This window comes from Pseudorasbora parva, chromosome 1, assembly GCF_024679245.1.
Source record: "Pseudorasbora parva isolate DD20220531a chromosome 1, ASM2467924v1, whole genome shotgun sequence".
NCBI lineage: Eukaryota > Metazoa > Chordata > Actinopteri > Cypriniformes > Gobionidae > Pseudorasbora > Pseudorasbora parva.
Window position 1 is genome coordinate 34,188,296 of NC_090172.1, and position 72,089 is coordinate 34,260,384.

A 72,089-nucleotide genomic window follows, 5' to 3' on the forward strand; every position below is an offset into this window, starting at 1 on the left:
TTACCAATGTTTTGACGAATTTTAAGAGCCGGTGTTACGAGATTTTTGGTTTCTGAGATTTTCGGTTTCAGTGGGCGGAGCTTACATGAATATTCATGAGTTTCCCGCACATGCGCGTGAAACTGAGAATTTTAGCTTGCTCCTCCTTGTATCTCAGCAGATAAAATCTATTGTTTCAAAAAAAGGTAAATCGTTTCAATGTCGCGCGAATTTATGCCTAAACTTCAATTGTTTATTGCGTTTACGAAATATTTATTAGTTAGCAAGTTTTGTGCAGTGGTAGTAGCTATACCTGAATAAAAGATTGCAGGCTTTAGGCAAACTTCAACTAGTCGTAGCATTTCGTTGTGATTTTCCTTTCTTTGTACCATGATGCTTTAAAACGGTATTTTAATAATTGTCATAATTTTTCATAAACCTGTATTTGTTTATGTGGACTAAAAAGTTAATCTATCCTGGTGTGATTTGTTCTTAAATTCTTGTTCATTTTTATTTATCAAATAACTTAAAACCACACACAAGCATGAATGTGTTGCTTTAATAGGTCTACAGAAGTACAATTTGAATTAAAAGTGTCATGAGAAAAGTCTGCCTGTTTTTCTTTAGGCTAATAATACTGTTCAAAGGTCTTTCTTTTTATGTTCACCAAGGCTGCATTTATCTGATTAATAAAATTAAAACATATTTTTACCAAATGTATTCTTTATATTTATTTTATTTTTTTATCTTGTAATGGCAGAGCTCCAGTCTTCAGTGTCACATGAGTCCTGACCCTTCAGAAATCATTCTAACATAGGGATTTTCTGCTCCAGAAACATGTATCACAGTTGAAAATGGTTGTGCTGCTTTTGCTGCTGTTTTCCGGATTCTTTATGAATAGGTAGTTTAGAAGAACATTTATTTGAAATAAAATAATTTGTAACATTTTGTCTTTACTGTCTTTTTGTTGTTGTTTACCAATAGAATCCATTCTTGCTGAATAAAAGTTAACATTTAAATCATAGTGATTCCAAACTTTTGCCTTGCAAATCTTAAGAGTGATTAAAAAAGTCAAGATGACAGAATGTCATAAATGTTTTAACATAGATTCAATAGTTTAAAGATGTTTCATTTTTCAAGATTTCAAGTCAAAAGTGTTTCTATGAAGCCCAATTAAGAACCTACATGTTTATGACACACCTCCGGTTTCACAGAAAAGTCTAGCTGTTTTAACTGAAAGCATATCTTTAAATATGTCAGTTCCATTGTTTTGTCTCAAGATGCACCCATTAATGTTTTTTTCTAAGGCATGTTTAATGTTAAATATTTTAAATATCCTCCTAATTTAACTAGGCCTAATTCTAGTTAATCTAAACCCTGTCTGTGAAACCAAGCCTTTATGACTTTATGACTGATAAATTAGTGTTTGTTGTGCATCAAAACAGATCAGCTATAAATGATCATCAATGTGTATCATCCAGGCAGTGCAACTGAAAGAAAGGTTCAATGAAATGGTCAAAGAAAGAGTAGATGACAGAGAGTAATATCAGTATAGGTTGCAAAATGTTTATTAGGCCACTGACATGGCTGTGGGTGTTATTTCAATTATTTGCAGAGGGATAACAGTTTTAAAGCTAACAGAAGTGTATAACAATAAATAAAATGATAATCTGTTCATAAGCATATTATTTATCTGTTCTTCTATTGGAAATCGGATATGTGTTCTGGAATATTTGGTTTCACAGTGTAAGTGGAACCTTACACCGTGTCATAATTTTTATTTGTAAATTTATATTTGTTTGTAAAACAATTAATTTCAAACTTTAAAATGATTTTATTCATACATTTTTTAATTGGAAACATGAAAAAACAAAAACAAAAATCAGCAACATTTTTCAGCACTGTGACTAACCACACAGCAGACAGTTCACATTCAGAGAACATGAAGAATGTTCAATTGTTATGCTCATGAAAAGGGAAAGGTAACACATCATCAGTAGGCTATATGTTACAAAAATATAATGTCCACAGATACAATAAAACAGGTTTATTTCAGTTGTTACAGGCAGTTCATAATCTGATAAAAGACACCAGAGCACAAAGGAAAATAACAACGAAATGAAATTGCTAAATGTATTCGACTAGGCTGCTTGAAGTTTGCTTCTACCATTACACGTGAATGACTGCATTCATCAGGGACAATTGTAGCATAGGACAATTGCACAAAACGTGCGAATAATAATAATGAACTGTTCTGAAACGATAAATAGTTTAGCCATAATCTCGCGCCGAAATTATTTACCATTTTTGAGATAATCCATTAAACATGCTGAGTAACAAATGTGCGTGAACTAAAATTCTCAGTTTCACGTCCGGGAAACTCATGAATATTCATGTAGGCCCCGCCCACTGAAACCGAAAAGCTCAGAAACCGAAAATCTCGTAACACCGGTCATTGCCAACAGTTTATAAAGTCCTTAATCGACTGAATATGTAAAGTACAGATACTTCACCTACGCCGTATTGATGCAACACCCCTACGCCACACATTGGTTCAATCCACATGCGGTGTTGAAGGAGCCTTGACTGAAGTATAGAGTGTTTAGATGAAGACGGGTTGAGGCGGGCAAAACAGTTGCGTTTGACAATAAAAAGCGAATCAATCCTGCACTTTTGTGACATCTTCGTATTGCTATTGTGATTAATGGTGAGTATTAAGGGCTTTATTGGACGTTTGCTGCGGGCAAAGTGTAAAGAACGCTATGTTAAGTGTGCTGCATTGGCGACATTTATCGAGATACAAGCGGACTGTAGCCTAATGTTTGTCATATCGCTGCAAAACCTTATTTGTTGTTGTCCTGTCCTAGACGATGTAGAGCATTGAGGAAAAGATTGTGTGCCCTTGAAGTGAAGTATAAACGCTGTGTTTTTTTGTTTTGTTTTTGTTTTTTTAAAGCAGCACATTTAAAGCCTTTGGGATTTAATTTAAATGTCACGATTAAAAGGCAGATAGCAGAAAAAGAAGGCGAGCTTCTGTCCCCAAATGAATGCAGGAACATTAGATTGAGCCCGTGTCGTGAAGTGACCACACATAGCATATTTAACGTTGCTTCATTATCGCTCTCGCTTGAATCTCTGAAATGTGTTGGTTTAAACTTGAATTGTTGAAGTGAGATGCTTTCAGCACTGTACTGAACAGGAGCGTGACTTCACAGAAATCAGCGATTAAGGTTTCATCACCCCGGGAGACCCTCATTTGAGTGACAAGTGCTCAAATCAGTTTTTCACTCGTGCTGGGTCATTGATCTACATAAAGCTCCGCGTTCGTGCGTAATATAAATATAATAATTTCTCTGCTACAAAAATAGCCTACATGAAATAGTGAGAGGTGAGATGCCATGCTTTCTTTCCTTAGAAGAATAAATATAGGCTTTGAATATTATCACTGTGTAATAATTGTGCACTGTTTTCATGGTTCACTTTTAGAAGAAGCAGAAGAAGAAGAAAAAACTGTCCTACACAGTATAGTTCTGTTCAGTGGCGCTCATAATTGCCTCTATTAAGTACTAGCTTTCTAGACAGCACAAGACCAATCATTCATATGACGCATTTGCATAAATGGTGGTTTTTCACTAGGTTTTATTGTATCGTGTCTTTTATTAGGTGTAGGGGATTGCAGCACTTGTACAGTTTACCAAACTCCAATATTTTCATTGATGTCTTCATCTGGTCACCTATGTGATGAAGGTTGACATATAACAGTAGCCTTTTCTTCCGTTTTTTGACATATCCAAGTGAAATGACTTCCTGAACAATAAAAAATGTTGGATGAGATTTGATTTTGTATAATAGGAATTTATTGGATGGTTGTGGTTTGCTATTATTATGAACCATTGGTGGAGGTTGAGGAGATATGTAAAGGAGATATGTCCTCCTTCCATATGTAAAGTGCTTTGAGTGTCTAGAAAAGCGCTATATAAATGTAACAAATTATTATTATTATTATTATTATTATTATTATTATTATTATTATTATTATTATTATTATTATTATTATCTCATGTGACTGGTTGTCCCGCCCTTGCACCAGTAAACACATCATCAGAGAAGAGATGTTGCTTGGAGATATTTTGATTAAATATTATGAGGGAAAATGAGTTAAAAAATAATGTGGATGGAAATCATCTTTAATAAATACTGCAATATTCCAAAATAAACTTGCCATTTATGGAAATTTCTGTCATTTGTAAGAAAACGGTTAATCGCCGCTGACAGAATTTTCCGGCTTTCTGTGGTTTTTTTACTCTTACAGTACGCATCATTATCTGTAAGAGTACTGAATCCCCCAATCAAAATGCATGCGAGGAAGATGCAGAAACAAGTACATGTAAGCAGATGCATATAAAGCAAAACTGCCTAACTGAATGAAATGTTGACCCAGAATGAGCTCTAGGACTGTGCAAGCCTTGGGAGTGTTAATGGTCTTCTCCATCCGTGTTTGATCATTGCTCTGAATCAGATCTGGATGTAATCTTTTATAAAAACTCTATTTTCTCTCTTTTTTTTTCCTCAAAATATTTTTTTTTTTAATGAAACTTACCAACATTCATGTGTTAATTAAAAAATAATGCATGAAGCTATAATACATTTTTATTTATTTATTATTTTAAACAGAGGGCATATTGCATGTTCAGAATCAGATATGAATTATTACATATTCTGGGGGCTGTGAAACTATTTTGGTGGTGGCTGCCAACTTTTTATCTTTTTATTTTTATAAAAATGCTGGCGGGGAAAGAGTTAAGAATTGTTCATTTTGATTTCATTGGGACTTTAAGTAACCTGTGATTTAGCTGTCTTAAAGGCTTACCAGCTCAAAAACATCCTCAAATCCCCTCAAAAACAGCAAACTGACCAGGCCAGAGGAACATCAAAATCCATCAAACCAGCATGTTAAGTTCTCATTTTAGTATATGAATAAGAGTGTCTGTTAATGTTATCATAAATATTAATTTAATGTTAATTTGCAGTTGATAGTCGGGCTATATTGAAGGAAATGGACAATTTTATTGTAAATGCTTCATTTAAAAATTCATGAGTGAGTGATGATTTCCATTGTAGCAGGAAGTTAACATTCATAAGTTAAATTGCATTGTACACGTGGTAACACCTAAATTTAATGGTTTAAGTCAAGTCTGAATAAAAGTCATATTAAATAATCTAAGTATAGCATAGACTACACTGATTGCAGACCCCCCCCCCCCCCCCCCCCCGCAGCAGCCTGTGGTTATGTGCTGCGCTCAAGAGCACATTATTGACAGCTCAGGATTGTGATCTTGGTAACTACAGGTCCTTCTCAAAAAATTAGCATATTGTGATAAAGTTCATTATTTTCCATAATGTAATGATAAAAATTAAACTTTCATATATTTTAGATTCATTGCACTCCAACTGAAATATTTCAGGTCTTTTATTGTTTTAATCCTGATGATTTTGACATAAAGCTCATGAAAACCCAAAATTCCAAAAAATTTGCATATCATGAAAAGGTTCTCTAAACGCGCTATTAACCTAATCATCTGAATCAACTAATTAACTCTAAACACCTGCAAAAGATTCCTGAGGCTTTTAAAAACTCCCAGCCTGGTTCATTACTCAAAACCGCAATCATGGGTAAGACTGCCGACTTGACTGCTGTCCAGAAGGCCATTATTAGCCGCGTTTCCATTACCCTTCAAAATGCGCAACAATTTCGCAAAAACTCCCATATATCGCAAAAAAGTTTTTACGCTCTCATGAGGTGGTTTTTCAGGCAATTCGAAAAAGGACATTTTCGCAAAACTGCAATGGAAATGTTTTTTTCGCATTTACAGGTGCGGTGACGCATTGCTGCAACATATAGGGCCTATATAGCCTATTATATTTTCCACTCTCAATTGTGTCATATAACTTAACAAGATATAATGTAGTTAAAAGGACATATATTTTCTCTTAATAAGGACAGTGGCATAACTTTAACCTAGTACTGACGGACCCCGGTGCAGCCACAAATAATATATAGGCCTACTGTAATTAAGACATATATTCAAGAAATATATTAAAACAAAAAGAGCCATAGTTTCAGCCTTACTGAAAGGCAGAGGAAACAGGCCAGCTACGCATGTCATTCCAGGTGATCTTGGTTTGTTTCTTATTTAATATACAGGCAATTAATTGATAAAATATCGATTAAAATAAAAATACAATTTATACAAAACTAAATCCTTTTTTTAAGAAAGACTTTCTAGAAAAATACCGCCGATAAAAGCACAGACGTTTTCTCATTTTTCCTTCTTCCTTTAAGACAGCAGAAACAACTGGCAATACTATGTCATTTTTAGCTATAGGCCTACAGATAAGTTCAAGACATAATTATAAACTATAAACTGTCTACTTTTATTGTGGACTCAGCAGGGAACTAATTATTTTGCATGCACTCACTCCAAACGCTGTCTTCATTTAAAAAAAAAAAAGTGTTTATTAAATGCTAATTTTTTCTTTTCCAAAGCATTTCTAAATTCAGTTAATATGTCCAACAAACGAAATGTCTAGCCAAAATAACGAAAGTAGTAAAAAACAAAAACACTAAAATAAAAAAACATTTGCTTTACCATGCAAATTCCAAAATTTCGCTCTTCTCTACATGCGTCAACCTGGCGCACGTAAAAGTCGATCATTCTTTACAGATGACAGTTTGTTTGGAGAGAAGACGAGACTTCTTTATTATACTCATAAAAGACAATATAATTACAGGAATACTGGATTCTAAACACAGAAATGCCACATTATCATGAAGACCTTGAAGCAGATCTGACACAAAAACATACACCTCCGTGCCACTTAAGTAACAAGGGGCTTTCCTTGCCATTAATGCTTGGATAACACACATGTCTCCTTCCAATAAAAATAATGGCTAGTGGGGTGGATGGGATATACAAACCTACCAAGTGCCATCATTTTGGAATGACATATCGCGAGAGGAAAATAATACGTTTTAGTCGCATAACTGCAGCTATGGGAACGCTATCATTTCGCAATAGTTTTTTATCGACATTTAAGAAATATCGCAAAAGTTTTTCGCAAATCTGTAACGGAAACGTAGCTATTGACACCCTCAAGCGAGAGGGTAAGACAGAGAAGGACATTTCTGAACGAATAGGCTGCTCCCAGAGTGCTGTATCAAGGCACCTCAGTGGGTAGTCTGTGGGAAGGAAAACACGTGGCAAAAAACGCTGCACAATGAGAAGAGGTGACCGGACCCTGAGGAAGAGTGTGGAGAAGGACCGATTCCAGACCTTGGGGGACCTGCGGAAGCAGTGGACTGAGTCTGGAGTAGAAACATCCAGAGCCACCGTGCACAGGCGTGTGCAGGAAATGGGCTACAGGTGCCGCATTTCCCAGGTCAAGCCACTTTTTGGCTACAGAGAAGCAGCACTGGACTGTTGCTCAGCGGTCCAAAGTACTTTTTTTGGATGAAAGCAAATTTTTCATGTCATTCGGAAATCAAGGTGCCAGAGTCTGGAGGAAGACTGGGGAGAAGGAAATGCCAAAATGCGTGAAGTCCAGTGTCAAGTACCCACAGTCAGTGATGGTCTGGGGTGCCATGTCAGCTGCTGGTGTTGGTCCACTGTGTTTTATCAAGGGCAGGGTCAATGCAGCTAGCTATCAGGAGATTTTGGAGCACTTAATGCTTCCATCTGCTGAAAAGCTTTATGGAGATGATTTTGTTTTTCAGCACGACCTGGCACCTGCTCACAGTGCCAAAATCACTGGTAAATGGTTTACTGACCATGGTATTACTGTGCTCAATTGGCCTGCCAACTCTCCTGACCTGAACAGTGGGGGTTGCTGTAAAAAAGTTCCTGGTACAAATTGTTCCGGGTAATTTTGGTGGAAACGGGGCTATAGAGAATCTGTGGAATATTGTGAAGAGAAAGTTGAGAGACGCAAGACCCAACACTCTGGATGAGCTTAAGGCCGCTATTGAAGCATCCTGGGCCTCCATAACACCTCAGCAGTGCCACAGGCTGATCGCCTCCATGCCACGCCGCATTGAAGCAGTCATTTCTGCAAAAGGATTCCCGACCAAGTATTGAGTGCGTAACTGAACATAATTATTTGAAGGTTGACTTTTTTTTTGTATTAAAAACACTTTTCTTTTATTGGTCGGATGAAATATGCAATTTTTTTTAGATGAGCTGTATGCCAAAATCATCAGTATTAAAACAATAAAAGACCTGAAATATTTCAGTTGGTGTGCAATGAATCTAAAATATATGAAACTTTAATTTTTATCATTACATTATTGAAAATAAGGAACTTTTATCAGGACCTGTATTTGGTTCCTGCGTCACCTTAATTGGAAAGGAACCTGGTGGACTCTTAACCATTTATCTGCAGCCACTCCGGGAATCGGCTCCTTGCCTTATCATCAGGTCAAGAGGCTAAATGTTGACAAAAAAGGTTCTAAATATTTAAGAAGAAAGTTTTTGCAGGTTAATTGCTTGAGTTTATCACCCTGAGAACATATTATTGAGCTAGAGCTAATTGCAGTGAGCAATCTATTAAAGGGTTAGTTCACCCAAAAATGAAAATTATTTCATTAATTACTCACCCTCATGTCGTTGGACACCTGTAAGACCTTCGTTCATCTTCGGAACACAAAAGAAGATATTTTTTGTTGAAAGCTGATGGCTGAGAAAGGCTTCAGAGAGGCCTCCATTGGCATTCAGTACATTTCCATTGAACCACTCACAAGACCCATAAAAGGCACTAAAGACGACATTACAAAGTCCATCTCCCTACAGTGGCTGTACAATAATTTTACAATGCAACGAAAATAGTTATTGTGCACACAAAAACCAAAATAACGAATTTATCCACCAAGTTATTGACGTGAACTCAACGCATGCGCGAGAATATGACCCAGGTCTGCCGTTCGATTCATGACCCGGAAGAGGAGCGCCGCTATCGCGTGAGTTCCGGATGAGTTCATGTCAGAGACCTACATGGAAGACAATAACTTGGCAGATAAAGTCATTATTTAATTTTTTTTGCCCAGAAAAACTATTCTCGTCCTTTCATAAAATTATTGTACAGCCACTGTAGTGAGATGGACTTTGTAATGTCGTCTTTAGTGCCTTTTATGGGTCTTGTGAGTGGTTCAATGGAAATGTACTGAATGCCTATCTGAAGCCTTTCTCAGCGATCAGCTTTCAACAAAAATATCTTCATTTGTGTTCCGAAGATGAACGAAGGTCTTACAGGTGTCCAACGACATGAGGGTGAGTAATTAATGAAATAATTTTCATTTTTGGGTGAACTAACCCTTTAAAGAACCCCTAGAGTACAGCATATGTGTAAAACAGAAATTCAAAGTATATTTGTACACATTCTCTTTTCTTTCTTGCGTCTTTTTCTGTTATTTAAAGGGTAGTTCATTTTGTCATCATCGTGTTCTACAGAAGACAGTCATACAATTTCGAAGCAACATGATGGTGAGTAAATGATGACAGAATTTTCATTTTTTAGTGAACCATCCCTTTAATCTATTATGGTCTATTTCAGAAAAAAACTACTTAAACACAACAGAATGCCGTTTATCCTCAGAATCTTGTATAGTGAAACAAATAGAAACTAGAAAACAAAAATATTTCAATCTTATGGAATGACAATAAATGTCAGGTCTCTTTATCTCTTAGGATGTGTCCAGTGTCCTGCTGAGGGGTAACTGTCAGGGATGATTACTTAAACACTGCCAAGACAATATGCTGAGGGCGTTTCTTGCCACTGATTATGTGTTTAGGTACATGTGTGTCCAATTTCATGGCTCTGGGAGCAGGCTAATAAAAGAGATGGCGTCAAACGATAGCAGGGTAAGATTTAGAGATGATGTGAAGAGATGCAGAGAGAGAAGGAAGATGAAAGTAAAGGAAATGATGGGCAAAAATAAGGGTAGACTATATTTGGCCAGTCACTAAGACAGTTTTTGATGTATATCTTGGATCTTTTCCATAAATGTCATTTTCTCTTTAGAGTGACTTTTTTTGTCATACCAACCGTGTAAACAGAGCACTGCAGCACTGAGAGAAAATGAGCGGGAATCTGTAATCAGTGTTCCTCTCTGCTTGTGTGTGGTAATGAGCCTGTCGAGTGTGGACATTGTGTGTTTCCTCTCTGTTCCTCCTGACAGGACAGACTACAGACTTACTGATGATGAGCATGCTGGGTAATGAGACGCACTATGGGCAATCAGAGGTGCGTTAATCAAGACGAAATGTCTGTCGACACCTCAGTGCCCTTTTGTCACCAATCCCATTTATTTTCTATTTTTATGCTTTGTTTGAAATGAGTTAAACTAACACAAAATCACACTTTAGGTATGAAAAGAGACAAGAATCTGCAAAAAACTCAGGCCTCTTATTGTTTTCAAGAGTGACATGACAGCTTGTAAAATTCTCAGCACTGTTGGGATGCTGACAGGTATTTGATGTTTTTATGATTTTACCACTGAGCTCTCTTGACAAGCGTGCTGGCCTTTGTACCCCTAATTGGGTTTTGATGGCCAACAGAGGTTCAATTTTGACACACATAATGAAAATCAAAACCTTCTAGCTCTATAATAATGTCTGCCTCTTTTACAGCCTCTACAGCTACTTTTCAATGTGATGACTGTGCTTTTGGGATGAAGATACATCTTCCTGGGGGATGGATTGCAGGAAGGTCAATATAAAGACAGGCAGTCAATTCTCAGTCAATTCAAAAGTCTTGTGTAATGTCAATTGCTACAAATACTTGAACCGGATTTATTTCACATGCAAACAAATGACATCTAACCCAATGGAGGATCTGAAACCTCAAGGTTTACAGAAGAAGAATAAATTAGCCAATTTTATATCAAGCAGAGGCAAAATAAGGATGAATGAGCCTTAAAGAATTTAAATTTTAAAATTTTAAAAAAGTTTGAAAAAGTGTTTTACAAACACGTTGAAAGGACTTAAACCACTAAAATAAGAATGTCATTAAAAAGTATTTTAAAAAAAGGCAGGGAATCCACACAGTGGAATGGAATAATTATCCAGGAAAATCATCGGTGACCATTTATTTTGATAGTCCACTTTAGACATTCTACTAACTATAAGTAACTTTGCAACTACATGTCAACTAACTATTTCTATTTCATAGACTGTCTGATTAATATTAACTAAAAAAATTATTTTATTGGTCTAACCAACAGACATTCTACTGACTTACTTGGCAACTACAATTCAACTTATTCTACTAACCCGAACCCTAACACCTAACCATAAACTACCAGTCTACTGACAGCCTAATACTCTAATGAGAGTTAGTTGACATGTAGTTGCAAAGTTACTTAGTTAGTAGAAGTGGACTATCGAAAGAAACTGTAACCTAATCTCAGCCCAACAGTTTTGTATCATAATTTGTTTTTGTTGTTTTATCAAATTATAGCACAATGGAATATCACAACACATGAATGGGCCATGTGATGACATGTCAGGACTACTATTATTGACAATTAGCATACTGTTTGGATTTGTGGTATGTTCTGGGGCCTATTGCACAAAACTAGGATATGGGATTAAGCCGGGATATATTGGTGATCTTGTCATCTGAAGGCAACATTTAGTACACCGCTGTCATGTAAACGTACCCTGAAGGCACACTTACCCCAAGAACAATAACGAAAGATAACTATATTAGCGGATAAATTGAGCCAGGATCACCAAGATATCCCGGCTTAATCCCTTATCCTAGTTTTGTGCAATAGGCCCCTGTTCATGGGCAAACCATAAAAGCAGGGAGAAAAGTGATAACCCCAAATAACAGCAATGTTCAATAATTTAATGTACAACATAATTCGGGAAATTCGTCTGATTCGAAGGGGAATCAGAAAGCCAAATCCTGACTGGATGAGAGGATGAGCTGGGGATATAGAAGGGTAGCTAGCTCCTGAGCAAATGTTTGTGGCCAGAATAAAAACCTCACAGTCTGCACATCCTCAGCTATGATGTGTTTACAATGTCCTGGCACAATATATATATATATTGTATAACAATATATATATATATATATATATATATATATATATATATATATATATATATATATATATATATATATATATATATATATATATATATATATATATATATATAAGAGAGAGAGAGAGAGAAAGAGAGAGAAACTTATTCCATTATTTCCATAGCCAAGAGCTTTTCTATTTCAGGAGGTAACTGAATAAGACTATTTTGTGGGATGAACTATAACATTAATTTATGCCTTTTTTCCTTGTGTCTTAGGATGAAGAATGGAGGATGGGTTCTCCCTTCAGATGTGTGTTCTGTGAACCTTTGCATTGCTGAAGGCTATAAACTCATGATTATCAATATGTGCACTTTAAAACGCCTACCTTTCCAGTGACCAGCATAGAAAACTGTGAGCTAAAGGACAAAAAGCTCACAAATTGTAGTGCCAAGAACACGACTCCCACTCAGAAAACAAACTCTTGCAAATATTTTCAAATGAATTAACTTGAAAACATCAAAAAAGAAAACCATGTCTGATCTAAAATACAGTAAAAAAAAAAAAAAAATCACTCTTCACTCTTTGAGTGACTTCATTTATTTTCACCTTGCCTTCTAATTAGAGCCAGATATCTATTTGCTAAGTCACATGCTGCCATGGCTCAACCCAATGTTACAGTTCTCTTGGCTAATATATCTGGGGGATCCGAATCGGGTAATCTGTACCGTCCGTTTTCTGTGTTCAGTGTTCTCACGCTCACTTTGCTGGCCATGCTAGTGGTGGCCACCTTTTTATGGAACCTTCTTGTTTTGGTGACCATCCTGAGGGTGCGCACCTTCCATCGTGTTCCCCACAATCTGGTTGCATCCATGGCTATCTCGGATGTGATGGTTGCAGGACTGGTTATGCCCCTAAGTCTGGTTAGGGAGCTTTATGGTCGGCGGTGGATTCTGGGTCGGGCCTTATGTCAGGTCTGGATCTCCTGCGATGTACTTTGTTGCACAGCCAGTATCTGGAACGTGACGGCCATTGCCCTAGATCGTTACTGGTCCATAACACGCCACCTGGAGTACACATTAAAAACACGCAAACGAATCTCCAATGTGATGATCGGCCTCACATGGCTACTCTCCTCTGTTATCTCACTTTCTCCACTTTTTGGTTGGGGTGAGACCTACTCAGAAGACAGCCTGGCTTGTCAAGTAAGCCAGGAGCCATCATACACGGTCTTCTCCACTTTTGGAGCCTTTTACCTGCCCCTCTGCGTGGTGCTCTTTGTCTACTGGAAGATCTACAAGGCTGCCAAGTTCCGCATTGGTTCTCACAAGACCAACACCATCACACCCATGGCTGAAGTCATAGAGGTAAAAAAAGAGAGATTATTTGAGATTATTTATACACAGTGGCAAGAACAAGTTTGTGATCTCTTTGAAAATGCCTGGATTTCTGCATTGATTACTCATAAAATATGGTCTGATCTTCAACTCACAAGTAGATAAACACAATCTGACTGAATTAATAACACAAATAACTGTAATTGTTCACATTGTTCACACGTTTTACTGAATACATTGATCAATCATCCACAGTGCAGGGTGAAGAAAATAAGAGAAACCTTGAAATTGGTATCCTAATTTTAGATCCTCCAGCTCCCCAGAAATCTGTTTCAGTTAAGAAATTCAGGTTGTCTTGATAGTACAGGTTTGTCAATTTCAGCCATTCTTTAGTTTGTATTATTTGGATTGTTTTGCTGCCCCCCCCCCCCCATTTTAAGTCATTAGCTTCTGTCCCAACATTCTCCTGTCATATGTTTAATAGCTTTTAGAATTCATTGTTCTATAAATTATTTCAAAGTGTCCCAACACTAGGCAGTAAAGCAGCATTAAACCATGATGCTCCATCCACCATGCTTCACATTTGAGATGAGAGTTTTAGAGTCACATAAGACATGCCTCAACATTTGTTTTATTTTTGCAGCAGCAGCAGCAGTGGTTTCCAACATGCTGTCCTTTCATGAACAACGTTCTTGTTCAGTGTTATTGCGATAGCGAACACATGAACAAAGAATTCTAAGATTTATAGAGATTTATAGTTTTGTTGCTATTCTTGGGTTTAAAACTCTTTCGGGATTGCCCTCTGTGTTCTGGGAGTGATCTGTGCTCCTAGGGAAAGTAGAAGCAATGTAGAATTTTCTATATTTGAAGATGGCAAGGGCATAAAATTTAGTAGGATACCTAGGGACATGTCCTTACCAATATCCAGTGACTACTGAATTTTTGTGCAAGTCTTGGAATAATTTTGATTAAAAAAATTAAACATTTACATGTTGTTGTAATTCTGGCTGTATTTGACATGACCTGAAATGTTCAAGTACACTGTAAAAAAAAATTGCTCCAATTGAAAATTTTCTAGTGACTGATCACATCTAAATTTTTCAGTTGGCCGAACTGAAATTCTGTGAATTAATACATTTTTCAGTTGGCCAAATTGAAATTCTGTGAATCGATGCAATTAAATCACAGGAATTCAATTGGGCTAACTGAAAAATTTAGATGTGATCAGTCACTTGAAAATTTTCAATTGGAGCAATTTTTTTTTTTACAGTGTATGCTAGAAAACATTTAGTGCATTTATTGCATGGACGGTGTAAGAACATAAGATACATAAAACATATGTGCCCAGTTTAGTTGAATGGTTAAGTTTACCCTCTTTAATGTTGTTAAACTGAATGTACATTATGAAGCAGATGCATGTGAAAGTTCACTATTGCAAAGGTGGGTCCTGTGCATGTGTTCTTTTAGAATAATCACTGTTTTAATTCAGCATGGACTACTGCTGTTATGTCCTCATGTCAAAATAAAACCCATGACCCTTGGAAGAGAGGGTCCCTTACCATGTATTCATCGACACCTAGGTCTTTAGCAATGTTTTTGTATAGACATTCATCTTTGTGCATCTCTGTAATGTGTTTTTAAGCAATTGGGATTGAGGCATGGTCCACACTAACCAATCTGTCTTGAAGAACTGATTTGAAAGGTAAACAGTGTGCAACCCACGCTTCTAAACTCATCTCTGTAATTGAATCCAATTAGCTTTGGAAGAAGTCATAAGTTTTACTTACTTTTACCAGCCTGGTGTGTCAATGATCTCTTAATGTCTTCAATAAAAATTTTTAACTGTTTGTGTGTTATTAGTTTAGCCAGATTATGTTTGACTTTAATTGTGATTTTGAAGATCAGACCACATTTTCTAAATAATCACTGCAGAACAAAATGGGACATTATGTAAATGCAATAAAACCATCTGTGATTTGTTTATTCTCTTTTAACTTAATTTAAAATACAAATAAAAGATTTCCAGAGATTTCACTGAATAACTTAAAGGTGCATTAAGTGTCTTCTGGTATACGCTGTTGATATTTGAAATCACAGAAACAAACATGCCCTTTCCCAAAAGGATCACACCCCTTGATGCCTTCACCCCCACATTCACATAAACGCTATGTAGAACAGGCAACGACTATGGCGGAATCTAATGTGCCTGCTTCCTGTGGGTATTATGTAATCAATAAGCAATTTGTGTTACGTTGATAAAACATTTAACTCCAGAGCATTGTAAAGTCCAAAAGTCAAATTGTATTGAGAAAAAAAAGGGATCTAATATTTTCCATAATTCATAGTTTTTATCTAACTTCAATCAATTTTTTCTGCGGTGAAAAACTTTGCTCTCCTGCTTGCCACACACAAAGCGAGGCACAAACCTTTGGGTGTGACCTAGTAGCTCTTACACAATTATATATTGAAAAAAAAAGGAAAAAACGTTTGTAATATGTAGACCAATCGACGTCCGTTTGGTGCTCTGTGCTCAATGTAATCCATTTTGTTCAAATTAAGGATTTTGTTTGAGGATTTTGACACTTTTTACAGTGATGCCGTTATAAAATATGATGACACATAAAGCTTAATCCTAAAACCTCAATAGAAGCTTCAGATGTAAATATGACATGACAAAATGACATTCGGTGCAGTCTAGTACGAACGGTCAGAATAACTGCTATGGCCATTCCAGTAGTAATTTCGGTAGTTCTAGTGTTAAGGGTTTATAGCAGGGTTGCCAACTTTTAAATTCAGGTTGGGGTGAGATTGTTTTTTAATTACAATTTTTTAATAAGGAAAAATGTTTTTGTCTTAGCACTATTTTAAACGTTTCTTGGGTCAAAATGATGTGTTCGCATTCATTTAATTCACTTGTGTGTGCTTATAAGTATCATTGTTCAATAAAAATATTAGGATGCAAGTAACACCATAGATCATATCTAAATATTTATTAAAATGCAAGACTCCAATACTTTTTTGAGCAACTAGATTAGATACCTGTATATTTATTAAAGGGCCATAAGGCACCTATGGGTATAGCATTACAAATGAACACTATTATTTTATTAGCCACAAAATTACTCGTCTTTGAATTTAAATTCTCTATTTTAACCTTAATTACTACACTAATTGTAATATAAATAAGAAACATATTTTAAGTGGGGACTAATTGACAATAATTATTGCACAAATAGAATTTAGTACCAATAGATCTCCTCAAAATGTTCAATAAATATTACTGAGCTAAAATAGTTATGGTGTATGGTCACATTTGACCATCAATGAGTATGAGTGTGACCAATTAGTAAGGAATACCTGAGGGCTAAATACAAGAATTACATTAATGTAACAATTATGCATCTCTATCACTCCATTATAACACAATCCTGTAAATATGGTTGACTTAATAATCAATGCACATTATGCTGTACTGTTTACCAAAATTTGCTGCAAACATCTTTATAGTGAAATGTTGTTTATCCGCTTAAGCCATTCAAATGCATTGACACAGCGCTAGAAGTATTGAGCCATGAACCACATGACTGCACGCGCCACCGGGAGACGAGAGCTTCACGAGTTCACACTAACATATAATTATATATAGTAATATAAATGCGTATTTGGCGTGCTGTCCGGGGGGAGGGATTCGAGTTCGAACTTGGCCCGAACCCAGAGTACCCCCCCCCCCCCCCCCTGAGTATTTTATCTCCGCACTCTGTGGTGGAGGAGGTTTACACGTTCCATACTTATAATAATAATAATAATGCAAATGAACAAACAAGCAAAGATGGCACATGATTATAGTCAAGCAAAAGGCAGTATCTTAATTCTGAGAAACAGTTGCAATACACTCCTAAAAAGTTGGGACTTGAGGCATGTTTACAACTGTGTAACATCATCTTTCCCTTTCCTTTTAATAACACTTTTTAATAGCTTGGGAATTGAGGATACAAATTTTTCCAGTTTTACGAGTGGATTTTGTGCCCAATCTGCCCCTCAGTAGAAATCGCACTCTCGGTGGGGTGGATGTCGCGTAGTGCGGGTGGATGTACTGTAGTGCGATTGAAAAGGGCACTTTCACTCCCCAACCCCCCACCCACCCCCCCGGCATTGTCTTGCTTCCTAGGAAATTCTTGATGCCATTAAATGTCTGTGTATGATCCCAATATACGCCTCACCATCAGTGGTACCTTCACAATTTAAGTCACCCATGCCGTTTGCACTGATGTGCCACCATACCACCAAGACAGATGCTTGCTTTTGCACCTGTCACTGATGAAAGTCTGTATGGTCCCTTTCGTCTTTAGGACTGAGACCTCAATGTCTGTTCCCAAAAACAAGCTGAAACAGACTAATCAAACATTTCCATCACGCATTTCCATTGTCTTTTAGACGATGTGAGATGAGCTCAGGCCCAGAGAACTCTGTGACATCGATGCATATAATTGATATAACTTTCTCCTTATGTAACAGAGATTGAAGTGGCATTTCTTGATGCATCAGCAGACTGTTAAGTGATAGTGGTTTTCCAAAGTATTCCCAAGCCAATGTGGCTATATTTAACACAGTAGCATGATGGTTTCTCATGCAGTGCCATCTGAGGGCTCAAGGTCACACACATGCAAAAGAAGGTGACCTGCCTTGCCCTATACTGAGATTTTTCTGGATCCCCAGGGGGCTTATTACAGAAACTTTCTATCTTAGGTCTTAACTTAAGTTATGATAAGTTAATTCATGATTTTTTGCAATTTCATATTATAGAAGCAAATCTTAACTTGATTTAGGATTCTTATCATATCTTACAAAATATTCAATCTTATTTGTAGTTAGGAAATCTTAAACCGCTCCATCGAGTTAGATAATTTACTGTCAGGTTTGTTACCAAGCAACCAACAACACACAAAGTGCTTCTGAGGTAAACCTAAAATTAAAATGGAGAAACAACGTTGTGCTTTTAATTTCAGTGCCGCAGAGATTGAAATTTTAATAAGCTCTGTTGAAAAGTTAAAGCGTTTAAAAAAAAAAAATAAGTAAGGTGTTAGTCACTTGAAGAACGACTGGTTAATGCTCTGTGATGGCTCGTTGGCAACAACTAACTGCATCATGTGTAGGGAGTCTGTATCATCAAAACAAAGCACATCTTCTGGGTTCTCCAAAACCCAACCTGGCTCTGCCCCCCTTCATACATCCGCTCAATTTTCATTTTCCTTCAGTACCCCGTCTGGGATTGCAGTATACTCTCTGGTTTTCTCCGGTCAAATTTTAATCGGTTCAATCAGCGAATAGCACTAGTTTGAGATGGCTTACGTCCCGGCCAAACGTTAGTGATTAGCTCTGGGCAGATCCAATAGTTTTAAACTTCAACAGAGTACCCGCCTTCAAAAAAGTTAATGCTTGTCAATGGAGAGTAGTCAGACTCTCTACAAATCATAGACTGTATGATATGGACGTAGTGTCCGTGACATCACCCATAGGATTATGAAGAGCAGTTCTGAAGCGTAAAATAGGCTCAAGCTGGCTATTGCCATCTGGCGGTTGCATCATTGCACGTCACGCCCGGATAACAGAAAATGGGCAAAATTCTTTAATAGCTTTAAGGCTTTATATAATGTAAACAAATGAGTTATAAAACACACTTGCTATGAATGGCAGCATTAACTGTATAGACCAAAATCACAATTTTTACTAGGCTGTAAACATGTTTTTTTCTACTGTAAAGTTGGGCATTTTAACATGGGACTCAATGAGATTCTGCTCCCTTCTGGAGCCTGTCCCTAGTGGCCAGTCGATGAATTGCAATTTGAATCACTTCCGTATTAGCTTCAAGAGAAAATGGGGGATATTTCCGCTTGGTACAAATTAAATCTAAGAGAGTCTGGTAGGACCAGGCTAAAATGGCACTGCTCTCCTTGTATAATTATTAAATCTATAATGCTCTCTCAAAATTGTAATCAAAATATTGTAGGCCTACTGTGATTTTTACTGTTGGATTTATGTAATTAAGTTATGATACCAGTGGGGTTGTTCTAAAGTTAAGACAGCTTTTAGGATATTTTTGTCAGTTTAGGATGTTTCTGTAATACCCATTTACTATCCATAGTTAAAATAACATGCATTTAAGAAATGTTATTCTTAAATAGCTTTTGTCCTAAATGCGGTCCTAACTGAAATTGCCATGGTTACCAAACAGATCAGATGGGATTCTAAAGTTAAGATGTGTCTGTAATACGCCCCCTGAATCTTTTCACAATATGTATAGCAGAAGGTGAACAACTTAAATTATTTGCAGTCTTGCATTGAGAAATGTGAATTTTGAATACTTTGACAGTTCTCTCGTGATATTTGGCATGAAGTGGTGAGCCATGACCTATCTTTGCTTGCAAAGACTGAGATGTTCCTTTTACACTCAATCACGATAACCTCAAATATCATCAATTCACCTACTTATTGTGGACTGTTTGTTTCAAAAGGGTTTAACTTAGATATTCTATAAACGTTTCATTTTTATTTTGGCTCTATCCCAACTTTTTTGGAGCGTGTAGCAGCCATCAAAATCTAAATTTGTTTATATTTACAAAATGCAATTAAGTTGTTCCAGTAAAAACAATGGAAACCTTTTATTTATAATTTTGTTAGTTAAATAAAGTTGAACGTGAATCAACAAATCAGATATTCTTGATTTTTTATTACATTTTACAAAATGTCCCAACTTTTATGGACTTGGGGTTGTATTTTTTGCCTTTGTACTGTATACTACCATTTACAGTTCCTCTCCCGTGACCTTGTGGGATTGCAAAGTGTGCATACATCTCACTGGAAGTAGGTCTACTGTATAGTTGAAAGTATGCTTATTCGGAAGCAGCTTGTTTAATTCCTGAATGAACTAAATGATTGTGTAAATAATTCCACATGCTACACATAAATGCAGGCACTTGTATCATTCACAAATGAATCACCAGTTTTTAATGAATGATGCCTCACATTTATAAAATAGCCAACTGCCAAAACATTATAACCTGCCTAGGTAAAAATCCTCAGCACTAATGCAGAGACTGACAGTCTATCTGGTCAGTCACACATTAATAAATATGATTGTCAAACCCAAAAACCCACTGTGTGAACAAGCTTAGTAAGGTGCAAGAGAAAACAAAAATGAAGGACAAAAGACAGAGAAAATAGAAATGTGTGGGTACCATTGATCAAGCAACAAGCAGAGGTATTTTCTCAGAAGGTAAGCTCTACCCACAGGAGCTGACATCTGGCCCCACATTGACACACAGTTCTCACCCAACACACACGCTCTGAGTGAGAGAAAAACGGCATAATTAGAAGCAGCTTCTCACTGCTTTCTCACAAAGAACGATCATTTGTACATGCACTTCTGTATTGTCTTTTTCATTTTTTAGATTGCCAGATAATATTGTTATAATTTTAATGGGATCTCAATTCATTTTCCACATATAATTCAATTTCAATAATTCATTGCACATCAGATAACACCATGTGACGCTATATTAAATAATTTAAAAAGATATTCCTTTATTAAAATAACGTATCATTTATTTGGCATTATCACTATTCTCCATGTATACATTTTATATTAATAACAATTAGCACACATTGATTGATTGGATTACCTCATTAAAAACTTAAATTATGTGTTTCTGTGTCTATGTGAGTTGTTTATATGTTGTGTTCATCCTATATCCTCATGGAGAAAATATAACACGGCATTACATTGTTAATGCAATTAAGGCCTTATTCTCATTTGATCCTGTCTCATTTTAGTGCAGAGAATTTGATGAGCGAATGTTTCACTGCAAAAAATCATTTTCATGATATATCACAATATTTAAAATATATTTATATATATTTACACAATATATTTATAATTTGTTAAATCAGCATAGATTATAAATGTGGTCCAGATAACAATATTTTCAGTTTCTATGTATTTAACCATTATCTTGTTGTATTAAGTCAAATGTTTAATTTCAATGAACAAAATTTTTTAAGGCAACCAGTTAACTTACTTTTTAAGTTAAACCAAATATTATTATTATTATTATTATTATTATTATTATTATTATTATTATTATTATTATTATTATTATTATTATTATTATTATTATTTTACAGTGTGGCACCTTTGTGGAGTGTTAGAGTTCTTTAAAAATAAAGTTTGCAAAGTAATCTTTAAATTTGTCCAACCATTATGCATTTATCATGTATGGTCCCAATTCAGACAGATAATGTAATTAATGTTTTCCAAAACTTCTCCATCATCTCTTGTACAGGTTTGTTCTACCTCTTGTACACACACAGCCTCCTTTTGTATGCGTTTTCACACAAAATACTTCCATTATTCTCACTAACATACACTGATCTAAAAATCAATTAATTGCCCCGTTGCCTCCTTTATCTGTTGAAATGCACAAACAAACACACATATGCAGCAATTTTGTTTTGTTCTGCCACAGTACTCTACTCACTCAGCTACAGACTTTATAACAAAAAGCTACTTAAGCTAATTTAAATTCTCATTTTAAAGATATAAGATGCAATTCACAAGCCAAACAATGTTTTTACTGTAGTGTAGGATTTTATATTTATTTTATACAACAGTTAGTTCCGGTCCTCTAATTTGATTGGATAAGCTACAGTTCAGAAGTGCCTCATATATCAGCACTGGGAAGTTATACAAATGTATTAGCATTCCAGAATGTAGTATGAGTTGAGTGGTGTGATTTTTATGTTGTCTCTCTGTTGCTTGGCAACACATAAAGCATGATGCTATGGCTTCTTTTGAAACTTTTTTTTTTTTTTTCTGGCACAGAAAAAAAGTGTGACATTGGCTAATTATACATTTGGTTGATTTGCCACATAGATAATAATCTAGAATATTTCTAAAAACAATTGTCCTATAGGGTGGCTGGTGTGGGGTAAATTTAGATGCAGACGTCTTAGTTGATGACATTATCATAGGGAACTTTGTGAGCAAATGGAAATACATATATTATCTTGATTTAGAAAATTCACACCTCTGCTTTCAAGTGAAATGATGTGAGATTTGTCACACAACGTCATGTGTTGCAGAAGCTACCTTAGCCTCACAACGCTGGGGAAAGACGCTTCGCATATACCAACATTAAAGGCGCAATGAATACGATTCTTAGATTAAAATATCCAAAAAACACTAGAACAATGTTATATATTTTGTTGTACTTATATTATCTCAAATCAGCTATTTTTAACCAGTGTAACAGCCTGTGTCATTGGCTGCGTCTGAAAATCTATAGGCAGCTGACTCATTGCCTCACTGCCTTATGAGACAATGGCTTGTAGGCAGCGTTTGTGCATGAAGGCACCTCACGAGATTGATTTCAGACAGACTTTTAAGGCAGTGTAACAGTTCAATTATCTATAGCAAAACAGAGAGAGCTTTAATGAGAACTAATCAAATATTGAATTACTACATTAGTAATTTCTCACTAGAAATTACATCAGAAGTGGAAATTATTGGTTAAAAAAAAACAACAACATACATTTACACACAAACTGACCAGCAAACACAGCTTTTCGGACACCATCTTTTCCCCCAGCTCAACTGTCACTGAATGGAAAACTTGTGGGATATCAAAGGCAGCGAAGGGTACATTTATGCTGCCGATCTCGAAGGTCTCTCAGGAGACAGGAAGTGAAGCTAATATTAGATTTGGACGTGTCTCAATGCCTTCCTGTCTTGAAATGTGTCCTCCGAAGGCAGCATTTTGCCAGTTTCGGATGCAGCCATTGTGTTGCCTATCAATGAGTTACATGTTTGTACCATGCCTCAGACTTGACACAATTTAGTTAGCTAGCTAACATAGCAAAATCAAAACAACTTTATTTGTAGGTCATCATTTTTTCTGCCATACAATATATTTTAAAATTATTTGAATGCCATTTAGCAACACAAGTCATCCAGCTTTTGTTATAAAATATTCAAATATATTTTGTAGTTTCGATGTAGTTTAGTGCAGTGTGCAACAAGTGTCTAACTCACTTCATTACTTTGGCTGTTTGGCTATTTGAATAAAATAAAATAATTGTATTTTTTCAAACATAACTAACAAAGTTCAAGAAAGAAGAAAGCAGGACCTGGCAAATGTTAAAAGTAACTTTAATCGTTAAAATAAACAAACAACAAAATGAAAGAAGAGGCGTTGGCAGTGGCTGACTGTGGCATATAAGCATTTCTGGAGCTCCTCCATGAGAATTGAGGCCAGTGTATTGCGCAGGAGTCTCTCAATAGATTTCAGATAGAGACATGGTGAAATTAAATTAAACAGAGCAGACTTATGTAGACAGAAAGAAAGACTCTATTTTGAACAAAATAGTGGTTAGGAATGACCTCATAAATGCCTTCGTTCCAGGCAGCACATCTCAGCATTTCTGTACATGATCATGAATGGATTCAGCTTTACTCTTTGTAAGCTATTATCACAAAGTAAATTGTAATAGGGACATTACATTGAACGAAATGTAAAACATGTCTTTAACTGATTATGTTCATGCAAAATATGTGCTTTATAAGTATAAACAGCCAATATCCTCTATGCAAGGCAATAAGAAACTTGTTAATAGTGAGAATTTAACTAAAAATAAAGTGTAATACATTTGCTCATCCATGAACACGCTTTCACGAGTCCCATCAGATTGCTTTCCATTGGATATGTAAGAAGTGAAGTCGACAACTCCCACGCCCCCAACGCTCATTCATGCCGTAATCACTGGTTACCACAGCTGAAGCTACAAACGTTTCTGCTGATCCTGGCAACCTCAAGTCAGGGGGAGAGGGATACACCGGTCTACAGTCATTTAAAAAATTGATTGCAGTACCAGTTTTGGCCACAATCTTACATACACTTCCTTTATAGATCAAAGTAGGAAAAAATTGGATGTCTAGATTTTTATAAACCTTTGAATAATTTGAATTTTACACTCCCTCTATTTTACACTCTGCCAGGTAAAGGAGGCAGAACGGCAGCCCCAGATGGCCTTCACAGTTCGTCATGCAACTGTATCGTTCCAGACGGATGGCGAGACGTGGCGAGAGCAGAAAGAGAGGAGAGCGGCTCTGATGGTGGGCATTCTGATTGGTGTATTTGTGCTCTGCTGGATTCCCTTTTTCCTTGCTGAGCTCATCATTCCGCTCTGTTCATGCGACATCCCCCCTGTCTGGAAAAGTGTCTTTCTCTGGCTGGGTTACTCAAACTCCTTCTTCAACCCACTCATTTACACAGCCTTTAACAAGAACTACAACAATGCGTTTAGGAATCTTTTTTCCAGACAGCGATAAGAAATGGAAAGAAGAACGAAGGTCGTGAAAACCTTTGGGTTTTAATGATTGGAAAGTGAGCATATCAAAAGAAGCCCTTCTTCTCACTTCAGACACAGAAGCATCAGACTTCAGACACATGAATGCACAGCCTCATTCAGGGCGAATGTGGGATTGAAGACCCACATCAAGAAACTGCAGGACTAGTGATGTCTCTAGTGTTGACCTCTTTACCTGCTGGTCATATGTCCGTCAATATATGGCAGCTGCAGATGGCTTCATGGTTAGACAACAGTCTGTTAAATCAGCAGTGCTGAGATAATGCAAGTGTTCTCTTTAGCAAAACTGAACCACTACTTGTTCATATCCTTCAACATCACTGTGAACTCTTGAGAGAGAAAAACATGACCCTTCTCGCTGTTCTGAAGGGTGTGAAACATCAAAGCCATTGTTTGTCTAATAGTCAATGAACTCTCAAGTAGGCATGTGTACACTTTATGAAAACCTGGCCTAATTCACATCTTTTCATGCCTTCCAAAATTACTTGGCTTAGGATCCATTTATATTTCCATTGCATTTCCTTTCATTATAGTCAAGAAAAGAAAGTCGATGTGCAAAAAAATTGAACAAAGACAAGACATGATTTCAGATAGAGACATGGTGAAATTAAATTAAACCCAACAGACTTATGTAGACAAAAAGAAAGACTCTATTTTGAACAAAATAGTGGTTAGGAATGACCTCATAAATGCCTTTGTTTCCAGGTAGCATATCTCAGCTTTTATGTAGATGATCATGAATGGATTCAGCTTTCCTCTATACCATTATCACAAAGTAAACTGGAATAGGGACATTACATTGAACGAAATGTAAAACATGCCTGTAATTCCTGTGCGATAAGAGCTATGCTACAATTGTTAAATAAAAGGTATGGATTGATCATGCATTCAAGTGTGTTATTGAAGATTCTGAAAAGGATCACTCTGTTGGTTATCAGTAATTGGAGGATCAGTTAATAAGACAATGTTAAAAGCTGAATATCTCTCTGCAGTTCTTTGTCTTCATAATAGTTGCTGAAAACCATCTGATTTTGTATTGTTATAGAAGCCTGTCCACATGTCCCCTTGTGATGGCTGTCCTCACTGAACTGGTTGCTTTTATTTGCAAAAATGCCTTGTTAATACTAAACTGAACAAGATTGTGTGTGACAGCTTTGTTATGCCCTGAGCAGTTGTCCCAATTCTTCGAATGCATGTGCAGAGAATCACAATAAGTATGAGAACACTGATCTCACCCCATCTCTTTGAAATACTGACCATGTATCACGTCTGTCCATCAGTTTGTCAGTTCATTCATTATCCATTTAACACTCAGCTTCAGGGCAGAAAAACATTTAACTTTGCATGTGTGTCTATGAAAATAAAAGAATGTCTGTGGTAAGACTCAAGCTCCCCGTTTAAATAAGGAGAGCCAGATACTGAGACATAAAGGAAATGGAAAGGCAAAGAACGAGAACATTAATATGCTCTCTCCTGATAAGAGAGGACAGAGGACACACTTAAAATTCTGACACAATCACACTGTTCAGGTATCACATACATTTTGGGGTGTCAATATTATTGACTGGACGAACACAGCATGCAGACTGTGCAGATGATGGCTTGTCTTGTTCTTTCGTATCAATTATGTATATCTGACTGTTCAACCGGTTTGTCCTATTTATAATTTTATCATTAACTCATTTACTGTCATTTACTTACATTACGTGAGTAAAAGTAAAAGTACTATTGGTTAAATACAAGTGAAAGTTGTAAAAACTGATTTTTACTTGAGTAAAACTACAGAAGTATTTTCAAAAGTAATTCATTATCAAAAGTAAATTTCCTTTTTTATGTCAACGCATTATTTTATTAATGTTGTGTAAATGCACACTATGCCATCATGGTTTAAGCCAGTTAGTGATGCTTCATCTGACATACTAGCATTCGACTAACTTAAACTCATTTAAATACTTGTATTAAAGTTACAAAGCTGCTGTCACTTTAAGGCGGAATTCACGGATCCAATACACTGATACACATCTGATATTCTCCCAACTGTTTACCTTTACTTAAGACATAATCAATTTTGTTTGTGATTACTCGACAAAATGAACATTTTGACATCCGCCTTCTTACATTTTGCTATAAACTATAAATCAATATTCAAAAAAATGCTGTGAAATCATTGAACTTCACTTGACTCTACAAGAGTGATTCCTGAAAGGCTTTCTGCAAAAACCAAAACACCTTTTATAGAAGAAAAAAATCATCCACTGACTTTCAAAGCTGCTGCAGAAACGACTTTCAACTTTGAGGACCTTGATAGAAATGTAGTGGAGTAAAAAGTACAATATTTGTCTTTCAAATGTAGTGAAGTTAAAGTCATAAGTTTCCAGAAAAAATAATACTCAAGTAAAGTACAGATACTCAAAAAGTGTACTTAGGTACAGTACTCAAGTAAATGTACTTAGTTATTGTCCAGCTCTGTTTATAAATGCTCTGTTATCCGATATTTAATAACTCAAGCTGCAATAAAAGTTTTAAAAATCTATTTGCCACCATCACTGCTGCTGCTTCTCTAACACTGAACACAACAAGCTGCATCTTCTTCGGTTTTTGCCTTGATACTGTGGGTTACAACATCACCTGCCTGTGGACACTGCCTACTAGCAGTCTGCATACATTTCATTTATACTTCTGCGTCCTTGTCTGCGTTGACGTACAGTACACATGCAGATGGAGCATGTGTACCCCTGAGGGAAGGGTTCTGGCAGGCCGATCACAGCACTTGCAGTCCCTGTAGAATTGATGCATTGTTACATTTTCGAAGAGGTGCACATCACGGTACGTCATTTGCTATGGCAAAACTCGATGCAGAAGTATAAATTGGGATTTAGTATGAATGGAAACTGACATGTAGCCTAATGGTAGGCAGTAAATATGTCATCAGAAAACAGAAGAGATGTGGTAAAAATTACGAGAGCCTACATTTAAAAAAATATAAACCATTTCAGAATGCACCACATTCAAATGTGTAGCAGCACTACATTGCTCATCACATTTAACCTACTGTGATATGTAAAACAATGTTTCTCTGATTACATTTTTACCATGTAAAGGTTTTAATTGAATTTCATCTTAACACAAGCTGGAATGTTGTTTCAGCATATCTGGTGTGCTTAGATGTAATCTGTGCACTTCAATGAAACATAAGCATGTGGTGCATGGTGGAGTTTATACTGCAACACTGTGTTGTTGTGCATGCATTCATTTAAAACTACAATGGCAAGGCTAGATGCCTTCAAAAGGAATGCATACACTGCAAGAAGGAAAAAAGAAAATACAAAAATAGTGGAAAAACACAAAAGGTAGGCTACTGACAATTTTCTGCCAGGCAGTAGGTGTTAAGTTTACAGACATTTCCTTCAAACCTAAAACACAATCCAATTGAAAATGTAAAACACCAGGGGGAAATCAGTACAGAAAAGTCCTTCATATTAACACAGACCTATTTTTACAGACCTTTCTTAGATGGAAATGTTATAGTGTTTTTCTTTTTCAAACCAACCAAATATATTATTTTCTTCAACTGGGAAGAAAGTATACAGAACATTACATATATTTGCTTTTAAATTGGTGCCTAAGTGTTGTGTTTGAGAAGATGAAAGAGACACAAAATTGTGCTTTGTGTAATATGGTTTGCAGACACAAAACATAATGTTATTGTCTCTACTCTGGTGCAGCGAGGAAATGTGTGGTAAATAGGCATGCTATTCACAGTGGAATGCTTTATAGGAAAAGGTGCATTTCATGGTAAAATTGTTCAATCATCTCCACTATGCTCTTTAGAGACATTCACAGAGAAAGAAAAACATGTTTACTTTTTATTGTTCCACAGTTTAAAGGTAGAGAGGTGAGTAAAAGACTAGGAGATCCCATTATCACAAAGGCTATGAAGTAACCATCTTAAAATTACTTTTAAAATGCTTTTTAGAGCATAAAGACAGGTAGATGTTTATACATTCTTATTTAGAAAAATATATTAGATACACACACACACACACACACACACACACACACACACACACACAAACACACAACAGCAGTTTTACAAAGGACAGACATATAAAAAATGGGTAACACCTTAGAATAACGGTCTGTCAATAATAAGTAACTGCCCAAAGTAATGCAGAGTACTACTTCAGCTTCTACTATTATCCAATATAGAAACAAGCTTACAGTTTTTTACGATTGTTTACACACTAAAATTAAAATTTCCACACAATTAGCAAAATTTTACTCCAATGAGCAAAACACCTCCACAGATTTGCACAACATTACACACAATGTCTGCTTCACCATTTTTGCAAAACATTAGTGATTTGTAAAACTCTACACACATTTTCACACCTTAGACACAGATAAGGGTTGTGAGGTTACTTCCTTGTAATTACAAAGCACCGGATTGCCAATTACCACACTAATGAACGAATTGGATAAACACATCTACCAGGTGTGGAAGCACACATTTGCTAATTTGAAAACGCAGCACTCAGGTGTGCTATAAAAGGCAGCAGGTGAGTTCACCTGTCTTCAACAAAAATGGAAGGAGTTAGAAGAAGAAGAAGAGTGAGAATGAGAGGGGGAGCTCAAAGAGGAGATGAAGGCGGTAGAGGAAGAGGAGAAGGAGGTAGAGGTAGAGGAGAAGAAGGAAGAGGAGAAGGAGGTAGAGGAAGAGGCATAGGTAGAGGAGAAGGAGGAAGAGGCATAGGTAGAGGAGAAGGAGGTAGAGGAAGACACCTAGGTAGAGGAGAAGGAGGTAGAGGAAGACACCTAGGTAGAGGAAGAGGTAGAGAAGGACTTGAAGAGGTGATAGAACCTGAACAAAGAAGACGAGGACCAAATTTGACTCGAGAAATCCGTGCAACACTTATTGACCATGTTATCAACCATGGACTGACACTGATGGAAGCTGGACAAAGAGTTCAACCAAATCTCAGCAGAAATACTGTTGCGTCAGTAATTCGGACATTTCATCGAGAAAACAGGTAAGCTAACCACACAGTATACATTGAAACTGAAGCTTGTATAATCAATATTGTTTACTGTGACATTTGACAGTAGGCTGCATATATATATTTATTTATTTTTATCTTTTTTTTTTTTTACTTAGGATTGAGGGTCGAGGACACCAAGGTGGAAGGGGCCCCATGTTTAGTCATGCACTAGAGGCCGCCATTGTGAACATGGTTTTGGCCAATAATTGTATCAGGCTACGAGAAATCCAAGCCAATATCATCAATGATGATAATATTTTCAATAACATCCAACGAGTCTCTCTGTCAACATTAGGTCGAATCCTAAAGAAAAATCAAATATACATGAAGCAACTGTATCGGGTACCATTTGACAGAAATTCAGAGAGAGTGAAACATCTGCGCAATGAGTATGTGGAGGTATGCATTGTTCATCTGACTATGTGGTATCATGCCATAATGTTCTGTCACAAAAAAATACTGTGCTATAGATATTGAATAGCATCCCATTTTCTTTCATGTGTTTCAGAGAGTCTTGCAAATGGATGCTGCTGAAATTCAACATGAATTTATATATGTGGATGAGGCTGGATTTAACCTTGCAAAAACAAGAAGAAGAGGGAGAAATGTAATTGGGCACAGGGCAATCACCAATGTGCCAGGGCAGCGAGGGGGTAACATCACCCTTTGCACTGCTATCACACAAAATGGGGTCCTCCACCACCATGCAAATCTGGGACCCTATAATGCAAATCTGATACTTGCATTTCTTGACCGATTGCATGAGATTGTCACAGCATTACACCAAGTGGACCAGATGCGGTACATTGTCGTTTGGGACAATGTCTCATTTCATCGGGCTGCTCTGGTCCAGAACTGGTTCCATAATCACCCTGATTTTGAAGTTTTATACCTTCCCCCATACTCCCCCTTCCTGAATCCTATAGAAGATTTTTTTTCAGCGTGGCGGTGGAAGGTATATGACCTGCGGCCCTATGACCATTTGCCCCTCATTCAGGCCATGGAACAGGCATGTGATCTTATTGAAGCAGCTTCAGTGCAGGGGTGGATTCGTCACACAAGGCGATTCTTCCAACGGTGCCTTGCCAATGAAGACATAGCCTGTGATGTGGATGAAATCTTATGGCCTGATCCAGCCAGACGGAGAGACGGATAGTTACAGTATTCTTGTTGCTTTTACAGTAGTTTTCTTTCATTTCTGTTTACTTTTACTTTACTTTTCTTCAGAGTTGAAGTGTATGTACTGTAATTCATGCAGTAATTTTTATTTGTCTATAGATTTTATTTGTTTACAGTAATTGATATCATTGTTGGTTGATTACTGTAACTGATTATGGTAAGAAATACTGTAATTATTGAAATAAATACTTGAAATATTCAGTCTGCAGCATCAAGTGTTGTGGAGTGCTTGGTAAGGTTATAGTAGGCCTACAGTATTTGTCTACATTCTCCTTATATCTCAAAACAAATCATGAATAATGTTGTGAGTTTCTCACTATTTTTTGTCACCTAAATTATCTCTTACTTACAGTAAGAATGCCTGGCCAAAAATCTATTTATTTATTTATTTTTTACAAATGTGTTTTTTATTTATCACAGCAGTGTGAAACTGGCTGCAATAGTACATGATCATTGATGACTGTGTTGGTTAAATGAAAACAAATAGCATTTTCACAAATATGTGTATGTTTTGACTGAAGTGTGTCATTTTGCAAACAATCTAGGAATTTTGCTAATTGATTGTGGTCTTTGGATAATTGTGATTTATATTTTGACAAAAAGAACTCCGTTTTCAAAATTGCGTGTAAACAATTGAAAAAAACTGTAAAATATTAGTTCACTTCAAAATGGAAAATGTCCTGATATTTTACTCACCCCCATCTCATCCAAGATGTTCATGTTTTTCTTTCTTCAGTCGAAAAGAAATTACGTTTTTTGTGGAAAACATTCCAGGATTTTTCTCCACATTATAAACTTCGGTGGCAACCAAAATGTTGAAGGTCCAAATTAATGCAGTTTCAAAGTGCTTCGAAGGGCTTCAGTGCGATCCCAAGCGAGGAATAGGGTCTTATATAGATCTGTCTTTAAAAACAACAACAACAAAAACTCAATCACGTCAAAAATGTCACACTACATAGATGGAAGTACTACAGTTTTGCTTCATTAGCTATAAAGTATAAAAACATTTTTTAACATCAGCAAAATGAAAAGATCCACAAAATCATGCTGGTTGCAGGTGGAGAAGGGAAGACAAATAACACTTGACAGCAACTTAAGTTCATAGGAGGACACAAAATAGTGCCATTGTCCCACAGTGTGTCATAAAAGGAGACAGTCGAAAAGTATCAACATCTGACTTGAGTGATCCAACCTAACATGCTCTCATGAGGAAAGTCACTTTACTTTTATCCATGAGCAGCAGTAATGTACGATGGCACGTTTTGTGAAGCCAATTTTACGCCTGCGTATTGAAATGTGAAATAAGATTTGAGAGCTACTACGATTATCACTCCATTCCTCACACAAAGCCGCTGTAAGGTGTTGTCAAAAGCCTTGGACTATAACAAAAGTTGTATGAGCTATATTATATATTTTTATATTAATATGACTGTACATCTCTCTCATATGAAACTGTTGTGAAGTGGTATAATGTGTGTAACAGTATGCATGTTAATCCAGTGTGAGATCACACTGGCTTTTGTAATTCATAAAGTGCTGCAACTAAAAATATATGCATATTGGAGCTCCCTTTAAGTGCCTTGTGGGTCGACCAGCCTGAGAGGCTGATATGGATTATGTTTGTTGACATTTTGCATGTGATATTTTATCTAAAAATATTGCTTTTTAAGTTACGTCTATGTTTTGTGTTATTCAAACATGTGATAATATTCAAAGATGGACAATATGTCCTCTCTGGGCAGAAAATACAAGTCTAAATGGGGTTCTGTAACTAGTTCTGCGCCTAAGAATCAGGAAAAGTGACATTAAAATGAGTTAGCTTACTTGCATTGCACTGCTCAAGACAAAATATCAGGCTCTGGAGCTGAAGAGTCAGAAGATAGAGTCAGATCCAATGTTCACTTTGCGGCCATATTTGCAACACCTATTTTGGGCAATCCTATCTATTTGAATGGAGTAAACCTGAAATCTCTAAAACAAACTCACATATTTCATAACATATTTCAAATCAGCTAAAAATCAGACATTAACTGTCTGATAAATGTTGTTTCTTATGCTTAAAAAAAAAGCTTATTTTAGGCCAGATGAGCCATTGCCAACCGAGGCTCATTGCAAATACGTGACTCTGCCTACATTATTGCAACACCTTAAATATGTACCCCCAGTTATGTTTACCTGCACTTTTTGGGTGAAACGTCCACCGGAGGCCCTAAGTGGTAATATTTTTTCTCCATTCCCAGACTGACCTCATGAAATGATTTATGTATGACACGCCAATTCGCATGCCAAATTTGGCGTGCTATCAAGACGCATAATCGCTTTTTAGCGTGTTTATCAACGCTGTTACATTCTATCCCCCTACACTGCCCCTACCTCTTAACCTACCCATCACACACACACACACACACACACACACACACACACACACACACACACACACACACACACACACACACACACACACACAGCCCCTAAACCTACCCATTTGTGTATTATAAAAAACAGGGTATAACAGGCAGATACGACTGCATGCATAATTTATTCAAAATTTTCCGGTTTCTATAGGAACCGGAGCTTCTAACGGCAGCTGCAGTAATGCAATGACTTTACCAGTGACAAATTTTACCAAGAATACCCTATTCCACCAAAATGCGCCGTGCAGTTTCTCTCATTTATAACTAATAGAAATTAATAATCTTTATATTTCTATAGCCTTTGTTCAGACTCATCACTGTAGCATACAGATCAGCTTCTGTCTCAATATTTTACGGTGGTTCAAGAATGAGGTTCTTGAAAGAGATGGTAGAGACATAGATAAAAGTCTGCATAGAGTAAAATGTCACCTCATGTCTGGTCATCAAGGGTGTGTGAAATACTCTTCACATTCATAACACATTATAAATGTAGGCCTACCTGTCAGGACTCTTTCAGAGATAGGACACTGACACAAATGAGCAATAAGAGTTTTTTAATAACAAGACTGAATACTAGAGGCAGCAGGAGAGTGAGGTGTGAAACAGATCAAACAGTAGGGCAGATGACACGTGGACTGACAGAAAGGATGACCACAGCTACTTTTGGGTGGGCACCGTGCCTGAGAGGCAGCACCAAGCAGGAGCACACAGGACCCAAAGCAAGTAGATCTCAGATGTGGCCCCAATCTTGCTGCCAGAAACTCACAGAACCAGAGGCTTGTTAGACAGCTGCATCAGACTTGCTGCCAGACAGTGAGAGTTTGTGGCCAGAGAACTCCGGATATGGGGCGGGGTAGGAATAGACACGAGAAACAAGACGAGACTCCACAGATATAACTGGACCGCACAGAGAAAAAATATATTCTACAACGAATAACTGGAACTAGCAAACACAGAAAAGAACAATAACAATAGTAACAATACAGGCAAAACAGGAGGAAAACAAAAAATAAATCTTAGGAAACGTAGAGCAAAATGAAGACTAAAACCTGGACTAGACTAATATATATATATATATATATATATATATGATTAGAAAGTACATTCAAAGCTAACACTGACAGAGAGAGCTAGCACTGACAGACCGACTGACCAGATATGCAAGAGACACATGCATACATAGAGTGAATACATACAACAAACCAGCAAAGACAAGAGGGAAAGAAGCTCAATATAAAGGGGTCAGCACAAGAGGATCACATGAGTACAAGTAGTGAAATGGGGACTAAACAAAGTACTAAACAAGGAGGCGTGGTAAAGGGAAACAAAGAGGTGGGACTAGAGGAACACATGGGCAACACAAAAACAGAAGACAAGACAGAGCCATGTGGTCAGACTCAAAACAAACAAAGAAACATTGAACAGACTAGAGACAAGACAGACAAGACTGTCAGGGCAGGAACCTGACAATACTTGCTTTTCAAATATTTGAAACCCTCAAAGAATTAATAATTCACATCCAAATTTTGAATCAATTAAAGTAAGCTGGATTGAACAAAACTATGTGCCTCATTCCCAGTGACTTACAAAAAAACACAGCAGTTTTAATTTATTGGGATTAGCTGTGACCATTGAGCTAATTTTTTATGCTGATGAGATATTGTTCACCATGTTGAATTGTGGGTTTTTTGTGGGGTTTTTGCCTGCCAATTGTTGCTGTGTAAATGTAAAGGCACATAAATGACACAAAGTAAGGATTGCTATCCATAATGACTGTGTAACCAAGCATTCGTCTAGGGTGTGTCTAAATGTAAATTATAATTTCTCCCTTGCGGCAGGCAAAAACATATTTCTACAGCAAGCCCTGAAGCAGCACACACAGAGACACTCATTCACAGGGCAAAGATATTGCAGGAATTGCATTCTAATTTGGTCTATTACAATTGTTTACATATGCATGGCTCTCCTCTTCTAATTTCAGATCCACATTGATTTGCTGCCAAAATGGGGGATTGCAATACGTGACTCGAAATGTCACAGGCAGTCATTTCATCTTTCGCCCTTCGTTCATTCTTAATCAGTGAGAGAGGAACAGAGGAAGGTGAATTTTTAGGAGAAACAGATCAACCTTGTGCATCCTGCATGTTTCATTTTTGTCTTTCAGTAATAAACTGATTTTTGGTTTATATTTTATAATAAAAATGTCTCTTTCTGTTATTTTATTTATTTATTTGTAAAGATTCAAAATGATTAAAATCACCTGAAACCCACAATCAGAGCATATAAATGTAATATTAGTCAGATATTTCCTAGGCATGGTGAATAATTTCAAGACAGGCCACACCACTTAGATTTGTCCTAAAAAAAAATCTGAAACAAAGTGCAAGTCATATACCTGACCTGGTTTGGTATACACCAATACAGTCTTAATTCCTATGGACCACATTCACTAGATGCTGAGCTTTTTCAAGGACAAGATGACACTCAGCTGAATTCTGAGTCAGAGATTCACAAAAAAGTACATGGAAAATGTTGTTTGTATTTTTGAGCAATATTCCATTTTATATAGAAACCAATCATAAGCTTCATCTTGTTATTCTCTCTATACTTCTTTGATAAAGCGTCATTAACAGTCTGCTTCTCCTCTCTAAACTTATGTGGCATTAGTTCACTAAAGTTCTTGTTTGCCAATGGTCTCAAGGGTCTTTCAAGAGCGCCAAGCTCTCAAAGAGGTGATCTGATTGAGCACGGCTGATGACGAACATTGAGATGTGTGTGAATTTCCCTAAAGAGGTGGCTATGCTCCATTAGAATAAGAATGGCTTGGCTGGCTGATTGCAGGGTATGGTGAATGTCTTAGAGCATGTGTGGAGATATAATACTCAAATTATCAAAGATATTCGCTTCCCTTAATTTCTATTCTTCTTCACATTTATTGTATTTCTGGTTATTCACATGCCATGCATTTTAATTAGCCACCAAACTCAACAACTTACAAAATTACCCACTGATTTAATATTAACTATAAATCCATTTAATGGTGCCCTCATGATTATTGTCCAACCAAAAATTGTTCTTCAACCCCAAAGAAACAACCCCATGCAACACAACACAACATATTTTAAGACTTGTGCAATGCCCATTCCCTCAATTATACTGTCACATAACAGCAGTTTTTCCTGAGAATTGTAGAAACATAAAGACAGACATGTCAGTTTCCTTTAAATTCTTCACTTCCTACACTTTCAGTTGAGCCCTATTCTTTGAATTCTTTCAAGCAGCAATTCTAAATGAGTCATAAATGTAGAGAGTGACAATATTGTGAGCTTCAGCATATTCCAGGGTAAAGGAAATTTTTACACAACAGCAATGAAAAATGAAACGTTTTTTCCCCAAGTTCATGTTAAGAGTCAACAACCCCTCTTTCCTGAAAGAGCAAAAATATCCACACATTTTCAGTCACATGCAAAATGTCAGAAAACATAATTTGCATACATTTCTTTGGGAAAGCAAAACATCCTTTATTCATCCCCAGATGAACATATTTTGAATTCGGTTAATCAAAAAACATACCTTATATAGACTCTAGCGTGCCTGAAATGTCATTGATACTGGATTAAATCAAACCCAACTTTCCATTTTATGTCACATGGATAGAAGAGTTTTGGCGGATTCACTAAAACACTGTTCCACTCAGTCTGTGTGTTAATTGGCACAGGGTCCGTTTAATCTCAGCCAGGCTCTGGGTTCTAGCTGATCCTTGTCTATCCTTAGTTGGCTCCATACAACCCCCAGATGAATTGCTATAGAGGACTGCTCACCAGATGGGCTGAAGTCCATCATCTCACCTGCTGATCTCTGTTCCTGATCATATAAAGTCTCCTGCTGCTCCAGAACGTACAACACAAAAGCTAAAAATAATAAAGTCCCTGCTCACAAGCATGCTTTCGAGCTTTCGAGGGTGGGACTTGGGCGCTGAACATGCTAATTGGTTGAGTTCACGCAGCATTTTGATTGGTTGACTCCACAATTTCACCCCACTATTTTTAAAAGTCTGTGTTGTGGTGCGTGAAGTAACTGTTGTTTGGTATTAGAAGGCAACCCGTAACCCGTGTTTTTCCAAACTTCTACCCGTGAAACTGCACTGGAACGACCGTTAAACCTGTGACGTCCCATCCGTGAACTCATACTAGATCGATGTACTCACAGTCTGACGCAAGGGGGTAATCTAGCACTCGGAAAGCGTACCACCCATACCGTAGCGCCATTGCTAACCATGCCATCACCTGCTGTTAGCATACCATTGACTCCCATTCCTTTTTGCATCACTTTGACAGTGAATAACTTTACATCTGAGGCATTTAAAGACTCCTTTTGTCCATTGTTTGTTTCTAAAGAAACACGACAATGCATAAAAGGCTCCACTACCTTGTATCTTACACTATCACCCCGTAGAAGCTGTTTTTGTAAAAATAGGCTAACGGTTACATCATAACCAGCGCGACTCTGTCGCACAGTAGAGAAATTACCGTATAGACAGGAGGAGACGCTCAGAAACAATCTTTTACTGTCTATGAGGCAGTCGGGGGGACGTGGGGACATAAAGTCTGATAAAGGAAAAGAATGGGGAAAAGCTCATAGTGAGCCAAAAGCAAAGAGACAAAACATTTAAACAACGTGATTCAGATTTCACTTTCCACAACTAGAAGACTTCAAACTATTAGACAGATTGCTTATGTCACATCTACGTCCTCAAGCTCTGTCTGAGCCTGCGCACTCAGCCATCAGGAACTGAGTGCTTCTAATTGACTTCACAATTCGCCGTTGAACTCTATGGGGTCGTTGTGTCCATTTCTTTTACTGTCTATGGTCTGACGTCACATAGCCCGCGAAACAACAATGGCATCTCCTACGGATGTGGTGTTTATGAAAGTCATACATTAAAAACCTAAACATTTATTAAAATAAGGCACTGTTTTAACAAGATTTATCAGCAAATGTTATGCATTATCAGCAGGTTTTCTAGCGTTATCCAGTTTCCAGTCCATTGACTGCAAGAATACATTAATACCGAATGCATTTCCAAATAGGCTATATAAATAACATAAATGCGACTTTAAGTCATTCAACGACTAATTCAAATCAATTATATATAGCTGCAGGGCCATTCTTTGCTTCAGCAACATTTAGTCTGAATGACAAAAAAAACTAAAGATGCAGTCTGCGGGAGATGTGGTTAATATGCTAGAAATTGAAAAGTCAATTGGAATTGGGACAAGTCTGCACCATGATAGGATACAAGATAATTACACAACTGATAGGCTGTTCCACAAGGATAAGCTTATCTCAGAGCTTAAAATGTGTGTGTGCTTATGGTTTTCAGTGATAATAATTCATCAATAGCATATGACTGAAAACTATTACTGAGAATAAATGATGGTTTGAATTAGATTGGACCTTAAATTTGTTCAAAATTGAAAGCTTAGAATGAATGTTTGTTCAACTATGTTTGTACTATCTCAAAGTAATGCAAAGATCACAGCTGTTCATTCAGTTATATGACCCAGCACACATTCAACTGCTCTGAGAGCACACATATTTTATTTAAGCTCCTGATGATTATGCTCTGACTGTACCCATAGCCTCATTAAACCACCTCTAGTGCCATAGTCTGTCCAGACCATTTTTATAGCAAGACCAGGTGGTCAGTCTAACATGATTTATTCCTTTTCAAATCCTCTTTCTGGTTCTGCAGGGGGGCTCTTTGTGGCCCAAATCAGTGTTCTGATTAAACTGCAGCGCTTTGAGTCATTGGCGCCTTCAGCCGCATAGAAACGGAGAGTTTAAAAGAGCTTGATACCGATAAAGAAGTGTATTTTCCAGCATATACTTATTTGGATCCAATCATCACATAAATGGGAAAAATGAATCATTTTACTTTTTATATTCTCAGCTGCCCTGCTCTGTCTTGCTTTCTTTTTTTACAGAAGTCTCAAAGGAGGGAATGCAGCTGTCTGCCCTTTTGTTCCCTCACTCATATGATTTTAGAGAGAGAGAGAGAGGGGTGGGGGGAAAGAGTTGTATTCCCCAGATCTTTATAGTGACTCAAATAAGTGAGATTGAAATAAACATGCTCACATGCTGCTGTCCATATCATGCATGTCTGATCCTGTTTGTTTTTATTTTTTGGCGAAACACACTTATGTATACACGTTCTCCAGCTCCGTCACCCTAACCTGCTTTTTCCATCCTCCAGCTGTTGCAGCTTATTGTGGTTCAGCTTTCCATCTGTCACTTGTCTAGTATTGTCATTTGCTGTATTTTTTTGAGGTTATCCTTTCTGATCTCTGGGGCCTACACTATGAAGCCAGTTTAGGTGGCTGGCCAGATATGTTTCCGTTTAGTTTTTGCCATGTTTGGGTTTTAGGCACCTTGAAAGTGGCTCAGCTTTTTGCAGTGTTCATCACTATAGTAACTTACATTCCACGGCTAACCTGTTTTGGTTTGAGACCTGCCCGGTTATGTTCTAGGTCAGAGTTCTTCAACCCTGCTCCTGGGGACCCACTGTCCTGCATGTCACACCTAAACTCCTAAAGTCTGGATAAAAGCCTGAGTTGACAGATAAATGTGATGATCAGCATTATGGTACAGCTTCTGTCAACTTTAATTTAAGAAAAGTTTCTATTAGCAAATAAATAAATAAATCCATTTATATTCACATTTGGTTAAAATGCTATGAGAGTAATGTTTTGTTTGGTTGAATATTGATAGGTCTATATGAAAATATTTTTTTATGAAATGATAGGCTATGTAAAATATGAAACTAAAACACCCAGTGGGTGATGGCAAATCACAACCTTAATGAATCATTAGTAATTCAAACAGCTCAAATTTTCGCCAAAGAAATAGTTACAAAGCCACAGCAAAACGGAGGTGCATATCCGAGCAACAAATGCTAATTACAGTTGTCTTTTCGCTTCTCCACCCAAAATAAAGTTAATTGTACTGTCAGATTTCGATTTTATTTTATTTTCTTATGACCTTTGCACTTTGAGATTCTTCGCAATGAAAAGTGTGTTATAAATAAAATATATTATTTATTATTTGTGCCATTTGAACACCCTTCTACTTCAATGGGATATCGACCCTTCTACTTTTGTCTGACCAAACCAGATAGTGGTAGGCAGTTTTAAGTTTTTCTTTCTCCATAATTGCACTAAATTACCCAGTAAAATAGACAGCTCTAATATTTGCACATGTATGCAAATCAACTTTCCCCTGACTCGGCTGTCTAATTTCTGTATGTCATGATTTACATATGTCTTGTCCAATCAGCGGTCAGTATTCCATTCACCGTGTCACTTCCGGTGTGTGGTACATTCCCTTTCCGTTAAGAATCGGTCATTGTAAATTTGCTTTGGGACTGGTAAAAGTGTATTGCATCTTGTTAATTTGTTTTCCTAAATGTACATTTGTTTTGTCCTTGGTAAAAGTGTTTTGCCCACGTAATTGTGTTTTATGATAGAAAAAATGTTTTCCAAAATGTAAATTTGTCTCGAGCTTCGTAAAAGTGTTTCACACTTTGTAATGTTGTTTTGCACTTCCCGGCCACCGTACTGATCATATCTAAATTTTTCAGTTGGCCAAATTGAAATTCTGTGAATTTATAAATTTTTCAGTTGGCCAAATTTTAAATTCTGTGTAAAGATCCAATATCTGAATAGAATAGTAAGGTAGCCTACATGATTACACTCCTAATGGGCAAGGCTTTGGACTGGGCCTCTGCTTTGTGGGACCAGGAGTCTCCAGTAAAAACTAACTGCTATGATTTCATTTCTGAGATGAAAAGTTTTTCACCACCCAGCCAGCAGAGGGGATGTGGACCACCGCCTGCTCCACCTCTCTCAAGGTACTCGAAGTGCAGCAGAGTTCATTATAGAGTTTCGCACTCTTGCTACAGAGAGTGGGTGGGATCAACGTGCTTTGAGGGCTACCTTTCACCATGCTTTGTCTCCCGATAACAAGGTTGAGCTAGCCTTCCGAGACCATGCGCCTGACCTCGAGTCCCTTATTGGTGTGGCTATCCGGGTAGATCATCGGCTCAGGGAACGCCAACAGGAGCGACAACTGGAGACTAGATTTTTCGAGTCAGCCAGCGCTGTTAAGCTGCCGTTGTCTCCTAGTGCACCAGAGGAGCCTATACAGCTGGGCGGAACCAGAATTTCCCAAGCCGAGCGAAATCGACGAATAAGGGAGAAATGCTGTCTCTACTGTGGTAAGCCAGGTCACTTTCGCTTTGCCTGTCCTGAGTTGTCGGGAAAAGCCAACTCAGGAGGAGGGGTGCCAGGGCGAGAATAGGAACCATCCCCTTCTCGGCATGACAATCCAAGCTACTGTCACTCAGGGTAACCATCATCACCAAGTATGTGCCTTTGTTGACTCTGGAGCTGCTGGGAGTTTTATGGACTATGAGATGGCCAAGAGACTCGCTATCCAGCCAGCAATTCTCCAGAAACCCCTTAACATCACAGCAGTTGATGGCAGTCCTCTGGATTCAGGAGAAGTCAGTCAATGTATCCATCTCTCCAGCTACGAGTGGGGCAACATCAGGAATGGATACAGTTCTTCCTGATTCATTCTCCTAAACTTCCTCTAATTCTCGGCTTCCCATGGCTGACGTTACACAACCCACACATTGACTGGTCCAAAGGAGTCGTTAGAACCTGGGGAACTGACTGCTAAATTTTAGGTAATGCCTTCTGCCATTCTTCCAAGCTTCTTCAGAACCCTCACTAGATATCTCCAGGGGGAGATCTGCATTTATTTCAGAGATCCAGTCCACAGAAGTCATGGCCGTTCCTGAAATCGAGCCAACTGCTACTAAGTCTCTTGCTCATTGTCCTGAGTTATCCCGAGTCCCTCAGGAGTATGCAGACCTCAAGGAAGTCTTCAGTAAGACCCAAGCTGCCACACTACCACCTCATAGAGCATTTGACTGCACTATTGAATTAGTTCCTCGTACTTGCCCACCACGTGGAAGGCTCTATTCCCTCCCTGAGAGATTAGCCATGGACAAATATCTCAAATAAGCCTTGGACAGTGGATTCATCTGTCCATCCACCTCACCTGCAGGGGCCGGCTTTTTCTTTGTTGAAAAGAAGGACAGGGGTCTCCGACCTTGCATAGACTATCGGGGTTTAAACCATATAACCATCAAGAACCGGTACCCTCTCCCTCTTTTGTCCACAGCTTTTGAAATCCTGCAAGGGGCTACCATCTTTACCAAACTTGACCTTCGTAATGCGTACCATCTAGTTAGAATCTGTGAGGAGGATGAGTGGAAGACGGCGTTCAACACCCCGACAGGCCACTACGAATACCAGGTAATGCCGTTTGGCCTGGTCAATGCACCAGCTGTCTTCCAAGCCTTTATTAACGATGTTCTCCAAGAAATGCTGAATATCTTTGTGTTTGTCTATCTGGATGATATTTTAATTTTCTCCCAAAACTATGAAGACCATGTTCAGCAGGTTACACAGGTCCTGGCCCAGCTACTGAAACATAAGCTTTATGTAAAGTTGGAAAAGAGTGAATTTTATGTTCCAGGAGTTTCCTTCCTTGGCTTCACAGTATCAAAGGGCAGCCTTCAAATTGATCCAGGCAAGATAAAAGCAGTTTTGGATTGGCCTCGACCAACTTCAGTGAAGCAGGTACAGCGCTTTTTGGGTTTTTCCAATTTTTATAGAAGATCAATTAGAAACTTCAGTTCTGTTGCCGAGCCTCTTTCTGCATTGACCAGGAGTTCAAATAGGCCATTTGTGTGGACCAGCAGAGCAGCTCACGCCTTCAACAAACTAAAATAGCTCTTTACATTTGCCCCAATCTTAACCCTCCCTGATCCAGAACTCCCTTTTGTGTTGGAGGTAGACGCCTCTGATGTGGGAGTAGGCGCTGTCATATCACAGAGAACTGCGATAACAAGCGATATGCTTTCTTCTCTCGTCAGCTTACCTCAACACAGAGAAATTATGATATTGGGAACCGGGAGCTGTTGGCTGTTGAGATGGCTTTAGAGGAGTGGAGGCACTGACTGAAGGGGGCCAAACAGCCATTCCTCATCTGGACGGACCACAAAAATCTCACTTACATCCAGCAGGCAAATTGAATGCCCGACAAGCCCGATGGGCCCTCTTTTTTAATCGATTTAATTTTACTCTCCTATCATCCAGGTTCTAACCCCACTTCCAGAGTGGTAGCTCCCATTCAATGGGATATCGAAACAGCAGTTAAGAGGGCCCAACGGCAGCAGCGAGGTCCAGGTAATGGCCCTCCAGGGTGTCTCTTTGTTCCTAACCTTCTACGTTCTAAAGTTCTGCAGTGGGCTCACTCGTCTCTCCCTTCTGGACACCCTGGGATCACTAAGACATGCAAGCACATCCAGAGGATATTCTGGTGGCCTAGATTGCAGAGAGACGTCCGGGCTTCTGTTGCCACTTGTGCTGTCTGTGCTCAGAACAAGGAGCCTAGGACCCACCGTCATGGCCTGCTGCACCCACTGCCCATACCAAGACGCCCTTGGTCCCAAGTTTCCTTGGACTTCATTACAGGATTACCACAGTCTCAAGGAAACACGGTAATCCTTGCAGTGGTAGACAGATTCTCTAAGACTTGTCACCTTCTACCTTTGTCCAAGCTTCCCACAGCTAGCCAAACGGCAGAACTATTGATGAAGCATGTGTTTAGAATTACCGGCTTCCCCCAGGTTATGGTTTCTGTTCGGGGCCCGCAGTTTACTTCCCGGTTCTTGAAGGCCTTTGGCCGACTCATCGGGTCTTCCATCAGCCTGTCTTCTGGCTTCCACCCCCAGTCAAATGGCCAAACTGAGAGGGTAAATCAAGAAATTGAAAAGACATTGAGGTTTGGTTGCAGACAACCAATCTACATGGAGCTCTCATTTAATGTGGGCTGAATTTGCACATAATACCCTTTACAATTCATCAATAGGTATGTCCCCTTTTGAGTGTCAGTATGGTTTCCCTCCCCCTCTATTTCCTGGACAGGTCCCAGAGGATGATGTTCCAGCAGCCACACAGCTGTTCTGCTGATGCCGGTGTTCCTGGCAAAGAGCAAGTATTGCCTTATTGAGGGCTGCCCAACAACAACGGAGGCAGGCAAACCGACACAGAAGGGTAGGACCCACACTTCGAGCGGGACAAAGGGTGGAGTCCCGCAAGCTAGCCCCATGATGCATTGGCCCTTTCAAGATCCTAAAGAAGATTAACCCAGTTTCCTATAGACTCCTTCTGCCCAGGTCCATGAAGATCCATCCCACTTTTCATGTTTCCCGTTTAAAACCTGTTGCTTGTTCTACTCTGTCTCCAGCTAGGAAACCCACTCAAGCACCTCGCATCATTGATGGCCAGCCAGCTTACACGGTCGCAGGCTGATGGATTCTCGAATGGATTGGGGGAAGGTTCAATCCCTTGTGGACTGGGAGGGCTTTGGCCCAGAGGAGCAGTCCTGGATTCCTGCTTGAGATATTTTTGATCCGACTCTCATCTCAGAGTTTCGCCAAGCCAAAGGGAACCGTTAGAAGAACGTCATGTGCCATTCCTGGGGATGATTAAGGTGCCCTCCTTAAGCTTCCCTGTCATGCTCCCTCCAGTTCTCCAGATGGCACTTTAACCACAGGCTCAGTGCTCTCCACTACTGCAGATGGCGCTAGTGTATTTAATTGTACTCTGAGCACTCCTCGTTAGCCCTGATTCCCTTCACCTGTGTCTTGCCCTTTATAAGTGGGCTTGTACCCTGCCATAATGCCATTGTGTTCAGTCTTGAGCCTATGTTCCCCAGTCTACAGTCTCCAGATCTCAAGATAAGTTTTGAGCCTTATTGTAACTTTTTTTTTTGACCCTTGTGTCTATTTTTGTTTCTCTGTTTTTGGAAGCTCTGCTTTCCTAGTACAAAGTACTTTGTGCTTTGGTTTTTCAAGTAAAGACTATTTTTATTTTTTGGAAGACTCAAGTCTCTTGACTCTTTTCTCTTCTGCTCTTGGGTTCCATTGTCTGAGAGATAGCTCAGTGGAGAACATACCATACTTAGAACACCAGAGACCCGGGTTCAAGTCCAGCTAAGGATGGCATCATTACATTCTGTGAATTGATGCAATTTAATTCACAGAAATTAAATTCGGCTGAAAACTGAAAAATTTAGATTTTAACAAGTCACTTGAAAAATTTTACTCGGAGACCTGAATTCAGGTGTTTCAATCACTTCCACGGCCACAGGTGTATACAGTCAAGCACCTAGGCATGCAGACTGCTTCTACACACATTTGTGAAATAATTGGGGCTCTTAGGGGCTCAGTGAATTCAAGCGTGGTAACGTAAAAGGTTGCCACCTGTGCAGTGAGTCCATTCGTGAACTTTCCCCCGAACTAACTATTCCACGTTCAACTGTTAGTGGTATTATAACAAAGTTGAGTCAATTGGGAACAACAGATTCAGATTAGCTCAAGAACAGTGCATAGAGAGCTTCATGTCTATGGGTTTCCATGGCAGTTGCATCCAAGCCTTACATCACCAAGTGCAATGCAAAGGATTCAGGGGTGTAAAGTAAGCCACAACTGGACTCTAGAGCAGTAGAGATGTGTTCTCTGGTATGATGAATCACACTTTTCTGTCTGGCAATCCGATGGATGATTCTGGGTTTGGCGGCTGCCAGGAGAATGGTACTTGCCAGACTGCACTGTGCCAAGTGTAAAGTTTGGTGGTGGGGTGATGGTAAATGGACTGCATTTTGTATAGCTCTTTCAACAGACCTGTGGCCATCCAAAGTGCTTTACATATTGCCTCACATTCAACCATTCATACAAAGATGGCAATAACAGCCATGTGAGGCACCATCCAGCTCGTCGGGAGCAGATGGGGTGTTTTGCTCATGGGCATCTCGACACTTGGTCAAGTGGAACCGGGGATTGATGTTTGTAGACAACCTACATGAAGCACTGAGCCACTGCCACCCCCCGGGATTATGGTGTGGGGTTGTTTTTCAGGGGTTGGGCTTGGCCTCTTAGTTCTAGTGAAAATAACTTTTAATCCATTAGCATAAAACAATTTTGACAATTTCATGCTCCCAACACTGTAGGAAGTTTTGGGATGGCCCCTTCCTGTTCCAACATGGCTGCGCACCAGTGCACAAAGCAGGGTCCGTAAAGACATGGATGAGTACATTTGGTGTGGAGGAAGGGTGTGGAATTAAAAAGCCCCTACAGATTAAGAATGGGATGTCATTAAAGTTCATGTGCATGTTAATGCAGACGTCCCAAAACTTTTGCCAATATAGTGTATATCAAGTTAGCATTTTTAAGCATTTTCATCAAACAACATTTTTTAAACAAAATAGGAATGATTTGACTATAAACAGAATAGGAAATATCATAAAGGTCCTTTGGGTAATTTACTGGTCATAAAAAACATTTATCCTAGTGATTAGCAGTATTATGGAATTTAACACTTCATTCATTTATATTGAAAGTTATAAAAAATAAAATAAAATTGATCAAATTCAAACCTGGAGCATATCTATCTGCAGGTGCAAGTCACACTCATATTTGTGTTGCCTAAGGTGTGTAAGATGACTTAATTGGACATGGTGAAATGACACGTCTGGTACTTTATCCTTTGAGATCATGTGAATGAGTGAGATGCAGCTATGGTGGAGGAGCAAATACAACTACATATCTCGGTGTCTGTGCTTATGTGTTTTGTTGCAATTTTCTCTAGCCTGAAAAGTGTTTATTTGAGAATTCAGAGAAAATATGGTTGCAGTTAAATACTCTGCAATTACAGTGCTTCAAATAACACTGTGAGATCTCTGAGAAATAAACATGTTTGAACATATTTAAGTAAATACGGCAATGCCTGCCAATTTATCTTTTATAATTCTGTGGATTGTGTTGAATATGTGTTGAACATGAAGTATCACCTCTGCCCTCTAATGGACCTGTACATCAAATCTTTTTTCTCACTAATATAGACTCTTTCCACCAAACTTCACATTTGCTCATAAAGATATAGCATGGCTGTCAGCTCAAGTAAAGGGCAATTAAGAAGGGGAGCACGGAACAATGCCCTCTACTCATGACTGTCCAGATTAAGGCCAGCTACACTCCTGGAATTTGCTTCATATCTACTTTTGCATGCCCACTTAAGGGCAATGAAAGGAGGAACAGTAAGGCTCTGGGCCCTGGAACATATATGACCCCTAGCAGCCGTGTTTCTCCACCTCATTGCCACAGATATGGAAATACTGAAAAGCCAATGTAAGCCACCTGCAAAAAAATAAATAAATAAATGCATATGTAGGCTTGTTTCACCTAATGATTTAATAATGTGGAAACAATACATAGTGCATGTAAATATAACAAGAGTATACGGAGCATTGTAATAATACTGCACAGGGAACCTTCAGAATGGCATAAACATGGAAAACAAGTCAATGTATTTTATTTGGCATATTGTATTGAAACATCCCAGTTTCCCAATCTAGATTAAATTGTACAGTAGCCATTGCTGGTAAACAACAAAATATATGTAGGTGAAAACGAAACACCTTGGATCTCCTCCTGAGTGAGAACTACAGGATGGAAATTCAGCAGGTGGTTTTATGCATTTTGGAAGATTGCAGTGTTATTTTTACTGAAAAGAAACAATGGATGGTTTCAGCATTCCTCATTTCAACTGAATCTTAGAGCTGTATTCTAAACAGTGGAAGAACAGTGGGTGGAAGAACGACAGAAAATGTAGGTGCACAGATGAGAATGATGAAATCTGATAGTGATATCACATATATTGCTTATTGAAATTTGGCCAGTTAAAGGGATTGTTCACTAAAAAATGAAAAATTGCCCCATGATTTACTCTCCCTAAAGCTTTAAGTGTATGACTTTTTTTTAGCCAAATACAATTAATATTATATTAAAAAATGTCCTGGCTAATCCAATGTGGCAAGTTAGACGAGCGAGAGACGTGGGAGTTCTCGAGTTCTCTCCATCATGGCGGACCGCAGCAGGCTCCAGCCCACGGTGAACGCCAGTGACTCCTCCGCTCCCTCCAGGACGGCAGCCACCGCACCTCGACCCAGGAGCATGGCAGCGAGCTCTCCGTCACACCGATCTCAGCAGCGAGTAACGCCCCTCACGGACGACTGCCCACACACACATAATAAAACATAAAGTCCTGGTCCTCTCTTGTCCTTTACTGGTGTCGCTCTCCTTTTATGCCTCTGCGCTCCATCATGCGAGGACTTGAGACTGGTGTGCCTCGCAGATGACGTTCTTTTGCAATCACGTCCCTGGTTTCGCTCGCTACTCCCACTTCTCTCGCTCATCTACCTCGCCACATCCAAGCTGTATAATGGAGAGGCCAAAGTTTGAAGTCCAAAAAAGTGCATCCATCCATTATAAAAGTACTCCACACAGCTCCAGAGAGTTTTAAAGTCTTTCTGAAGCGATTCTTTTCTTACACTATGAAAAGACTAAGCATCTTGGGATTTTTTTCTTCATGTCTTTTTATAAAAAAAACAGTGTCCCCTGGATTTTTTATTTAGTTTTATTGAAAACAGACGCATCAAGCTCATTCAAAACAAGTCAACATATTTTTGAGGTTATTTTGATAGAATGTCCAAAAACAAAACAAACCAAAAAAAAAAAAATTTGACAAAAAAGTAAAAAAAAACAACAACAAAAAAACGGGTCTTTTGTAGATCAAATTTTATCTGTAAAATTCAGACGTCATAGCACATGCCTTCTTCCAGCACATGAATAAATTATGTGAGGGACAAAGTATGTTAAAGCTACACCATGTAACTTTTTCCATCCACTAGAGGGCTCCTATTCAAAAAGGCGAAGTTTGATGGGGCCAAGTTTGAGCTCAGAATCTTGGGACATGTGGTCATCACCTCACAGCTGGTGAAAAATAATCTGGATAGGACTCGGGCAGAAATCATGTTCATGGATGCAGTTATTGATGTTACTGTATGAAGCAGAGCAGGACCGAGTGTTGAGGGAGCTGAGCAAGGCCGCTGGAGCGATTGTTGCACAACACATACACTCTAAATAATGCTGGGTTATTTTTTAACCCAAAATGCTGGGTTAAGACTGTTGGGTAATTTTTGTTGGTTTATTTGATCACATTTTAAACACCATTGGGTAGTTTCAAAATTCCAGTTCGTGGGTTAAACCTGCTGGGTCGCAATGCTTGGTTGATTCTACCCAGTGCTTGGTTGTTTCACGTGTTTCCCGCCTTGATTCGTTTAAATTCGCTCCCAAACTGTCATTTTGAAAGGACAATGCAAAAGGCAAAGCCACTGGTTGCAGGTGTTTTAAGATAAGTTCATATATTTTCATTAATAATCATTTTAATTAGCATAATTATATTTTTTTTTTCTTCTTCGCGGCAACAATTCTTAAGCTTACATCATGACGTTAAGACGACCAAAGTTTTACCTCAGAATCCGATGCAATGTACTGACTCGTGTTAGTTTAGGTGGGAATGTATGACGATAGATTAATACAGTTTGTGATTACACATGAATCACCATGAACCATGATTAAACATGGTTGTATGTAGGGATGTCACAAGTACCGGTACTTCGGTACCAAGTACATACTGAAATGTTAAAAATGTGATGATAGTATCTGTACAGCATCGACTCACAAGTAGACTATATTCGGTCCCGCAGCTGCGTTCAGTCGCGTCACGCAGGGCTCCAGACTGTAGCTGAATACGAGTGTCTGTGTATATTAAATACTATTTAAATATTACTCTTCCATGTTTTGCGTCTCTGTGTGAATGACGGGGGCGCGTGTCATATCATGAATACAAAGACTCAAAAGTCACGGCAACCCGTCAAAATAAAAGTTTGATTTAAACGTGAATAAATTGACAGAAGGTTAGTAGTTGTCATTGTTGCCCATTTTAACACATTTGTGTACTGTACCATTTGTCAAGCAATACAAATTATTGTTTTAACAGTCTAAACATGCATTCTTCATTTGTTCTTTCATGATTGTCTAGTTTTACAGTAGGCTAATGCACAGGAGTTTTTTTTAAGAACAACCCCGCAAGAATAACCCAGAATAGCAAATCCATTAATGGTAAAAAATTGACTACATTTTGGGGTTTCTCAACAGCCCAGAGAGCTGTTGAGCCTGCTGGGTTAAAATGCCACTGGGTTAATTTAACCCAGCATGTGTTCTGTCCAATATTTACCCAGCGCTGGGTTGCCAATTGGGTTGTTTTTAACCCAGCCATTTTTAGAGTGTTGCTTGCGAGCACCAGGGCTTTTAGGGACACAGTAGCCGGCGCCATTTCCACTTTTCTGGTCATAAGTATGAGGTAACGTAGCTCTGTTCATCATATTAGATACATTTAAGTGTGTTGAGATGATGTTATGACATTACTCAGTGGCTGCTGACACTTGTTCAATCTCCTAAGAGTTTCTGCCAAATAAAACCGGAAACCGAGGGTAACGTAGATATGAGGCAATTGACAGACGACTCCCTCAGACGTTCCTGGTTTAAAATAGCAATTTTCTCACAAATAGTTGGAAACATTTTGGATATTGTAAAAACTCAACTAAACAAGATATATAACACTGGCCTATTGAAGGGGCAACTCACCCTCTGTGAACACATAAAAGCTCAAAAGAAAGTCTCTCTCTCTCTCTCCTTCTCTCTCTCACACACACATACACACACACACACACACACACACACGTCTGGTTCACTGTATTTGTGTGGACTCTCCATAGACGTATTGGTTTTTATACCGTAAAATCCTGTATGATTTATAAGCCTTTTGAAAAGTGGGGACCGCTGGCTAGTCCCCATAATGGTGATCTCAGGTTTTACTATCCTTATGGGGACATTTGGTCCCCACAATGATATAAACAATAATATAATAATATAAACAAGGGCACACACACACAAACACACACACACGCACAGCAATTGAATAGCCAAACTAAGCATGTCCACACACAAACAAAACACAGAAGAAGGTGGCAATTCACACACAAATACATGAATGGAAAAATGGTGAGGAAGCGTTTTTTTCCCCCTGGTATCTATGACAACCTCTTGTTATGAATGCTCAGAACATAAAGTGTGTGTGTGTGTGTGTGTGTGTGTGTGTGTGTGTGTGTGTGTGTGTGTGTGTGTGTGTGTGTGTGTGTGTGTGTGTGTGTGTGTGTGTGTGTGTGTGTGTGTGTGTGTGTGTGTGTGTGTGTGTGTGTGTGTGTGTGTGTGTGTGTGTGTGAATCAGTATTTGTGTCTTTGGGAGAGTGCTGGACGGTAAAAGAGGCTGATTTAAATTCATGCATCCGAGGAAAGTGTTTGATGTCATTGATTGTAGAGCAATTACAGGTCTTGAGACTTACTGTGTGTGTACATGTAAGTGAGAGAGAGGGAGAATGAGAAAGACCTACGTACTAATACTGAGGTCATATCAGTCTATTAAGAAATACAGTCCCCAATACACACACAAAAAACTACACAAACACCCAGTGGATGAAGAGAAGTGGACGTACATTAATCTTAAGAGAGACTTGACTGATACTTGCAGGCTGATGTGGAATGTCGAGTCAAATTTTATTTCTATAGCACATTTAAAAGCAACAGTTACACCAAAGTGCTGTACAGACAATGTGCATATAAAAGAAAGGATACAAAGAAAAAAGGCACAAAATATAAACACATTATATCCGATACAGTCCAAATAATAATTGAATATGAAAATCTACCAATATCGATCTAATCAAAAGCCAGACAGAACTGATGAGATTTAAGAGACAACTTATGATTTAAGAGACTGGCTAATGAAGGAGCAGACATGGGAAAGTTAAAAATGACAAGACCTAAGATTTCTTTGGGAAGTGTAAGGAATTAGAAGGTTACTTATGTATTTTGGTACAACACCTGATAGATCCTTGTACACAACTGCAACTTTAAAATCGATTCTGAACTTAACAGGAAGCCAATGTAAAGTCACTAAAATTGGAGAAATTAGCTCTTTCTTTTTTGTGCAGGTAAGAAGTTTCGCTGCATCATTTTGGACAATTAGCAGGTGAGTGATTGTAGTTTGAGGCAGGCCTCAGTACAGAGAATTACAGTAGTCCAGACGTGATGTTATAAAGGGAAGGCGTGATTTACGGTCTCTAAATCTTTTGGAGACAAAAACTGGTTTAATTTTGCAATCTATCTCAAATGAAAGAAACTGCCCTTTACCATAGAACTCTTTTTTTTTTTTTTTTTGACAAATAAAATGTAACCCCCAGATTCCTTACATTAGGTTGAACACTGGCAGAGATATAACCTAAATTAAAAATAGATGAAGACCTGGATGGGCCTAAATGAAAAACTTCACTTTTGTTTTCATTTAATTGCAAAAAAATGTTTAGCCATCCAACATTCAAACTCCTTAAAACAGTCACACAGAGATAAGAATTGTCAGTTTTTGTAAGACTGGGACTTAACAGGAAAGTTAAATTCCAGTCAACTACAGTTAAATTCAACGCAGTGACTCAAAAACGTTAACATTTTGTTTTTAATCACATATCAAATTATGCCCTTAAGCTCAAAGGTTAAGCTTGTTTAAGAAATATAATGATGTTAATACAATCAACAGCTCTTGTGTTATTATGTTGATTATGATAGAAAATAATTCCAATTTATCCCTCGTTATCTTGAAAAAAAAGAACTAACTGAAGTTTATAATTGTATGCACTTAAATTAATTAATATGTTAAAACAAACCATATGCATTATTTTAGCTGTAAAGCTGTTTAAATCATATTTTTTCATAATGCCATGACAAGTTGTTGTAAAATTGGATATAAAACTTTATATTATTCTATGATTTTAGTGTGAAGAAAATCACTTGCTACAAATCATGTTAACATTTATTGTTTGTCTTGTGGCTATACTGTTGAAACAGCAGCTATTTTAATGTTTCATTGATTGCTCTATTGACTTCTACTGTAAAGGCCTCATTGTAATCCTGTTTTTTGCATTTTTTGGTGCTTGTTTTGCATTAATAAACATCATGCCACAAATGCTGCCAAATGAACTTTGCTTGTACTGAGCCCATAATATATTGAAGTCTCTGTAATTCTGTGATTTGAGAACTACATATGGAAAATGTTGGAAACATAATCCAAAAGTCATTTTTGTATCTGAAATACTACATCTGACCTCATCTGAAATGTGGTCATATCTCTTTGTTGGTTTGTCGGGCGGTTTCACAGTGGTACATAGAATGGTGCAATTCAAACACTGTAATATCAATCAGGTTTTAATACATACTCATAGTAGTCAACATTATTACCCATTCAGGAACTGCACAACTAAATCCGCAGATTTGCCATATGGTGTTTTTATGACAATTATATTGGCTACATCAGGTCAGGCAAAGGAGAGTCCTTTGTTTAGTGCATTCTGTTTTAACATTTTGAATGGACCTGCATACTGTGGAAAAAGGAAGAATGGAAAAAAGATGGATAGATTGAGTGCTAAAAAAAATGATGCTGGCAAAAGAACAGAACCCTTTATGTGTATTTGTCTGTGGGTCTGTGTGCATGGGGAGTAATGATGGTATTATGGGACGTGGCTCGGTACAAGATCAAAAGGGCCTAACAAATGCACCTGTTCATACTGGAGCTGTTCTGTCTGTCTCCATCTCTTGCTCTTTCTTTCTTTTCATTTCTGAATAACTTTCCACTGCTTCTTTGTCCCTGTGTCTTCCTGTCAAAATCAGCCTCTCTTCCACATGCCCGCCTGGGACTGTTGTAAAAGAAAAACCTAACTCTGGTGCTGTTAGCAATGTTTTTCAGATGATATTATTGAAGCATTTATGTTAACGTCTATTCTGTCAACCCTAGCCTGTTTCTTTGGATATATTTTTAAATAATACTTGCTTTAAATAATTTAAACAGGTTTATTAAGAAAATTAGAAACCTAATATTAAATAATGTTAAAAATCATAATAGCTTATTAAACTTATTTTTTTACAAAACCTTTCCTGAAATGGAAACCCCATCTGATTTCTTTTATTAATTTTTCAATTACCCCTCTAACATACATTAAATTGAGTCTTTTTTAATAACTCCAGTTGATTAAAAAGAAAAACAATCTTCATTCCATTTTAATCAATTTCATGGACCTAATTGCTTTTAAATTGATTTTACTGTTATATTTTGCAAGAAGGGGTATATCAGTGTTTGGAGGTAAGGCAAAATCTCATGATTAAATAACAATAAATACATTTGCTATACTTAACCGATGTGTTTTATTAACGCCTACACCTACCCATAAAATAATGCAAATATGGTAATTAAATGGGGCAATATTGATGTGTGCATGCCCAGTGCCTGTAGTTGTAAAAGGTTAAAAAGATCCAAATCATGAATCACTCACAGATTCTAATTAACCAACTGATGTCACATATGGACTACTCTGATTATGTTATTCCCTTTCTGGACATGGACAGTATAGTGTGCATACACTTTCATTGAAAGAACAGAAAAGCTCTCGGACTAAATATAAAATATCTTAAACTGTGTCGAAGAAGAACGGAGGTCTTAAGGGTGTGGAGCGACATTAAAGTGAGTCATTAATGGCATAAATTTCATTTTTGGGTGAACTAACCCTTTAACTCTTTCACCGTGCTGGACATAGTGTGATGACATCACCGTTTCGCAAAAATATATGGATTGGCTGTACACATGAAAACATAAGATTGTCATTTTCAGATTTATCCACTCTGGGACCCGGTTTCAGAAAATATTGGATTCATGCTTCCAAAACGCCAAACTTTACACGTGGCACAATGCAGTCTGGCAAGTACCCAGACTCGTCCATCGGATTGCCAGACACAGAAGTGTGATTCGTCACTCCAGAGTACACATCTCCACTGCTCTAGTCCAATGGCGTACTTTACACCCCTGCATCTGACGCTTTGCATTGCACTTGGTGATGTATGTAAGGCTTGGATGCAACTGCTCAGCCATGGAAACCCATTCCATGAAGCTCTCTGCACACTGTTCTTGAGCTAATATAAAGGTCACATGAAATTTGAAGGACTGTAGCTAATGACTTTTGCGCACTGTGTACCTCAGCATGTGCTCTGTGATTTTACGTGTACTTCGTAGCTCAGTTGCTGTCGTCCCCAATTGCTTCCACATTTGTTATTATACCACTAAAAGTTGAATGTGAAATATTTATTAGTGAGGAAATTTCATGATTGGGACTTATTGCACAGGCGGCAACCTATCAGGATACTACACTTAAATTCATTGAGCTCCTGAGAGATAATTTCGCAAATTTGCGTAGAAGCAGTCTGCATGTGCTTGATTTTATATACCTGTGGCCACATGGAAGTGATTGGAACACCTGAAGTCAATGATTTAGAGGGGTGTCCCAATATTTTGGCAATATAGTTTAACTTATGGGTGTCTGATGAGACAACATGCACACATATCACCCTGTAGCCCAAGACTGGTTTCCCACTGAAGCTAAACAGGGCTGAGCCTGGTCAGTACCTGGATGGGAGACCAACTGGGAAAACCAGGAGCTGCTGGTAGAGGTGTTAGTGAGGCCAGCAGGGGGGCGCTCACCCTGTGGTCTGTGTGGGTCCTAACACCCCAGTATAGTGATGGGGACACTATACTGACAATGAGCACCGTCTTTCGGATGAGACATTAAACCGAGGTCCCGACTCTCTGTGGTCGTTAAAAATCCCAGGATGTCCTTCGATAAAGAGTAGGGGTGTAACCCCGGCATCCTGGCCAAATTTGCCCACTGGCCTCTGTCCATCATGGCCTCCTAATAATCCCCATATCCTGATTGGCTTAATCACTCGGTCTCCTCTCCACCAATAAGCTGGAGTGTGGTGAGCGTTCTGGCGCAATATGGCTGCCGTCGCATCATCCAGGTGGATGCTGCACATTGGTGGTGGCTGAGGAGATTCCCCCCTTCTATATGTAAAGCGCTTTGGGTGTCTAGAAAAGCGCTATATAAATGTAATGAATTATTATATTATTACATACATATCACAATTCACATACAGATCACAAATCTGACAAAATCCAGTAGCTTATACAAACCAACAAAAACCTCTAGATTGTTTCTTTTTTTGGATTTTTCTTTTTTCTCTGACATTTTAGATTGCAATGATTTAATGAGAAAATACCAGTATTAACTAGTAATAACCAATAACTAATCAGTAAAGGCATCAACAAACATCCACTGCTAAGTAAGATTAATAACTTAATGTTTATGTTTGTCAGTTTCAATTCCAGTGCTCATTTATCTATTTAGGTAGCCCAAATATTCTCTCCTATATCTCATATACTGCATAGCTGTTGTGGCTGCAACAGTACCGATTTATTTTGGATGCATTTTCCTACCAATCCCAATCTTTATTTTGTGAGACATGCTCAGTTATATGAAAAGCAGACTGCAGACATGCTTTGAAAGTAAAAGTGGCCTAACATTGCTGATCAACAGTTTTCAACTTGATCCAAATCCTTCTAGTCACTAAAGAAACCTGGGATGACAGAGTCAGGATACCTATTTTTATTCAATATTTAGGACTCTCCATCAGAGAAGAACACTTTAATCAGGCAATAGATTTTTATTAATCACAATATATTCCAAAATATTCAGCTCTGAAATTAATTGGGTAACTGGAGGGTAATTAAAACATCTTAGTTCATTGATGTAAATCCAACAGCATGTCAAGCCTTTCAAAGACTGTCCTTCTCTATTAGTGCATTTAAGTAATTGATATGAACGCATTGTAAATAGCCATCCTGCCTAGTTCTATTGTCTGTAAAGGTCGTGATACTACAACAAGCCTCAATTACTGCCCAAGAGAACTTTAGAAATAATTGCTGTAATTATCTTCAAATGTTATCAATTAGCATCTCTGTTGTTCGGTGTTGAAGAAGCAATTTGCCATGAAAGGATAGATTTACTGCGAGTGAGAAAGAAAGGTTCTATTTGAGGAAGCCTGGAAAGTCTAAATCATTTATTATTTAATAACCCCTAAAGAAATTCAACTGACAAGAAAATAGATTGTACTGGAAAAAAATTAGTTTTCTTAGTATATAGGCCTATTTTCCTTTTCACTGACTCCTGACTACCTTCACGTTTGAACAAGGTATAAGCTTTTGTGCTCCTGCCCCCTGCTGGTTGATAAATTAACTGCAGCCAAGCTCTTCATGGTCACTTTCTAAACAATTTTATCTTCTCTACTGGTAACTAGGTATAATTAAATGTTACTATCACCACTTTCTCATTTCTATAATTTGCATCCATTACCAGTCATCAAAAGATTAAAAAAAATTAAGGGCAATTCTTATTGTGCAATAACCAGGCATGTTTGTTGTCCTGGCTCCATTGTCAAGGCTATTGTTTGATCAAATCCAAGAGTATTCATCATGGAGTCAAAACGCATGTACATTTTTCAACATTAATTCTAAACAATGTTTCCTTTCCTCTCCTGCTGATTAAAATATATTAACACTGCAAGAAACACCCAGTACTGTAGGATCAAAAAGACAAGCTACAAATTAGCATATAAGCATATATCACAAGCACACATGTATATGGCATATACAGCTGATTTTTTTCACACATGCTGTCCTATAACAGAGTGTCCATAATTCATAAAGTCACGTGTGGCTCATTTGTGAGTTTAGGCTTAACTCGTCTTTTTGAAATGCACAATTATTCATGCCCAGACTAATAGATTCCAAATGACTCTTTCCCTTTTCACACTAATCACTGTCTAATGCCCAACCATGCCTGTTTGCTCAGCAGGACATTAAAATAATAAACATAATTAATGTGGGACTCTGGCCAGAATACATAATTTAGTGGTATATATTTATACAGATAACTTATGTGTTTTAAGTGCAAAAAACCTAAACTAATCATGAAGTAAGTTAAAGGGGACCTATTATGCAAAAATAATTTTAACAAAATTAAAATTGACATGGTGTTTGAACATAAATGTGTGTCAGTAGTGGTGAAAACCACCCACATCTTTTGTTTAATCCCCATGAATCATAAGCAGTGTCTCAGAACAAACCGTTTTCAGTTTTGTGACATCACTTTGTTTAGACCCTGTCCACAAGTGCTGACCTGGTGCTGACTGACTCTGCTCCATTAGCACAGACCTCACCCTGAGTGAACTTCGCCAGATCATTTAACAGCAGCATTCAAGTAAAACGTGTATTCTAATTAAAGCTACTAAAGTTAATTCAATTAAGAGTAGTAAGCCATTTTCTGTTTTTTTTGTGTTGTTTTATTCATATTAACCGCATACACCTAGCAGGCATTACATTATGACTTTCCTAATATGTTGGTCCCCCTTTTGCTGCCAAAACAGCCCTGACCCATTGGGGCATGGACTCCAGTTGAACCCTGACCCCTGTGCTGTGGTATCTGGCAACAATGTGTTAGCAGCAGATCCTTTAATTCCTGTAAGTTGCAAGGTGGGACTCCATAAATCGGACTTGTTTGTTCAGCACATTCCACAGATGCTCAATTGGATTGAGATCTGGGGAATTTGGAGGCCAAGTTAACACCTAAAACTCGTTGTTGTGCTCCTCAAACAATTCCTGAACCAATTTTGTGGTAGGGTGCATTATCCAGCTGAAAAAGGACACAGCCACCAGGGAATACCATTTCTTTGAAAGGTCTGCAACAATGCTTAGGTATAGGTTTTACATGTGAATAAACATGGACGGCAAGACCCAATGTTTCCCAGCAGAACATTCCCCAAAGTATCAGACTCCACCGGCTTGCCTGCCTTCTTCCCATATAGTGTATCCTGGTGCCATGTATTCCCCAGGTAAGCATTTCACCCAGCCATTCACGTGATGTAAAAGAAAATGTGATTTATCAGACCAGGCCACCTTCTTCCATTGTTCCACAGTCCAGTTCTGATACACACCTGCCCACTGTTGGTGCTTTCAGCAGTGGACAGCATGGGCACCCTGACTGGTCTGCGGCTATGCAGCCCCCTACACGCAACAAACTACGATGCACTGTGTATTTAGACACCTTTCTATCAGAACCAGCATTAACGTCTTGAGCTGTTGGAGTTACAGCTTGTCTGTTTGATCGGACAACACAGGCCAGCCTTCACTCCCCACGTGCATTAATGAGCCTTGGCCGCCCATGACCTTGTCGCCAGTTCACTATTCCTTCCTTTGACCACTATTGATAGATACTGACCACTCTAGACCGGGAACACCCCACAAGAGCTGCAGTTTTGGAGATTCTTTGACTCAGACATCTAGCCAATTTAACCCTTATCAAACTCATTTTCCTGCTTCTAACACAACTTTGAGGATAAAATGTTCACTTGCTGTCTAATATTTCCCACCCACAGTGCCATGATGAACAGATAATCAGTGTTATTCACTTCATGTGTCAATGGGCATAATGTTATGCCTGACCTGTATAGCAGCAGGTAGGGGAGAGCGGGGCACAACCTAACACTATTTGACTATTCTCAAAATGCCTACCACGCCAGCTTATTGGTGGAGAGGAGAGTGTTGAAGCCAATCATTATATATGGGGATGGTTAGGGGGTAATGATGATCAACAGCGGCCTGGGCAAGTTTAGCCAGAATGGTTACATCCTTACTCTTTTCAAAGGACATCTTGGGATTTTTTCATGACCACAGAGAGCCAGGATCTCGTTTTAACATCTCAGCCAAAGGACACTGCTTTTTTTAAAGTATAGTGTCCCCATTACTCTACTAGATTGCTTGGACCACAGGGTGAGAACCCTAGCTGGCCTCACTAACACCTCTTCCAGCAGCTAGTTTTCCCAGGAGGTTTCTCATGTTTAGCTTCAGTCTACGATCAGGGGAGAGCTGCAGAGAGATAGCTGCTTGTACTGGATCCCTAATTCACACAGCTTTCGTTTTTTCACTATTTTTTAAATATATTACGGAATGTACAGTGAGTGTATACTGCATTGTAAACTATATACATAAAACTGTACTACTGTTCCTTTCCAATCACTGCTCTCATCAACTAGCAGCCTGGTATTTAGAACCCTAGTTCCAGTCCTGGCCAGATGAGGGAGTGTTGAGCTTTGTCTGATAGCTTTATCTCCAGAACAGCGGTTCCCAACCATGTTTGATTACCAAACTGCACATTTTGCATTTCTCCTTTGTCTGACACACCCACATTAGATTTTAGAGTCATGCAAAATGTGCAGTCTTGGGCCTCCAGGAACGTGGTTGGGAACCACTGCTGTAGAATATTATATATGGTTGCTGTAACAAAATGAAGTCAGAGAATAATTTAATATCAGGTTAAAAGTGACATGTTCTGTTGTTGTGCTCATTTTTTGGGGGAGAAATACCTTTTTACTGTTTGCTTTTTAATTTTTATTTATTTATTTGTTTTTATTGTTATATGATGACAGAGATAACACTCCACTAGAACATTTTAAAGCACATATTAAATATTAACCAGAGTTTGTAGGAGGTGGTGCGATTCACATGCTCCCAACAGGCACACACACAAAAACAGGACTCAATAATCAATGGTTTACTGCCTAATATATAGGCTTAAAGCTGATAAAGCTGTTTACGGATGTTATGTGATAAATCAGCATATTTCTAAGCACCATGATAAGGCATTAAATGTTTCTTAAATATTACACTTAAAATTTTCCCTTTCTTCCCTCTCCTCCCACCCTCTCTTCTGGGTATTCCTGAAAGCAAGGTTAACTTAGCATAGCTTGAATTCTCGAGTTCATTAACCCAAAATTTGCTTACTTGGAGGTATGCTGGTTCCAAAGATGTGTCTGTGAGTAAGTTCAGACAACTCAGAGTATGTTCCCGTTTAACACAGAAGATAGTCTCAACAGACAGAGCAATTAATCGATGATTCACCATGGAAACACACTATGAAAGAGTGCCATTCTAATTCATTCTTCTTTTGTTTAATGGCAATTAACATAACCTAGCCTTTACTTAAAGATGGGGTAAGTGCTGTCTGGTAACCGTTGTTGGTATTTCAAATCACCAAAATAAAAACGCCCCTACCCCCAAAAAGGGTCTCGTCCCTATTTTGATAGCGCCGCCCCACACATACGTAAACCCAAAGCAGAGGCATCAACGGCTATGGCAGAATCTCTGTGTATCTAATCCAGGTCGAATATTCAATGAAAAAGTAATCCCTTCTATCACAAAAACACAAACTGTTCTTGTGAACAATTTGATAGTACACAAGCAACACAGTCCAAATAAGGAAAATATTACAATTATGACAAGATTAGAGTTACAGCAATCACAAAAACACACACAAACCGTTCTCATGAACAACTTGATAGTACACAAGCACGACAGTCCAGCTTACGACATATTACAATTATAACTGGATAAGGGTTATTTAGATCATGAAAAGAGTAAGCAAACATATATTAGGATTATAGTATCTTACTTGTCGGAGACATTGTGTGAGCTGATGCTTGAAGCACACAGTGAGGAGATTTAGATGCTCCATAAGGTGTGGAAATGAACGGGTCTTTATCATCGCTTAAGTGAGACACAATATGATCGCAAATGGACTAACAAGTGAACATCACACACGAGCATAGTCAAGCAGCATATATTAGGCTAGTTCTCTGCTAATGTCCGTCATGTGTGACTCGTGTGTTTTGAATAATGACGTGCACAGAGCGAGAGCGAGCGCTCTTCTCACCATCAATAGTAGACACGCCCCTTACCTGCTGATTGGCTACAAGTTTGTTATTCCACTCGGCCCGAGTCCTTTTTCTAAAACGGTTTTGAAATAAGACTTACCCCACCTTTAATGCACGTCGCCACCTTGCTGGTTGTGCAATTATTTTTTCGATCATTTTGTTTAATAAGTAATCTTTATTCACTGAGAATAAGGATTATATTGTTTGTTTGATTCTAATGAACTGAATGCAGATCCATGGCTGTGTCTGAAACCTGGAAAATGCTGCCTTCGGAGGACACATTTGAAGGCAGGAAGGCATTGAGGCACGTCCGAATCTAATGATTGCTTCACTTCCTGTCTCCTGAGAGATGTTCATCTGATTGATTTTTGAAGGCAGCCTACATGTATCCTTTGCTGCCATTGATTTCCCACAATCCAACTTTCCATTCAGTGACAGTTGGGGGAAAAATATGGCACCCGAAAGTTGCGTTTGAGGGTCAGTTTCTGTGTAAATGTAGTAATTAAATATTGGTTTAGTTCTCACCAAAGCTCTTTCTATTTTGCTGTAGATCATTAAACTGTTGCACTGCCTTAGAAGTCTGTCTGAAATCAGTTTCGTGAGGTGTCTTAATGCACAAAATGCTGTCTTACAAGCCATAAGGCAGTGAGGCAACGAGTCAGCTGCCTAGGTTTGCGGACACAGCGTGATGACAATAAATAAATAATAAATATATTTGAATTTAATTAACATTTGAACATTACCTTGTTGTAATAGTGCTTTAGAATTATTATATAATATTGTATGTTATATAACTGTTACTATATAACAAATGTAGTTTAATTAATATAGGCTGTTAATTATATAACATCCATCTGAATACCTCTTAAAGGGTAAGTTCACCCAGAAATGAAAATTTGATGTTTATGCTTACCCCCAGGGCATCCAAGATGTAGGTGTCTAATTTCTATATTTCTATTTACGTAGATGCCTCATTCGACTGATCCATGCAGACACTAATGAGAATATATGATCGCACCAGGTTTTTGAAAGGAAGTAATGGCGTTGGGCATATAGATGAGATTCGTCTGATATGAGGTAACAAAAAATACTGTTCGGTTTCTCGCAGAAACCGATAATTTCATGTCTTAAGACATCAATGTGTTGCCATGAATTACAGGGTATAATATGGATTTGTATGTCTATGTGTTTTTACTCTCAGTGGCTCTCATAGAAACCCGCTTCATTGGCATGCATTATACAAGCAATGGTTGGAGTTAAAAATCTTATTTTGTGTTCTACTGAAAAAACGAACACACCTATATCTTGGATTCCCTGGGAGTAAGCAGATAAACATCAACTTTTCATTTTTGGGTGAACTATCCTTTTAAGCAAACTAACCCTGGAACATTCAGAGAGTGAGTAGCTATGGCTGCTTCCTTACCCTGAACATTACATTCGTTTTTAGAACTGAGAGTTGAGGTTATCCACTTACTTACACTCTTAGAAGAAAAGGTTCTATATAGAACCTTAAAAGTAGCCTGACGTGGTCATACTCAATTCTAGTCAGAATATGAGTCTGAAACTGCTCCAGTGGGCTGTGATTATGGGGCGTGTTTCAACCGAGCCAGGAAAGACCTACAACCAATCAGAGCAACGAAGTGACGTGAGTTGTCAAATCTCAACAGAGCTCAACTGCACTGTGTTGCCAAGTCAGCGTTTTTTTCCGCGAGTTGTTTTCTATGTCCGCGGGTTGAAGCAACTGTGTATACTATTATGTGATATATAGACCAATGAGTGCGAATTTTAGCAGGCGACCTTGCCAAAATAACACACATTTTACCCCCCAAACACCATTTTTTCCCGGAGAAGCTATTGTTTTGGACTAGTAGTTGGCAGGTTTTGTTGTAAAAACTTGGCAACCCTGTCTGCACGTGCACTGGAATAAACAATCTTTACCTGTGTTGTAAAAAATAATAATAATCTAATGATACACAGAGTACTTACCCAACATGATCATCATTTCTGAGAGAAATTGTGAAGGTGAATGCATATACAAACAGGCCCTCCGTGTAGGATTCGATCAAATATAATCCAAGCCCCTTTGATGACGTGCATGATTACGTTACTGTTGATCATCTGTCTGTTATTGTCTAAAGCCCGCCCTGATGATTTCATTGGTCCGAACAGTTTCTGTTCGGGGATAATTACTCCTCTATATCGAGGCCAGACGGAACCGCCCGACATAAAAATGTTGGCAGGGCTGAGTTCGGCTGGCATCCAGGCTACCTTAAAATTGCTACATATTTGGAACCCCTAAAAGGTTTTATATAGAACCCTTTTAAGTGCCAAGTGTTCTTTCTTGTCATTATAGAACCTTTTTAGCATAAAATGTTATTTAGAGTTGAGTAAAGAACCCTAATGAACCTAATGAAGTGTAGTCAACTCCAAATAACCTTTTATGCAAAAAAAAGTTCTAAAATGACCAGAAAGACCCCTTTTGGCACTTAAAAAGGGTTCTATATAGAACCTTTTAGGGGTTCCAAATATGTAGTGTCAATAGAACCTTTTAAGGTTCTATATAGAACCTTTTCGTACTCTTACCCAGGTAGCCTAAGTCACATAGCCTGCATAGCCTCACTACAAGACTTTTTGTACACAACATTTGTGCACAACATGAAAACTGAAAATCAAACAGTGTTCATAAAGTAGCAAAGTTATAAACCGTGTACTCTACATTCTTCAGGGCATTATAACCACACATGACTTTTTTATGAATGAACATTTGCGTCATTCACACACCCACATGTAGCTCTTTAATGATTGGTTGACTTAACCAAAAGATGCAGTCAGCGGGTTGGCTAACAATACTGAGCCCACACTTCAGACTGTTGTTTTTCAGAACCTTTGTACTTTAGCAGGACAATCTGATCAAAAGGCACAGGCTTATTATGATACATTAGTACATTTGCTGTATTTTTAAATGCTCTTATGTTTTATTGTTGCTTTGTCTCCAATTATCTTGCAAATGATAACGGCTGAGCATTTTCCAACAGCAACAAAGGTTATTCAAATAATGAGCTGTTCTCATTAGCAATTCAAAATCGTCAAGTACTTGTTTTGGTCTTGTTTTTTTTTTTGTAGTTTTTTTTTTTAAAGTTTTGGTCGGAAGAGTGTAGATTCTAATCTAGAGGCCCCCAAAAAAAGGTGGTTGAGGAGATCTCCACTTATGTAAAGAGCTTTGAGTACCCAGAAACATGCTAAAACAAATTATTATTATTGTTTCTTGGTAAAAGTCTTCCTGGTGCATCTAATGATAAATTATGTAAGCAGATGATTCAGGGTTTTCTGCTGCACATACATCGGCTGAGCTTCTGAAGAACTGAGAGTTGCAAACAATTACGAACTGGGTTAGAACTATTAAATTAATTTCGAACATAGAAAAACAAAATGTTTCATTTTTAGTAACAAAAACAATAATATTACCAAGGCTGCCTACTTAAATGTATTTATTGATGGAATTAATCCAGTGGAACAAGTAAAAGTGTTGCAGGGTGTGAAACTTGACATTGTGCTGTCTTGGTCTGAACATACAGATTATATAGTAAGCAAAATGGGAAAACGTATAACTGTGGCCAGGAAATGTTATGTTTGTTCAATGTCTAGTTTTAAAAGACTACATTTACGACTGTTGGTACACTGTAAAAAAAAAAGTAAAAAAAAAAGGCAATTTTTTAACTTTTGCAGTACAATCGACTTGGATGTTTAAGTTATTTCAACTTAAATTATGTTAAACTGACTTTAAAAAATATGTTACATCTTGTATAACATGTAAAATGTAAAAACATATGTTGTCATAACTTATTGAACATATCATTTTTTACAGTGTATATTTCTATAAGGTAATCAAGTATCCTACCCTGTTTCTTCTCTGAATAACTTGTATATGTGGGTTTTAGACATGACTAGAACATGTAAATTAAAGGTGCACTATGCAACTGTCCGTCCACTAGAGGGCGCCTATTCTAAACAAAGGCTTAGTTTGATGACGCCAAGTGTGAGCGCAGTCTCTTCGGACATGTGGTCTTCCCCTCACAGCCGGTGGAAAATAGGACTCGGGCAGAAATCATGTTCATGGATGCGGTTATTAACGTTACTGTAGTGTAAAGCAGAGCAGGACCGAGTGTTGTGGAGCTGAGCACCGCCGCTGGAGCGATTGTTATACAAACACAACGCTCGCGAGTACCGGGACTTTTATTATGACGGGACGGGACACAGTCGCGGGGCGCCTGCACTTCCGCTTTTTCCGGTCATGATTATAAGGTAAAGCAGCTCTGTTCATCATATTAGATACATTTAAGTGTGTTTAAAATTATGTTATGATGTTACTCTGTGCGTTCGCTCGGCGCTGCTGTGACATGTTCACACTGCTAAGAGAAAAGAGCTTCTGCCAAATAAAACCGAGGGAAACGCTGATATGACGCGATTGACAGGCGACTCGCTCAAACGCTATGCTGAAACGTCCCGGTTCATTAGTTAAAATAGCAATTTTCTCACAATTTACAAATAGTTAGAAACATTTGAGATATTGTAAGTACTCAACCGAACAAAATATATAACACCGGCCTAGTGGTTTTTGGATATTTTACTGCAAAAATATTACATAGAGCACCTTTAAGGCTCATCTCTTTTTACCTTGTCCCCACACAAATTTCTTGAAAAAATAGTGCTTTATTGAGGTTCTGTTGCTTGGAATATGGTTCCATGAAACATACTGAACGGGGTATTCTAAAATACACGGCCACTTCAGTATATCTGTATATATCCAACCTTAATTCATAATCAAAGCCTTAATCAATATTTATCCTCCTTTATTATTATGAGGAATTTTAATGATTCTTTCCAGTTATGCATTTGCTTAATCAAGAGAACCACTGTTTCTTGTTTTCTGAAGTTTACTGTATTTGGTCTCTGAGTGGTGACTGGGGGTCTGGCCTAAGGATGTGTGATGTGTTGCTAAACACTTGATTTCACTTATGTGTTTGAATTTTGGAGGTATCACCTCTAAACTGAAAGGAGTGCAGGAACAGTGTTTGCAACCTTAGCCCTGTTTCCAGAGATGAAATATAGATTTTTCTTTTCTTTTATTCATTTTATATTTCCTTTTACTGAACTTTTACGCTAAAGAGTCAAGATGAATATTGCCTGTGCTGTACTAACATCTGTATCTCACTGAGAGAAAGCATGTTATCACTATGTTTTGGGGAACATTCTAGTTAGAACTGGAGCTCGATCAACTCCAACCTTGGAGAGACTGTGATATATCTGTGTATGTGCGCAATATTTTGTTACAGATCAGTGTTGAGAAGGTGAACAATGGGCATCCTAAGAGATGGGTAGACTTGTTGTTCTGGACATGCTGACATTCCAGATCTGGAAGGTCACTGCGTTCCTAATTCCGGGGTGAAAGCATCAACAAGTACGTTAAATCTCCGTTTTAGGGACACATGCACATCTGATTTACTGACAATGTGTGGACATTTACCATGACCTTTATAAGACCTCTTTAATTTACATTTACCTTTTTTTTTCTCTGCGCCAATCAGAATCATCCACTTTGCAGTAATGCTGTGGTTAGACTTTGAAACCACTATAAGGTATAAGCATGGCCTACAACCTCCTTGAGAGACTCCTTGAGCTGGCTTCTGCTAACAAAACTGCAAACTATTCTTCTGTAAATTATTTTTAATTAATTGCACTCCTGGCTTGGGTCATAGACTGCTAACCCCTAACAATAAAACATATGTATTTAGAAGACAATGTAAATATATGCTTACAAATGTATGCATGTTGTTTGATGTGCCGCTACTGCTAAAATGTGTTTTATGGTTTTATTTTATTTGTATGTTTTTTGTCTTGTATGGCTGCTGTGTTTAAGATCAGCAACCACTTTGTGAAAGCCAATGGGGATCCGAATAAAGAATAAATCAATGGAAATGACTGAAGCTTCCATTCTTAAAATAAACTATGTATTTACATTTAAATGGAGGGGGGAAAATATATGAGCAAACTGCAACACATCAACAAGCATTCACACAGCAATATATTGCCAGAAATTCTGTGAAAGAGGATAAAATTGGCCCTTGAGCTTAATCCTGTGTCTCAAAGGATGGATTAGAACATTTCAACCACATAACTTCATGTTGTGTCAGGGGAGGGCATACGGATGTCTCGTCTGATGAGTCAATTTAAAGCAGCCACTTTAACATTTTCATTATTTTGAATATGCCACTATTCCACCCAGACTTGCTGCTTAATCTCTGCCACGCTTCATCTGGGATTCATTTGATCCATCATAATATCCTGCTGCTGAAGCGTCTAGAGAGACTGTAACAGAAATGGGGAAGGCAGAGATGAATATAAAATCTTTTCGATTAAATAAAGAGAAATAATAAGACACATGTGGGTTGTTCATATTGTTTGTACATATACAAATAAACATACAGTGCTTTGCAAAAAAAAATCCTAATTTATGTTAAATATAATTTTTTGCTATGCTCTTTACTGCACACGTTCATTATTAGTATTCAGATTTGTAACATAGATAATGATCCATTATTTAAGTTTGGTGGGGGGTGGGTTAGTCTGTACACTAACCTGACAAAACTCATCATTTACTAACTTCATGCCATTCCAAACCTATTTTTTCTATTAGAACAAAAAAGTGAGTGTCTGGATATGGAATTATCTCTCTTATATGCGATAGAATCCACCTACAATTTTTCACAAAGAACATATTCTGAAGAATGTTGAAAACAATTTCGGTTCCCATTGACTACTATTGTATTTTTGGGTTGCCAACATTCTGAAATAAATAAATAAATAAATAAATAAATAAATAAATAAATAAATAAATAAATAAATAAATAAATAAATAAATAAATAAATAAATAAATAAATAAATAATAATAATAATAATAATAATATATCGTGCTCCATAGAAGAAAGTCATTTGGAACGACATGAGGATTAGTAAATCATGACATCATTTAATTTTTTTTGTTTGGATATCCTTTAAACGGTGTCTTGAAGTTGTAAAATTTTAATGATTATTGAAAATTATTAATTAATTACTATGAATTAATTATTCCTAAAATATCATTATTTTTATCCAAATCCACACATTTATTGTTGAGCACACTCAGTTTCATTTAATACAATCACGTTTATGCCTGTCAGTCATTTCAAGGCTTCTCTTTTCCCTGATTGTTCTTTAGCTCTTGGGTCAATCCAAGTAAAGACTAAATTTTAGTTTTTGGTTCTGCCACTTTGCTAATATTGGCTATAGGCACTTGAGGTATTTGAATGCCATCTGTATTAATGTGGCTCAGCTGAATGAATTGCAAACATTTGTGAAGAAAAATAACATTTTGTATCTCTCTACAGTGCTGCCCAGTAAGCACTGTGATAACTGTATGAAATCATGTGTGTGTGATGTTGAAGGATGAGAAGAGCCTCACTGGGGCCTCAGTAATATGAGGAAGGATGGCCGTAGGGAGTTTCCTGTCTGCCTCATGCTTCTGTACCACCCACTCCCCCTGCTCAGAAAGCTGTCTCTCCCCAGACGTTATCTCTCTCCCACACATTGCCACACAGATGTTTTGCCACAAAGCACTGCCGAGTTTAAGCCACTATAGGGCATAACTTCTACATGGCGTATTGTTCTCTCAACCAGACAAAAATTAAATCTAGCCTGCAAAAATCTGTTTTTGCATGAGCTTCTTGTGAATTATGGCACTAAATGCGACCTTCAGCTCATTAGGCTACATCAGAACCTAAAGCTTCTAGAGGACAGCAACGGATGAAAATGTATAATAATTAAAGATGATTGTTTAGTCTGTACACTAACCCATAGATCACTAGCCTAGAAATCTAGACGCACCCTAGCGGCAGCAAAACTAATCTGCCTCTAGCAACTCTCAATACACTTCTGAGCTGTAAATGGCAAACTCTGGTCGGACCAATCACATCGTCTATAGAGTTGGTGGGCGTGGGCTTAACATAATGACGGCGGAGTTGCGTTTGCGTGCTTCTAGTAAACACAGAAACTGGCGAACGGCGGCCTTTCGAATCAGCTTTGACCGCGAGTCTGGAAGACTTGGAGTTGAGCTTTTCTCTGAGAAAATAACAAAGAACAGCACTAAACTCATTCTTAAAAAGGGAAGATGTGTTCCGAGTTTTGCCAATCGAATATGGCAAAAGTTTAATCTAATCAACGAGCTCCGCTTCACCTTCGTTGCTCTGGTAGGTGTAGCGCTATCCTAACGTGTGCAGAGGCAGTTTGAGAGACAACCGTTTATCCCGCCCCTCGGATCGATCCCTGTCAATGGTGAGATTCCAGACCAAACATCTTGATGTTGGTCTGGCTTGTCAGGCTAATAAATCACATCATGACTGACCATATTGTGCCCAAATCAATAAAATATTTAAATGTAGATGATGGTTTTGTTTGTTTTGAAAGATTTTCCTTAGCACTTGTGTATTCTGACTGTGTGTACTGACATTAAATAATGTGAAACCCCTTTCAGGAAAACTTCCATGTACGAAACTGGCACATCTGACCTATACTGATTTAGAAAAGACCTTAAAACAGCAGCTCTTCTAGGTTTCTAGGTCATAATGTGCAAAAAGAAAAGAATAACTAAAGACCTTCAAGTGTGATCCAACTTAAATCAATAAGGGGTTCCTATTCAAAGGGAATTTGATTACAATGAATTTGCATTCAAGCTGAAAGACTGTTGTAATTCATTGTATTATTTAATCATTAATAACTTTAAAATGCAATTGGAATTAAATACATTTTTGAGTAGATAAAATCATATCCTTTGCACTTAATATAAATTAAATGACATGTTATCATATTTTTAGTCAGTATGTGTCTTTCCTGAGTGTCCAGGAGAACACTAAGGCTTTTTTTCACACTTGGTGATTTTCAGGGGTCTAAGCGTGGTTTGTGTGATTTTTTGGCCCATATGTGAACACTCCAAACGATCTCAGAACCCATAGTGATCCGAATCAAGACAATCTCAGGAGGTGGTCTGGGTACAGTTTAATTTCATTTTATGGTAAAGTTAGCTAAAAACACGCAATCTGAACATAATCCCCTTTGGGCTTACTTGATTTTTCAGTTTGCGAATTCCAATGTAGTTTGGTCATCATAATGCAAATCCGCTGTTCATCATGACTGCTGCTTCTGGCAGATACAAATAATTTGTTCACTACATACACTTGTTTATTGCCGAGAGACGCGACTGCACACCTTGCTAGTTTAAATTATTTTACTAGAAAATATTGTAAGCCATATATTCAGCTATCAAAAACTGAACTGGAGATGCAAAGAGCAATAGTATGAACACAAAGAGGTCTGATTCCACATTCCCACTTAAGTGGACCAAAAAAGGATCAGAGTCCTATTTCAGGGACAGGGAAAGTGTGAACGTAAAGAGAACTGGGTCCTTTTTCACTTGGTTCGCGTCTTAAAGGAGTCTGAGTTTGGTTCTTTTAAAGAGAACCCAAGAAAACATCCTAAATCTCAAATTCCTCTATAACAACATTCTCTAAATATTAAATTACAAGATATTAAAAAAAAAAAAACAATGAAAGAATCACTCCTGATCATAGTCATTGCTTTTCCATTGTACTTGCCTGCGGATTTGAAATAAAGTGTCAACACTTAGAAAAACAATATAAACATGAAAGATGATTCACTTCAACCAGTAGCTAAAGAGCATTCAGATTCCAAATCTGTGAGTTTTGGTACTTTCACCCGGATAATGCGAAGCAAGTTCACAATGGATTTCTG

General features: G+C 38.0%; 2 protein-coding genes across 7 annotated transcripts; both read left to right on the forward strand.

The window, feature by feature from the left end:
• Positions 1–2,528: 2,528 nt before the first annotated feature.
• On the forward strand, positions 2,529–26,271 carry htr5ab (5-hydroxytryptamine (serotonin) receptor 5A, genome duplicate b). Of its 6 annotated transcripts, XM_067438384.1 has the most exons (7): positions 2,529–2,686; positions 9,450–9,515; positions 10,211–10,275; positions 10,398–10,500; positions 10,662–10,740; positions 12,342–13,430; positions 24,451–26,271. In XM_067438384.1, exons 6-7 carry the CDS (start codon positions 12,723–12,725, stop codon positions 24,781–24,783), a joined length of 1,041 nt encoding a protein of 346 aa, XP_067294485.1. In that variant the 5' UTR covers positions 2,529–2,686; positions 9,450–9,515; positions 10,211–10,275; positions 10,398–10,500; positions 10,662–10,740; positions 12,342–12,722; the 3' UTR covers positions 24,784–26,271. The 6 variants fall into 6 exon arrangements, with proteins under 6 accessions (XP_067294485.1, XP_067294502.1, XP_067294510.1 ...); XM_067438401.1 differs by lacking the exon at positions 10,398–10,500; XM_067438409.1 differs by lacking the exon at positions 9,450–9,515.
• Positions 26,272–29,481: 3,210 nt separating this feature from the next.
• LOC137084188 (uncharacterized) lies at positions 29,482–31,176 on the forward strand. The gene is made up of 4 exons (XM_067450208.1): positions 29,482–29,499; positions 29,608–29,851; positions 29,977–30,259; positions 30,369–31,176. Exons 2-4 carry the CDS (start codon positions 29,769–29,771, stop codon positions 31,014–31,016), a joined length of 1,014 nt encoding a protein of 337 aa, XP_067306309.1. The 5' UTR covers positions 29,482–29,499; positions 29,608–29,768; the 3' UTR covers positions 31,017–31,176.
• Positions 31,177–72,089: the final 40,913 nt, after the last annotated feature.

What these genes read in the sequence shown, in the direction of transcription:
- htr5ab (XM_067438384.1), top strand. Translation starts at nt 12,723, where the DNA reads ATGGCTCAACCCAATGTTACAGTTCTCTTGGCTAATATATCTGGGGGA. An exon ending in CCATGGCTGAAGTCATAGAG is followed by an intron (nt 13,431 to 24,450) that starts GTAAAAAAAGAG and finishes ACACTCTGCCAG; the next exon opens with GTAAAGGAGGCAGAACGGCA.
- LOC137084188 (XM_067450208.1), top strand. Translation starts at nt 29,769, where the DNA reads ATGGAAGCTGGACAAAGAGTTCAACCAAATCTCAGCAGAAATACTGTT. An exon ending in ACATTTCATCGAGAAAACAG is followed by an intron (nt 29,852 to 29,976) that starts GTAAGCTAACCA and finishes TTTTTTACTTAG; the next exon opens with GATTGAGGGTCGAGGACACC. An exon ending in TGCGCAATGAGTATGTGGAG is followed by an intron (nt 30,260 to 30,368) that starts GTATGCATTGTT and finishes CATGTGTTTCAG; the next exon opens with AGAGTCTTGCAAATGGATGC.